General features: G+C 38.2%; 2 protein-coding genes across 4 annotated transcripts; both read right to left on the bottom strand.

Annotated features, from left to right (window-relative positions):
- Positions 1–35,275: 35,275 nt before the first annotated feature.
- Positions 35,276–71,776, bottom strand: svp (COUP transcription factor 2). Of its 3 annotated transcripts, XM_032433914.2 has the most exons (6): positions 70,462–71,766; positions 57,476–57,625; positions 52,319–52,342; positions 50,824–51,375; positions 42,187–42,344; positions 35,276–42,023 (listed from the first exon to the last, which is right to left on the bottom strand). In XM_032433914.2, the coding sequence occupies exons 1-6, from the start codon at positions 71,099–71,101 to the stop codon at positions 41,907–41,909; spliced, it is 1,641 nt and encodes a 546-aa protein (XP_032289805.1). In that variant the 5' UTR covers positions 71,102–71,766; the 3' UTR covers positions 35,276–41,906. The 3 variants fall into 3 exon arrangements, with proteins under 3 accessions (XP_032289805.1, XP_002056720.3, XP_032289806.1); XM_002056684.4 differs by lacking the exon at positions 52,319–52,342 and having other exon boundaries at positions 70,462–71,765; XM_032433915.2 differs by lacking the exons at positions 35,276–42,023; positions 42,187–42,344; positions 52,319–52,342 and adding an exon at positions 49,253–50,696 and having other exon boundaries at positions 50,739–51,375; positions 70,462–71,776.
- Positions 41,088–41,675, bottom strand: LOC26531748 (homeotic protein ocelliless). Its single transcript, XM_015170814.3, has one exon. It carries the CDS (start codon positions 41,673–41,675, stop codon positions 41,088–41,090), a length of 588 nt encoding a protein of 195 aa, XP_015026300.2.
- Positions 71,777–72,089: the final 313 nt, after the last annotated feature.

Here is a 72,089-nt window from a genome sequence, read left to right as displayed (position 1 = left end):
AATTCAGTGATGATGTTTTATTTGTTTCCGATTCTTTTTAAAATTATTTTTAAAGCTCTACATAAAAACTTAATGAAAGAGTGTTTCAACGTTTTAGGAAATTCCACCCGCTACAGTGGTAAATTGGCGGAAAAATTTTGGATGAAAGTTGTTTGTTTGTACCGTCCGATCAGTTTCAAAATCATTATATATATAATTCTATATATATGAAAGCTCAACGCCTGTCTTCCTATCTTCAGGGTAGCTTGCTATGAAGCTAAATTTAACTTCTGGATAAATTTTTTGCATTGTATATTATGTATTGAAATGTGGAAGTCTCTGTCGGTCAAGCACATATAAGCATATTTCATTATAAAGCGAGGGCAGCTGGCCATCTCTTCTTTGGTCACCAATCAATCAATCAGTATATAAATAAATACAAATTTAAGTAGATTAAATTAAATTAATTAAATTAAATTTAAATTGCAAAGTTAAAGTTTGTTAATTGTTTTCAAAGCATCGTTTTTGTTTGTTTGTTTTTTAAGTTATTTAAATCGTTTCGTTGATCTTTAATCAGTCAATAAAAAGATGAAAGAAACGTAGCCTTGAAATAAATTGTAAAGTATACACTTTTTTTTAGTGCTGTTAAAGCTTTTACTAAATAACAATAAAATTACCAAAAAAAAAAACCAAAGCTGATCGGGCTCTGCGCTGATTATCAATTAGTCAATCAATGAAGAATAAAGGAAGTAGCTCTTAAATTGAAAAGCTTTAATTGTCAAAGCATATATTGTCATTAGATTGCTTAACTTGGGCCGAATTAAATTATATATATAACGGGTTATATCAGTCTGGCGTTGATCTTCAATCATTCAATCAAAGATAAAATGAAAGTTTATTTCAATTTGCAGAGATATGAGTGTTGTCAAAGCCCGTAACAATGAAATTGCTTAAATAACATCGGGCTTACTTTAGTTAAATAGGTTCGGGCTGAGCGATGTTCATCAATCAGTCCCTCAGTCAATCAATCGAAACAAACGAAACTAGCTATTATATTGCTGAGCTTGAATTTGTTAATTGTGATTTAGACAAATATCACAGTAAGAATGTTACAAATTTTAGCTGATCTTCAATCAATCAGTCAATCAGTAGATTAGAAAAGATCTCAAATTGTAAATATTAGCAGGAAGCTAATGATTTTATTTTCAACATATAATAATATTAACAAATTGCATAACATTTGTAACAAAAATGTGCAGCGAAAGCAAAAGTTCAATCAAATCAGAAGCAAATTGGCTGCTCGCCATCCAATTGGATTGTCAATGCGACGCCGCAAAGTATGCAATGCTCTTTTCATCTGATGACAATCAAAAATTCTACAAGACAAAAATGCTGCTGGGGTTGTGGGTGTGGCAATTTATCATGTTGTAAAGTTTGGCGAGTTTGTTGCAACTTGTTAAGCGGCTGCCACGTAGGACAGTGTTGACGGCTGAGCACATGGCTGCCCGTTGTTGGTAGGGGGAAGGCCGAGTGTGAGTGGCCGTTAGAGGGCGCCAGTTGCCTGGCTTATTGCCCTGTCGCCGGGACCCCCTTTTAACTTTTGAGCTTGCCACAGCCCTGTCACGCCCGCTACGCCCCGCGCCAACGTCTCTGCCTGACAATTGGCCTGCACTGTGCGTCTTTTGTAATTAATTTTGATGGACGACACGTTGCGCTTAGTTGGCTAACAGCTGCGTACACAGGTAACAAGCAACCAGGACAACTTTTCACCAGGACCAACAAAAGTTTTTCCAGCAGCCGCCGCCTAATCTCCGGGCTGTGGGTGACGACTGGCAGCTGCGCTTGCCCCCAGCCAAAATATTTTAGCGTTTTAATTTTTGTTGTTGGCTTACTTTTATTATATTTTTTGGCTGGTCCATCAATGTCTGGCCCAGAGACAAAAAGCTATTAAGGGAATTAAAAATGCATGAAGCTAAAAATGGGTTTTGGCTCAAACCACGCTGATTGCCCGGGCTGCCCGGCTACCTCTCGCACTTAGTTAATTAGAGCGAGTCTATTGGTACTCATTTTGCTTGATTCACAATACATATTTTTATTCATAATTCATAGCGCAAATTGTTTATATCTGGTGGCAGCTGCTCAGTAATTGCATGTTGCGGCTTGCGGCTACTGCAACGGCAACTTCAACTGTAATTTCAACTGCAACAACGTTTGACTGTTTGTGTGCACTTTGCAACTGTGGCAACGCCCCCTGCAGGCAAACGCTGTCAGTTGCCTCATTTATGTAGCAGAAATTCTATCCCATCATTGCGCCCATTTGTCTAATTTGTGTGTGCGCATCTTGGGAATTAGAGTTGAGAAATAATAAGCTCACCCACCCACATATACACACATACACACTCGCACACCGACACACACGCATACATACACTAACACATACACACTCGCACACCGACACACACACTTACTCATTCATTTACTCATTCATTTACTCATTCATTTATTTATTCATCTTGTTTAATTGCCTAAGTCGGCGACTACAAAACTCTCGTCACTCTCACAGTTCCGCATGCGGCGCAGATCTTTTGTTTTTCTTTTCTCTGCCCCTCTCTCTCTCTCTCCCTCTCCATCTCGCTGGTTGCATTTCTTTAATTGTTCTATTAGTTTTAATTGACGTACTTTCATCTATGCACATGCTGTCCCTTCAGCTTGCAAATGCACAATGTTTGATTAAGCAATTCACAATAATAAACTTTACTTACATATTGTAATGGTCTGCAAAAAGAAAAAGAATATTCTCTAAACAAAACATTACATATATATGTATTCGAATAATGTATGAAAATTAATTTTTTTCTCTTCTCTTCTCTTCTCTTCTCTTCTCTTCTCTTCTCTTCTCTTCTCTTCTCTTCTCTTCTCTTCTCTTCTCTTCTCTTCTCTTCTCTTCTCTTCTCTTCTCTTCTCTTCTCTTCTCTTCTCTTCTCTTCTCTTCTCTTCTCTTCTCTTCTCTTCTCTTCTCTTCTCTTCTCTTCTCTTCTCTTCTCTTCTCTTCTCTTCTCTTCTCTTCTCTTCTCTTCTCTTCTCTTCTCTTCTCTTCTCTTCTCTTCTCTTCTCTTCTCTTCTCTTCTCTTCTCTTCTCTTCTCTTCTCTTCTCTTCTCTTCTCTTCTCTTCTCTTCTCTTCTCTTCTCTTCTCTTCTCTTCTCTTCTCTTCTCTTCTCTTCTCTTCTCTTCTCTTCTCTTCTCTTCTCTTCGCTTCTCTTTTTTTAAATGTTGGTTGTCATTTTTGATTCGGGCATAAATTTCTTATCTTTCATCAGTTAGTTCAATTGTTATTTGATATTTTTAAATCCTGCTTGTAGGAAATACACAATACATATATTTTTTTTTTTCATATTTTCTGATTTTGCATCTCATGCGAGAATTCCAAAACAATTCGGAATTCCATGCATCATGCCTCCGCATTTCTTTTGGCAGCATTTCTTGCCAAATATCTCTGAAAATATTTCCTTTATTTTTAGGGGGGTGGGGGGGGGGGTAAGCATGGGGTAAGCAACGGACCCGTTACCTTATCGATATTGGCTAACTCAGCATATTGGTCAGCTATAGGCCAAATTATTGATGCCGTCGAGCAGATAAAGCCACAGGCAGAGAGAGTGAGGGGGTGGGGGTATATGGTGGAATAAGAGGGGTAGAACGTGCCGGCTGTTCCAGCTGTCTCCAGCATCTTGATTTTTGGTGTACCCTAATATTGTAATATTGCATAATATACATATGTACCTATCCATCTGTATCTTTAAGCTGTCAGGGTGAAACTTTGTGAATATAATGGATCGAATCAGTGTATCATATAGCTAGATATCTCAACTAAATCCGGCAAAAATTATCTTTATCTATCATCGGATTACTATATCACATAGCTCATATAGCTATATAAGAAAAATCGATCGAAAAATTAGCTTTTAGTATAGCACACTATTTAGCTTTTCCAGAAACCTGCCCAAAATCACTAATTATAAACTTCACTTTCATAGTGTTGAGATAGGTTGAAATATTTCAAGGGCATTTCATATTCGGGGTGCCGTTCATTCTTCTTTTTCGGCTGTGGCTTGCGACAGCAATGATGTTGTATGTGTGACACTTTTGGCAACAAATGCTTCCTCATCCTTGGCATAACTCAAGAACTGTGCCATGTCGCTGCTGCTGAGTGGAATTGTGGCGATAAGCGATCAGCTGCCCGACTCACTGTGGCTCTTTATGATGTTCAAGAGGTGCTAAACTTTGCTTCTTTTAGCGGCATTTTGCATATGTTCGATCTGCTTCTTCTGTTGCCGCGGCTGCTGTTGCTGCCTCTGATCAGCAGCTGCCTTTTAAAATAGCCACAAATTATGTTTATGCGATTTGTCCATTTATTTGGGCACCCGCACCACGGGAACTGACAGCACACAAACCACCCCCGTTGCCAAGCATCTTAAGTAGCCCACGATGTGTGTAAATGTCACACGCCTCTTCAGTCCGCCTTGTTTTCTTTTCGCTTTTGTTTTCCCGCTAAAATTTCTGGCTACTTTTCTAACAAATTGATTGCAGCTACAACTGGACAGCGGCCGGCCCAGGCACGATCTCTGCCAGCGCACGCAGCAGCAGAAGCAGCATATGGCGCATCTTTCGCTGTGATTTGCCTCATAGATTAGCCTGAAGGCTGCTGCAACAGACAGTCTCGGCCTCTGCCTCTGCTACTGCCACTGCGCCTGCCTTCAGTTTCTTTGTCTTTGTCTTGCCGCATTGTCATGGAAATGCGTATGCGCTGCAACTGCAACTGTGTTGCATGCGTCCAGTCTCTAGATCTGCTGGGCATTGTCCCCATGCCATCCAGAATGGTATTCTTTGGTGAAATTTGTATCGCCTTTTCCAAATCTACTTAGCACACAATGGCGTTGAAATTGTCTTATTGCTTTTTGAGTGCTATTTGCTCAAGATTTATGGTTTGATTTTCTCTTTCTAGCTGACAAAAAAAAAAAATATTACAGCATAAATAGCTAGGTATGTGTATGAGCGGTAATCCACAAGGCAGGAGAGTTACGGAATAATGATTTCTATGAGCTGGCAAATTTTTGGAACTTTTACGAAAAATGTCCTGGATAAAATCAGGATATCTTCGAGAACTCACTGATCACGCCCAGATATGAATTGGGGCATACCTTGATGAATAGACTAAAAATACCCCCCATCGGTTCACGGATTTCTCATCAATTCCTTTCTGCCCTATCTACTTTATATTATTTTCTTTGCTTTTAATAAAATGTTCTCCCATTTATTTTATTTGCTTAGTTAATATAGCATCGTGTCGGTCATATTATCAGACCTCTTTGTATGTTACATGGCCTCTTAGCATATAATTTTTTTTTGTTTTTATACACTGAACCCATGGAAAATGGCTAAAAATGGTATAATATATTTGTGAAAATGTATACAACAGGCAGAAGATAGTATCGCCGACCCCATAAAGTGTATATATTCTTGATCAACGTCAACAGCCGAGTCGATCTAGACATGTCCTTCTGTCTGTCCATCCGTCCGTCCGTCCGACAGATATTTACTTTTAGTCTGTATCTACACTCGAGTCGGTATAGACAGCATCTATGTATCTGTATTTTTAAGATGTCAGCTTGAAACTTTGTGAAGTTCCATCTTTCTGTTGCAGACCATAATGGATCAAGTCAATGTATCATATACCTAGATATCTCCACTAAATCCGGCATTTATTAGCTTTACCATATTCCTAAGATATAATCTATCATCGGATTACTATATCACATAGCTTTGTTGGCTACTATAGCATATAGCACTATAGGAATAATCGATCGAATAATTAGACCCGTCCGTCTGTCCGAATGTATGGACGCAAGGATAGTTGAACCTATAAGAACTAGATGCTAGAAAATTTAGCTGTAGGTCCGCCTAGTGCCGGTGTAGATCGAGTTTGCTTCCGGTATTCGTCAACTTGTCGCGTTTCTAAGTAATCGATAAAAATATATTGAAATCCGGTTTTTTGAGCAAATTGGGTAAATTATAAGAGCTAGAGTCAGCAAACTTGACATGTAGCTTTTGGAATAGTATATATATATATGTATATCAAGTATCTTTTATTTTATAGCTATCGCCACCTCCCCGCTATCACCGGAAAGCTATAAATCAAGTGAATAAACCAATTTATGCTGCCCACCAATATAAGCCACAATTTAAATGCAATTACTTTTTGTTAATGTATGAATATTCTATGACACAATAAGATCTACTGTACGAAATTTCAATAAGATCGCTTAAGGAGCACAATTGTTGTATTTTGGCAGCGCATGTTTAAACGCACACACACACATTCATGCGCGTCTGCTTTAAATTCTATCAACAGCACTGTAATTGCGATCGTATTGGGTTCTGTGCTGCTATTTTAAAGTTTTTTTCTCTGTTGTTGTCTATTGTCCGGTCTGTTGCGACGTCGAACCCTACCGAGGAAACTATTTTTCGGTTGGCTGATATGGCTGTTGAGTAGTAACGGCGGCTTGCCGTTAGTGTCGAGTTCAAACCCTGCTAAGGGAACATTTTTTTATACCCTGAACCCATTAAAAATGGGTTAAGGGTATATTGTATTTTTGCAAAATCCAAATGTATGTAACAGGCAGAAGGAAGCATCTCCGACCCCATAAAGTATATATATTCTTGATCAACACCAATAGCCGAGTCGATCTAGCCATGTCCGTCTGTCCGTCTGTCCGTCCTTCCGTCCGTATGTTTGAACGCAAGGATCTCAGAACCTATATTTTAGATGTAGGTGATCCTAGTGCCTGCGCAGATCGAGTTTGTTTCCGATAATCGATCAATTACTCCGTTTCCAAGCAGTAGTTAAAAATCGATATCAATATCCTATTTTTTGGGCAATTTTGGTAAATAATAAGAGCTTCTAAAATGGAATATACATATGCATTTGATGTTGGAAGAAGAGGGTTAAGGGTATCCCCTAGTCGCGAGCTCCCGACTAGAACCTCTTACTTGTTTTAATTTTTCTTTATTACTTCTAAAACAAACGAGCAAAGTAGCACGAGCTGCATTTGATGTTGGATCAGGACAAGAATTTGAATATGCACCTTAGAAGTAGTCGTGCTTCTTCTTCTTTTCTTGGCACCACACCATAGGTGGCAAGTGCATTCCTGAGTAACTTCGGTATTATAATCTAATCTTAATAAAATTTTTTGTGTTTAAATATGGCGTGCATACTCATGCCAAAGATTATAACTCTTTTCATTATTGGGAGTGTTATACGAGAGAAGGAGACATACATATGTATAAATAGAAAGATGCATCATACATGCATTTATTTTGGCATTTTGCTTAATATTTGTATTGATAGCTGAGTAAAATAATTAATTTCCCTAAATCAAATAACAATCGGAAAGTTTTATTATACACAAGGGCAGCTTTGTCTGTCGGCTTCTACAGATCAAGTTTTTAGTTTTTTAGAAGCTTATGCTTTTATAAACATATATGTATAGTGAACATTTTATTTTGACTGTTTATAGTTCTTACTAATCTGTTATCTGACTGGAGTAAAGATCTCATCAGCTCATCGGCGAGCTATTTAGTAAATATTTGCCTTAATACGCAGGCGCTCAGGAGAGTTAACTCTTGTAGGAAACTTTCTCATTCTAATATTGAGCTGACATTCATAAGCCAGCATAGAGTGAACACAAAAAACGGCACCTTAACATCCCACTTGATGGCATTTTTGGTATGGCAGACTTGGGTCAATTACAAACGCCTGACAGATGGGTTCAACATCGTGATTGTGCAGATTTATTCTTTCACCAACTCAATTTTCGCCTCGCAACAACAACAATAACAATCGAAGTGACTACCAAGCGATATTCAAATGTTGTCAAAGTCGTCGATTATTCAAGACGAGGCACTAACTACCGTTCCGAGAAGACACAGTACAGCTATAGATGGTAACACCCCCCTCGTCTGGGTATACACACCCACTCCTAACCAATCACTTGGCCGATAAATTTCACAAATCTTGGCATCGCGAAGTATCAAAGAGCCAGCAACAGCAGCAGCGGCAACAACAACAATGTACGATTCTGCGGAAAAACAGTTTTCCCTTTGCTGCGTCACTTTGGGCTCTTTTTCGGGACCTGGGTCTCTGGTCTGGTCTGGTCCGCTTGGGTCTGGTCTCTCTCTGGTTTCGTAGTCGTATTTATGGCATTTGCATATATTTTGCATAACGCAATCGATGGCATCGACATGGAAAATATGTTTACCTTACCCAACTGCAGCTACTGCTTACCTCGGTTTCTTTTCTCTCTCTTCCTCTCTCTCTCTCTCTCTCTCTCTCTCTCTCTCTCTCTCTCTCCTTCTCTCTCTCATTTTATCTCTGTCGCTCTCTCAGTCTTTGGCATTCTTGTGCTTAATTCGGTGAATACAAGCTAAATTTGCATAGCATCGAGTGGGAGATGCGCATAGATTTGCTGGGAAATGATTATGCTCAGTCTTTTCGCGAAAATTTCTCCCATTGAAAGTTGGCCAAAATGAAACAGTCGGGTAGAGTCCGCCCTCAAAATGCGGGCCTCCTAATGTATTATGTATATCCATGCCGACATTGGCATACAAAAAAATGGCATACAAAAAATAATAATTAAGTCTACTTGTTGTCTATCTACAAATTAAAATCTAAACAACATATTTTTCATGTTCAAGTCAAATTTTTGCGACTACAACTAAAACGTGCGCCCAAAAACAAACTTAATAAAAGCCACAGACAGCTTCAACTGAGCAGCCGAGGTTGACGGGAATGGGGAGGGGGCGGTGTGATGCGGTTTGGGGCGTGCAATGACGACAAACTCGAGATTATAAATATTTAAAATGCAGTAGCAAATTTTTGGCACGTTATTGTTTGAATAAAAAAATTCGTTTCTTCTTGTTGATGTTGTTATTGTTGTTGTTGGGGACTGCGATTTTTATCAAAAACAATTTTTAATGCGCGATTTGAGCAAATAGATTTTTGTAGCGCCCTCCGCTGAAATTCAGTAGCCGGCAGTTGCCTGACCCGCAGCTGAACTCAAATTTTAAGCAAATTGCATTGCTCGATGACGGTGGTGCAGTAGTTGCTGCCGCTCCACTGATTGTCTTTCAAATGCGAGCAACAGCCTCAAAAATCAACAGCAGCAACAACAACAATAAATAAAGTCATGTTGCTGCAATTGAACTGCAAAGTTTGTTCAATTTGTAAGTTTAGCAAAATAAAGTAGATTAATTGAACCCGGAATTTGAGAATGAATCAGCTCGAAGTTGACGCCAGTTGAAGATAAATGCTAATGCTGCCTTATTTGACTGTAAGGTAGCTTTTGTACAAATATGAATTACAGTCAAAAGAAAGCATCTTCATCATTTTTGAATCTATCGAGCCTTGCCCGTTCACAGCTGAGCACAGGGTCAATCAGTCTGAGTCAGTCACTCCAAATTAGACCACACTAACTTGCATACAAATATGTGACTACTTCCGATTCTATTAAGAGTGTGAAATGTTCTGGCTATATTTTTGATATTTTCGGCTGCATGCATTCAAGTTATTTTTTCATGTCCCTAATCAATTTCTGTATCCAACTCAATTCAACGCAAATTTGCGTGTGGCTTTTGTCGTTATTTGAGTCACGTACAAGTTGTAATAATTTGCAATACGTTCGCCCGGCAAGTGCATGCGCATCAGCAACAGCAGCAACAACAGCAACAACAACTTGCGGCAGCAAGCAGCAACAGTTGATGCTGCAAGCGTATTCTAATCGAACCGACAGATGCGGCGGCTGGGGCTATAAATTGGCAAACCAGAGCCTGACCGGAGCAATCAACACCTGTCCAATGAGCCACAACAACAGGTACAGGCAACAGCAACGGGCAACTGCAACACCCAACAGCAACAAGCGAAGCCCTTTCCACGCATAATTTAATGCTGAGATATGATTGCCGAGCGGGTTCTATTACAAGTTTATAATCCGTGACGATCGATTGCCTGGTGATATCCTTGGCAATGCAATTAAGTAATGTTGTCGGCACAGCAGCAGCAGCAACAGTTGTTGCCGTGTGTGCGAAATTCAAATTACATTTATTACCCACACTTTGAGCAGCTTATTTAGTGCACTTATCGAGAGATCTGATTGGGTTTTTGGTCCCAAACAGATCCGTGCCTTAATGTTGTATTAGGTTTTATTAATGCTTGCGGTTTTGCAGTTCCAATGACAAGCTTCTTGCGTTGCTATAGAGGTTCACACCCAAGCTGTTGTCCAAATCTCAGAAGCATCTGTTGCGCATTTCCAGCGAAAAACGCGGCCAGATTTGAGCACAGCGTCTGCAATCAAAGTTTTGCCCGTTCGCCTTGTGCCGTTTCCACAGTTTTCATAGTTTTTCTTTTATTTCGCCCCCCACCACTGCCCATTTTACGCTCTCGGTCTCACACAGCGCGCAATTGACGCGTGTTGGTGATTGCCTTTGCCATAGCCTTTCCCATTTAATGGTGTCCATATGATTCACGGCACTGCGCACCAGGCCAGGCCAGGCCCGGCTTTGCTAGCCTGGCATCGCCATCGCCATCGCCAGCCGATCCGCAGATGCTTTTCGGGTTACTCAAAAATTCGTTAAATACAATTGGATTTCTTTTGGGGCTGCGCTCGCTGTCGAAGTTGATGATGTGCCTGGGCCAGTGCTAGTGCCCATGCCTCGTTGTGGAGTCGTGCCCGCGCTGGGTTTGTATCCTCTTAGGCACTCCCCCGCGGAGCGCAGCGCACTTCTAGCCAGTCAGCTAGCTAGCTAGGAAAAAAAAAAAAACAAAACAATTGCAATTTTCAGCTAATGCTTATTGCTGGAAATCAGTTTAGAAAAAAAGCCAAAGGAGCGAGTGTATGTGGAGTCGAGCTCTCTAGAGCTCTGCTGCCCGAGTCAACTCACAGTCAGAGTCGCCACAGAGTCAACGTCACAGTCACCCGGGCTTGAACTCTCTGCGGTGCTGACGCTGTTGTTGTTGTTGTTGTTGTTTTTGCTGCACTCCAAAAGGTGAGTCCAGTCCACTAAAAGTCGCCTCTTTGATGAAAACTGTAAATTTACGAACTTTACTTTAATCACCAAACATGAATCGCGCACAGCATGCAGCAGCAGCATGCATCAGGCAGCAGGCAGCATGAAGCAGCAGCACTGGGGCATGCAGCATACGACATGCAACCATAGGGAGCGAGCGAGAGAGAGAGAGAGAGAGAGAGACAGACTCCAATTGCTTGCTGTTGTTATTATTTCTGCTTGAATCAAACTTAGCTAGGTTTATATGGCTGCTAAAACCTCAAGTCATTTACCAGTTATCTGTTTTGCTTATTATTTCTCTTTATCTACTTCATTCCGCTTTTGCTATCGGCTAAATTATAAAGTGCTGGGCATTTTTAAAGATAATTGCAATTAGTTTAAAATTAATCACGCCATTCTAAACATAAACCCTTTATTTTTTTTATAACGTTTTTTAGCTTTAAGCATTATTATAAAACCCTTAAACCGTTATAATATTAATATATGGTTGCATGCTTATATTAATCCGTTATTCTAATCTGGTTTAATCTGGGAAAGATATTGTTTTATTTTATATATATTTTATATAAATTTATACTATTTTATATGTTATATTGTATAAAAAGAAGTTTGATAACTGAATATAAAATTCTGATAATTTGAAAGTGGTACATTTGAACCGGCGACTTCGCGCTTGATGGTTCAATATTTTCAGCTCTTACAGCTTTGAACTGTAAGGACTTATTCTTTTATATGCATATATTATATTTATTATAATATATTATTCAATTATTGAAGGTATTTTCCCCATTTTTAGTATGCTCAGCTTTCGATAGTTCCTATAGCTAAACTAGAGTCGAACGATATGTGCACCTTTCGATTTCTGTAATAAGCTAAGGCGATCGATACTATTTATTTTACATTTATTATGGGCTTTAGGCCAATAAGCCTATTCACCTATTAACGGTCTACCGAAATATGCTACTATGTCCACGTGACAAAGTCTTAAATCTCCTCCGCGATGCTTATAAGACATGTGATTTGATTCTTAACGTTTCATGTATACCCTTGCGATTTATATTCAAAATCTGTGTTTCTGTGAAGTTGAGTATCGTGTAGTCAGCATAAGACCAAAAGTTGATAAGCATTGTAAAAAATATTGTTTTCCAAAGATAATTAATGAAAGTGGACATAAGTTAAAAAATCTAATTGTTATTCAATACAAAATATTCGTAATTAAAATGTTTATAAAAAATAAATGTTTTATGTTGCCCAACTACCTCCTCCAAACCGAAAGATCGCGCATACATTAATTCTCAGCTAGAGTATGCAAACTTCGCCCCTATTTGGGTTCAATTTTCATTCCTGGTTTGTTTTATTTTTATTGGCAAAGAACATTTTGAGTCGTTGCATGTTTCGATTCATTCCCGTCGACTGTGGCAGAAATATTTCTTAGCATTTCAACATTTCAACGCATGTTGAGAGTTTTGTTAGCTGTCGTTGTATTCATGTTTTGATATGGAACGCGCCGGGATCCTCCTTTGTCCACTCCACACGAACGGAGGGGACAACTGGACAACTGGGTGCAGGAAGGCGCTCATTGACTTTGCCCTCAAATTGTCATTTGGGACTGGTGTGCGGCTGCTTCCGACTGACTTCTGGCTTCGATAAGAGCGGTGCAAAGCAGAGCCCCGTTTACCAGGTTGAGATTTGGGTTCAGGCTATAGCTTCGGGGTCGCAGCATGTTGTCCAGTGTTTATTGTGGCTGCATTTTGTCTTGTTTTGTCGTACACTGTTCTGGCCATTCTCCAGCTCGAGTTCGATTTTTGTTTTGTTTTTGGTCTTTCACGTTTGTCAATTGATGTTGTTGTTGCCATCTCTTTTCACTCGAGTGCCATTGTCGACTGCCCTCTCGCTCTCTTTGGGACTCCTTCTGCAGCTGATAATTTATTGCATCGCTTGTGCCAAAAACGGTCGTGTGCCTGAAAACTTTTCGAGTCCCGGGCAACAACTGAATAGCCCCGTCGATATATGTGTATATATAGGTATATATATGCGGGCAAGGCAACACCTTCGCATAGCATCTGTTTGGCAAACAACCAGAACAATACCAGCAACAACAACAACCACAACTGCTGCTGATGCTGCTGATGCTGCTTTGGTAGCCGTTACCATTGCCCAGTGATTTGGTCACTTTGTTGATACAACTTTGTTCGGGTCTTCGTCTTATCCTTTTACCCCCAGCCCTGCACCCCTCCGTTGCCCCGCCTCGCCCGCTTTATAAATGGCCAACAATGAAAACAAATGAAAAATACGTTTTGTTTTCTTTTGTTTTTCCGTGTGTCGCCTGTCGCTTGGAATTAGTAACTACAAGTATGTTAAAAGGTTCATTCATGTTGCGCTTGTTCCTGGGACTTTTTGTCTACTTGCCACCTACCATATACAGTTCCCCTAACCCCTCTCATTCACCATCACACTCTTTGCGCTCGTTACAATTCGCCTGGTATCAGTTTCATTTGGCTGCTTCACGCTTTGCTCTTGTCTGTAAATTGATAGCCACCAAATAGCTGGCATATTTGACATTGACTTTAACTTCAGCTTGGTTTTGAACTCGAACTCGTCGCTGAACAATTTGTAGTCCATTCGATTTCAGTTTATTACGATTGGACGCTATTTAAATCTCTGCCGAGTCAATGCTTCGATTTTGTCGGCTTTTAACGTGGATTCTAATAAAAATAATGGCGCCTACAGACTTTTCTTGAGATCACAAATAAATATTGGGGAGATAAGCAAAGACTCTTGTTCAAATATTTGTGCATCGAAATGCTTTGTAAAATTAGTTTTTAGACTGTTTTCTGTGCGCTTTTTTTTTATACTTTATTTAATAAAAAAATACAATTAACTCATTAATAAATGTTTTAAAATTCAATTTGTGATGAATTTCTGACTGACTGCAAGTCGGGCCCACCGATTGTGAATTGTGTCTGTGTGTAGCCACTGATATTTCCTTTATCATCATATGTTTTATTAGACCTGGACATAATTTGTGGACTATTATAAGTTTGCAGGGGCTGTTCATTCCGGGACTTTTTAATATCGTATCTGAGTGGCTGCTGCCGTTTCCATCAATTTTAACATTCTTTTAACATTCATTATATTCATCATTGTTAACAAAGATATGCTGTGGTTGTAGTTCCTCGAGAAGAAATACTTCAACGGGTTTACTGGACTAAACACAGGGCTTAAGTATAGCATGAGGCTCAAGCGCTTCCATGACTTGGTATGTTAGGGACGACTAATCATGCGTAAAAGACTCTGATGGAAATGTTTTATCCGTAACGTAATTCTCTGCGGATTCTGGATTGGGAATGAATAGGGAACGCTAGGTTTGCTTTATTATCTGGACTTTAGCTTGCGTTCCTAGTGGAGAATCCCGATAGATTTTAGCTGCTGATATATGATTCGGATTAGTAGATTTATAGATTTGTGTACGTCTTTTGGTTTTGTTGGGAAAGCGTTCCACTTATCGCAAATGATCAACTCTAATTGATGCGTTTCTGAGCGACACCCAAATCTTCCAGAGCCTTGTCAATTACCTTTAGCTCTGGAGCTAAATGCGTGACGGTTTTAGCTAGTTTATGCAGCTGCGCGTTCAGAGTGTCATTCAAGTAGGCCAATTGCATGTCCAAGAAGTTGAGTTTGTTGATAGATACCTTGTGCTTTGAGTAGTTCCACATGCTGCAGCTCTTGCGGCGTTTTCGACTGAGAGATATTCAGGCTGCTAAATGAGCTGTTCAGACTCGACAAACGGGGCAGCACGGCGAGAGACTATTATCAATATCCAGAGAGCTATGGTACTGCTCTCGCTAAAAGAAGTTGATTTTTTTTTGAAGGCGTTTAATCTGATCGCTATTTAGTTTCTATTCCCGCGCCAGCATATCTTGCAACACCAAATCAAAGTTGGTAAGCTGAAATCGCATTGAGCTAGGTTAAGGCAGCTGCTCGATTTGCTTGTGCAGGTTGATGGATAACAAAGCTATATCATTCTCAATTTTGTCAAATAAATTATTGCCGGAACTTAAGTCAAATGAGCTTGGTTTCAGTATATTCCGTAGCAGCTGCTCGGTGGCACCTTCTTTCAGAGATTCTGTGCTTGAGCTTATGCCTGTGGTATCCTCTCCTGTTGAATTTGTGGGAAGCAGAAGTTTAATTTTGCTTTGTTTTCTTTGAAGCTTTCAACTTAAATGTTTGCATTGCGGGTTGCAACTGTGCTTAAATAACTTTTGACACATTTTCATTGTCGGCTTTTGAATTTTGGTAGTAATGTGTAAGATGTTTTATTTTCTTTCATATATGTTTGATTTCTTCTTCTTTATCTTTATCATTTTTGTCTGAACGCATTTTCAAGCACGAATCCATTGACAAGAACAGCTGCTTAATTGTTGCTGTTTATTTTAGCTGTTTCACGTTAAAAGTGCAAAAACAAGACTTGTTTTTGAATGAGTCTTAAGTGATTAATAAATTGCTGCATTGTTCAAAGATTTGGCTAAGCTGTTAGGGAAAGTGCGCTTAGCAGTTGAATCCTTTTGGATATGAATGACAGAATTTCACCTAAATTCTGATTTCTAAGTGTGAGCTAGTTTTAATGAGAAACATTTAAGAAAACTCAGCCTTATAAATGGGCTTTGTAAGTGCTTGCCTTAGGTGTTTATGAGTCGAACCAGAAAGTTGTTATATATATTTTTGTTATTATTTACAAAGAGAGCAAGAGCATGCTACCTTAAAAAAAAAAAAACAGAAATGAAAAATGATCGTGATTAGATGAGATGACAGTCTTAGCCTTCACCGATTTTTTCCGACCACATTTTCTTAGGCTCTTCGAAAATAAAAGTTGAATTACAATTATATTCTAGATTTTGTAGTATTGTCTATAAACTATTTTCACATCAAGTTATGCTACGGATGTGTATCTCTCTCTCCCTCTCTCTCTCTCTCTCCCTCTCTCTCTCTCTCTCTCTCTCTCTTTCTCTCTCTCTCCCTTTCTCTTTCTCTTTCTCTCTCTCTCTTTCTCATCTTCTTTATTTTTTCATAGTGGCAAAGCAATTTACTCACATTAGCCGCATTGAAGTCAACGGCAAGAACATGAGGGTCACGCTCAAAGTCAAATTTTAATGAAAAAGTGATTCATCATTTAAGCGCCGAGCATCGGGCGACATTGTTAGAGCAATTAAAAACGGGGTAAACGGGCGATCGGCTCCCTCATATCTTACAAATAGTTATTCCGTAATCGGAACTGCGAGCGACCCCAAATGTGAGAATGTTACGCGGCCAGAAAAAAGCGGGTCAAATTAGAATAAATAGTTAAACAAACAATCAACAAGCAGAGACCCCTTTAACATGCCCGGAATGAACTGAGAAATAGAGGGAGTGTGCTATATTGATAGAGCGAGACAGCGAAATATTGCAACAAATCAAAAAATTAAAAATAAATAAAAATGAATTGAATAATTTAGGTCAGCTATGTGAATAGCCATTGATGAGGCAACGTAGGTTGTATTCTTGAATGAGTTTGCTCGAGGGTTGCTGCCTAAGTAATTATTCATTAATTGCATGTGCGCCTAGAGGAAAATTCGTAGAAGGCTCGGAAAATAAAATATGTTCTCTATTAAAGTATATGAAAATATTTTGAAAATAGACACAGCACAAGTGCTGGAACTTGGCGGCCTGAGAGTCGGGTACACTTATATGCTGGTTGACATTTAAGCCCATTAGATGAGGAACACGTAACCGCAAATAGCAGGTCGTTGGCTGTGGGTGCTTTAGAGGAGGGGGGTAGGCGGGGTTATGGCTTGCCTGGGTGCCGCATGTCGGGGCATGCAATTATGCATTCATCTAGATTATGACACGACATGCAAGTTCCGATCGCCTCCAGTGTCTTTAGCAGCAAATGAATTTGTTCTTTGCCAGCCAGAACAACCCACTGTTGTTTTTGTTGTTGTTGCTGCTGCTGGTTGTTTTGATAGCACACATTGTGCTGGCGTCGTCGACGGCACGCGATTTAGTAGTGACGCGTAATTAATCGTCAAATGAGTTTAATTGTTTATGTCTATTATGTGAGACTCGAGGCAGAGGCCCATACAATGTCGCGTTCTTCAAGTGCCTCCTGCCCCGATAGATAAGCTTGTGAATTTGGGCAGTCAAATTGGAGCAAACCAAGTAAACAGATACGAATCGGCATTTGCTCAGGCATTATATAATCTGACATCAATATAAAGATTAAGCATCTAACATTTATATGAGTGTTTCATTTGGAGCAAAGTCAATGCAATCAATATCTCAATTCAGATTTAAATAATGTTTTAAAAGCTTCCATGCCTATTAATAAATTTATATTAAAGCTGCGAAGAACTTTTAATGTCTAAAGCTACTTCGGCAAACTTCTCGTTGTGCTTTAGCTAAAATAAGTTGTTCAATAAATTGCAGTCCGCACAATTAATGTAGCTTAAATCTTAACGGACCTTTTAAAGCTATTCTTTAATAAACAAAGGAGGAGCTCTTCGTTGGAACTATAAAATATATAATTAATTGAAACCTTTGGAGAACATGGTCAACAAAAAGTAGAACGAATAACTAAAATAAATTCTTATTACAACTTTACTTTTTATAATACTTATGATTCCTAGTTTACGGGGCAGGCTAATTAAAATTAAAGAAAAAAAAACAATCAGCAGTTACAATAAAGAACTGAAAATTAAAAATATAGCCGCAGGTTATGCAACAAATCTTCAATCTGAAAACCAAAGGTATTACTAGGGGGCTGCTGTTTGCAATGGCCTAGAGGGGATAAGGGTGCGCGAAGCATACGCCGAGGTTATTCATCATCAGCCAAGTGCAACCGCTATACAGGATGTGTTCCGGCTGGTAAATGGATGAGCTTTTTCTCCTTGTACGGGAAGAAGAGCGGCGTCGCCCTGTTTGGCCGCTGATTAAAACAGAAACAACAAAATTAACCAAAAATTTGCATTTTAATACAAAAATGCGGCAAAACGCGACGCAACGTTTTTTTTCAAGCTCTGTTGCAGGGTGTGAAACAAAGAGAAGCTAATAATTTTATCAGTCGAAAACAGTTGACAAAATCATTTTTTAGGGTCTGAGGGGGAATGGTGGGGATGTAGGGGGGGGGGGGGGGGGTAGCACAGTCAGGAGTTGCATCCGTTTTGGGCGCTGCCAACTTAAATTAACTGTAAAAGCGACCACGCAGCAAGGACATTTGTCTTGGCGCCAGGTCCAAAAGGAAACAGCAGATTTTCCGCGTGCTTTTCTTTCGATTTACAGGCAAGTAGCAGAGTGGGAGCAGTGGGTGGAGAAAGGGGAGCGAATTCTCTATGTGAAGCGTGTGCCTTTGAGATTATTAATCATCTTTTGTGCGTATCTTTCACTTTTCGTATGCCTCATTGCTGTGGCTGCGTCTTAAATGCCACTTTTGAACTTCTTTCGGCACGAATTTCCCCAACATTTTGCGTTTCAAGGAAGTTAGCTGGCAAGGGCGCCAGGAAATCCTTTGCTAAGAAAATTATTTTGTTTTTACTTTAGCCGTGCTTTTATTCTTGGCCTTATGATTTTAACTTGGCTCTAATGAATTTCAAGTTAATTAAGTTTTTCGGATGCATCCAGAAGATAAGAATGGGCTACTCTAATTTACTTTTTATACACAGATAAGTGGGAAAAGTTTTGGCAAATTTCAAATTTTGTATTTCGAGTGTATTTGCATTAATTTTTTTAGTGCAATTTTGAAACGGAAGTCAAGTTGATGAAAGTAAAAAGCCAATATATATATATATATCCTAGCTTGAACGTGAAAAATAATTTTTCAAGAATATTTGAGTTTTTATATAAAACAAGTAAGATTTTCTAGTCGGGAGCTCCCCACTAGAACCTCTTACTTGTTTTATTCATATAAATGGTTTTAATTTTATTTATATAATTTATTTTTCTAATGTCATATCTAAGTATTTGTACTTTACAAAGGTTTAACTAATGAGAATTTTATTATCATTACTCTAAATTTTTTACAGTTGTACAATTTCAAGATCTAACATAATTTGCCCAGCAGTCAAAGCGCCAAGAAAATGTCTAGAATATGAATATTAAAAGAATCTGTTTTGATAGAAATGGGCTCTGTTTGGAACTCATTTTAAATTTAACGGAAAATATAGACTATATGTAAGATATGATTTGAATAAGTTAACTTTCAGCTCAACGACACAATCCAATGGAAAGATGTCAAAATTAATACCAAGTGAATAGTTGATAAAGCTAAGCGCGTAAGTGTAGGGTATTTGCTTGATTTATAAGTCCGACGCATGTGCAACTACCAAATTGATCGAAAAATGCCGAGTCGTTGTTGTTGTTGTTGCTGTCATTGTTGTTGTTGTTGTTGCCTGCCCACCCGTGACCCACTAGAGGCCCCTGGGCCAACCTGAGCTCCTGCCAACTCCGCCCCGCTGCACTGATCTGGTTGGCGTTGAGCTTGAAGCGTTAATTCGTAATTTATGTGTCACACAAATCGAAATTGAATGCCAAGCGAAATTATGGAATATTTATCATTTCACACGAGCTGCGCCAGAGGACTTTGTGAAAACGCCTGGTCAGCTGTGAAGCGGGCGGCAGGGAAAGGCCCCTGCTTCACGAACGTTTGTCAATTCGAATTACGAATAACGACAAAGTGCGCTTAACTTATGTGCGGGCTTGGAGATTGGTGTAAAAAGGCAAAAACCAAAAAAAAAAACATGAAAAATCGAAAAAAAGAAAAGGGTTTACCGCCATAAACTTGATTTCCGCTCCCCGCAAGAATGGATCTTGGGACCTTCACTTGGCCGGATCTTGTTGTGGCTCTGTTAACCGTAAAAACGTGAAATATTTATAAGGTTTGCATACCTGACTTGAACTGGAGCTTTGATGCAGTGGCAAGTGTTAATTGGAATCAATTTGATAATCTCCCAGGGCACACACGCACTCACACTCGACTTTGTTGTGCTGAGTTCATGATAATTTCGCGGATGTGCGATTTTGATTGAAAATTAACGCTGTGGGGGGCTGCGCCATGCTTTTGCCCCATTGCCCGTTACAGGCCACATAATTCAAATTGTATTAATTTAAATGCCAATTTATTGCCAAAAAAAAAATCCAACAAACACCTCCCCTTCACCCAAATCCCTTTGGCTTTTATTGTGTGCGCGTCCGCTTATTAATCGGAGCAGCGAACGTCTCGTAAAATATGGACATGCAAAATGGATGCGTGTAACTGTAACAGGACAGATTGAGTATAAATATTTTCGTATTATTTTTTCTCCAGCAATTACAGGAAGCGAAGGGGAAGGGGCAAGGATTTATTTTAAGATATAAGTAGCCTGCTTGTAGCTAGAAATTTGTGGAAACCGACCTCGAAAAGCGACGCATATGAAAGCAAGTCTAAGTTCGAACCAGCGACTTTTTTCATTTAGTGTTTTAAAAAGGCGATGTATGCTCTTTAATAACAAATTTAAAACTCAATAAGATTCAAAGGGTTGTTATGCTCACTATACTGCCTTCATATTTGCAAAACCTTATCTACATCGGACCTCGCTATCAGATATATCGCATAATGTAAAATATATAACTCTTTATATAAAACTGTTTGTCCTGACTGACGGACTGACTGACTGATTGGTGATCAACGCACAGCTCAGACCGTAAGAGTTAGGAAGCTGAAATTTGTTGTTACTGTATGTGACACGATAACACAAAAATGGAAAAATGAAAAATCGTGAAAAACGTTAGTATCAAAGTTTTAAGCGTACCATCGTTGTTCAAATTCGTTTGACGAGTGTTTCACAGTTTTCGAAAAATATATTCCCTCTTGGAAATGGGGGTCAAAGATTTGGTGAATGACGTTTCGCGCTCAAATTCATTTTTAAAGATCTATATGAAAAATCATGTGAGACGTGTTTCACATTCTTCGCTGAATCAAAGCATCCTCGGTAGAAATGCGATTCTAAGATTTTTTTGGTGCACTCTTAAGTTTTGTCCAATTTACCTCAAAGTTATTATTATTTATTCCAACAAACTCAACATTTTTGAGATGCACTATTCTCACATATCACAGATCCCTTACCATCTCGTTTTTACTTAACTTAATTTTTCAAATTTAACAATTATCGATTTCTCACCACGAGTTCTTGATCATTTCTCGGCCTTGGGTAAACAATGCCAGAAATAGAAAAATAAATTATTTGCAATTAATCCTAAGTATTTGAATATAATCTTTATGATCTTCAAGTCTCAGACCGATTGCTTGTTACATATAAAAATTATTAAAAAAAAAAAAACGAATTATATTTTATGCTCTATAAAAACAAATGAGAATATTTTGACATAGGATAATCTTAAATAATAAAAAAATAAACAAAATTTCTTTCTATATGAAATAAATGTTAAATTAAAGTTGATACGTGAACATATTTAGATCTATAACCTAAGAGGCTTACGGCGAAGCGACAGTTAATAAAGAATTTACTAAGAAAATAATAATTGTATTCCCTCTATACATAAACATTATTTAATAATTATAATAAAAATTAAACTATATGTATATGTATACGTAAATGTTATATCTTATATTTGAAAGGTCAAAATGCTGAGACATCATATAACTCTATATTCTACGTCTCATATGCTCTATTAATACCCCTATCCTTTCGAATGAACAGAAATCTACAATTACCGCCCATAACATCGTTTCATATTGTTTGTTGGCAATTGTGAAACCACCCGCAATTTTTATGGTACTCAAGCGCTGCAAAATGTGGCTGTGACATGTCAGGGAGCGCTGATTAACATATTATGCGACAAACTGCCACTGGACACGGATTAGGCTGCTGGCCAGGAGGATCAGTGTGGGGGGCAGTGAGGCAGAGAACGAGAACTGTGGCAATTCAACGCCTGTCACTGGCTGTTTGCACAGATAATTCACGCCAGCGCCAGGGCAACAATACAGGGGCATGGTCGGAGCAGGGAATTAGAGACAGAGTCACTTGCCCACACATAACCAGATTCAGGTCCAGCTTCAGCTCCAGCTCCAGTTTGTTGGGTAATTGAAAAAGTTGACGGCGGGGGCTCATATCTCAAATCAGTCGCTGCCGCTGGCTCTGGCTCCGGCGATGGCTATCAATGTCAGCGATAGGTGAGCGGCCGGTGGCCACAGAATGTCGCTTCGGCCGTATGGGCCAATTAAGGGTTAAACATTTTGCATATGCAGGCGATGTCAGCACAGATTCTGTCTGTGATTTGCATCATTTTCGGGTTGCTATCTCCATACACACATCTCTCCATCTTTCTATCTCTCTTTCTCGCTCGCTGTCTCGCATATTCTATTTCCTTGTCCCGCCAGCGACATGCGCACGATACATTAATTTATGTGGCTCAAACTTATGCCAAAATGCTTGGCAATAAGGGGCACAAAGTGGACAACGACGGTGTCCAATTTCATTAGGCACATCAGCGCCTTTACCCCTACCTCGCCGCGCCAGCTTAACCCCCTCGCTCGACGCTTATGTTTTGTCTAAATGTCATCGCAATGTGTGCGTATGTGTGTGTGCGTGCGTGTGCTTCCCTGTTTTGTCACAATACGAGAATTTACATAAAATCTATTGTAAGCGCATGAAATTGAATACACCCAAAAAATTAATCGGACATGTGGTCCTTTTTACATCTTTGAGAGGGGGAGGGGGTGCAGCAGGGGTTACGGGATTGCGTAGTGCATGATATTTGCCTTTTTCGCAGACGCATTTCATAATTTAATTAGCAGAGCCAACAAATAGCTTGGCTAGGTGGGGCGAGTCGCAATAAATATCTTGGCAATTTTCACAAGTCATAAATAAGGCAATGGAGGAATTTGTTTTTCAATTACGCATATTTCACACCGCATGCCAAAAAATCGAAATTGAATGCTATTTTCTATTTTAATAATTTATAACGCGCAGCAGCCGCTGCAGCAACAAGTACAAATTGTCAAAAGCGTTTTGCATCAGAGGCGCGGAGGCCCACCCATGGCGACGGTCCGGCCACGGTAGAGGCAGCCGGCAGCGGGCACTGCCTAACCCGATCCTTGCCCCCGGGACCAGTGCCACGCGCTCTTAACGAGTCACAAATTCACGTTGCAATTGCCAGAGTCGAAGCAGCGTCCCATCGTAACTTCTCGGCCAAACAACAGCAAAGCATGGATCAGAGCCAGCAGGTTAAGAGAGTGAGCGGGTCGAGGGGGGGTGGGATATACCAGTTCATGGCTGCCCACCCGCCTAGCCGTGGTAGCCACCCAACCAGTCGCTTATTTTTGCGTATTAACGCGCGAAATAATATTTTATTTTGACCATCGTCAAAGGATTGAAAAATGCCCACTAATATCTTTGGGTCTTTGTGACGGCTTTGTGCGGGCCACTCTGTCAGCCTGTGTGTGCGTGTATGTCTACGCGTGTGTGTGCGTGTGTGTGTCCGATATGGCACTTTGTTGCGTGGTGTTGCAAGCAACACACAGTAGTTATGCTTAGCTTTGCCATGCATAAATCTTTGTTGTTTGCTTTTTTTTTCTTTTTTTTAATTTGATAAATTTTTCAAGCGAAACACCACAAACTTATAAATTATCTAAATAAATAGCTAAGAGAATTAAATAAATAGCTGAAATATATATATGCCAAAGCAAATAATTTGTGGGTGCAGAGGTACCTGGAAAGTGGAATGTAAGTATTACTTTAATATTATTAGTTTTGTAAGCGTTATTTATATTTCTTTTCATCATATTTCATATTTCAATTCTCTCATGCAAATAATACATGTCTTCAAGCATTAGGGGTGTTCTGTGTATATATATTTTTATGTTATATTTTATATTTAATTATTTATACAAGCAACTTAAAAAAATATTTGAAATATTTTATTTTTATTATCACTATCAATCCTTTATTACTTAGGAACTCAATTAGTTGCGGCAAGTTAACACCGCAAAAGTGAATAATGTTTACCAGATGATATGCCCCAAATATACATAAGGATTATTGCATTAGTCGTGGTTAACTCTAGGTCATTCTGGATACACGTAATTCGACTAATTTTCCATAACTCATTTACAGCTCGTAAAGATAATAATTTGCAGTACGAAAAATAGTGCGCAGACACACCTTCGATTCTTCAAGCCAAATTCCCACGTAATCCAACACCGCAGAACGAATCAATCATTTGCCTAGCCAGATTCCAGTTCGTAGTTTTGTACAGAGACAGACTAAGACAGGGAGAGGGAATGGGACGGGTGGCAAAATGATCGCATGGCATGCAAAATAGTTGCAACCGTTAACTCGGACGGAAGGTGGCAACACCGTGGATTATCAGACCAATTGGTCACAAAATCTTAACACCTACAGCGAGTCCAAGGCTGTGCTGATCATCGGATGATCATCTGATCAGATGATCACTCAGTGGCGACCATTAAAGTCAAATCATTTTTCACATTTACGTATCGGCCGCGGGGCAGGCGCAGAGAATCTACACCCACTCCCTGCCCTTCCACCGTCCGTCACAATCAGTCGGCACAATTGAAGGCAGACTCTGAATCGATCCATCCCAACATTGCCGCGATCACGATTTGGAAAAATGTGCTCAACTGCAACAGATCTTTGAAGCTGTAGCTCTGCCTGCGCCGCTTACATAAAAGTAATCAAATCAACACCTTCATCAACTCCTTTGGATACGCTTGCCCAAACCGCAATAAAAAATGCCAGGATAGAACGTCTATCTGTATCAGATCGTAGATGAAATACCCTTGTAGACATGTGGCTTACATGTTCTGAGAATTGAAAAATGGTCCATTTCAAAAGCCTTCGACCGATGTTTTCTATGTGGCATACCTATCCCATTTGAATAACCCCCAACATTTCTTAAAACACAAATTATTATTCCATGCCAGATTCTAATTTTTGACCGATCTATATGATATAGTAGACGGATCCATTCGTTGTAGTTTCTTGAAAGTAGGCTTAGAGTGACGAGACAACATGTACTTTATGTAGCCGTAAATTCCTTCTCTGCGTTACACATTTAATGACAAAACAGTGAGACTCGCTGCAAGGGTATCAAAAAAATGCCTTGCTTATTTTGTGCTGGCAATTTGGACTTACGGCTCGAATCGCAAGGCAATCTTTTTTTATTTTTTATACCCTTGCTTTTTTTTGTACTTTTGCTGCACTTTTTCGGCTTGTTTCGGTGGCGATCGCCTGTCGATCAAATTGTTATTTTCGATATCTAATTTGTCATTTGGCAACGGCAGCGACGGGCCACAAGACAGCCGCAATTTGTTCATGCAACAACTGTGCAACTGGCAACTGGCAACTGGCAACACGCTGTCTGCGTTGCACGATCCTTTCGAACTTGGTTCGGAGTTGCTTGCAGCACACTAGGGAATCCCGGCATTATGTGCGACGATTATCTTGTCGGCGCGTGAAATTTTCGTGGCGTTGAGGAATTGACCTGCAATTGATACCAATCCATGGCAATCCATTACAGAGGCTAAGCGCGCGAGCTGCATGTCTCATTATTGGCAATTTTGGAGCAATACGAGTAATTGCCCAAGCCCCATGCTCATGCCCATGCCCAAGCCCATGCCGCGGGTCATTTGTTTAGAGGTCGTAAGCGGAGTTCACGCTACGGCATGACTTCGGCATTTATTTTGCAACAAATGCTTCACATAGGATATGGGGGCAGAGAGAGTTATGAAAATTAGAAAATATTCAATTGCAAGAAAAAATATTCTTTGTTATTTCATGAATTTTTTATTAAATAAAATGAATTTAACTGACACTGGATTTTCATATCGAAATCATCAAAAACAAACAGTTTTTACTTTTTCGTTTAAACTAATTAATACTTAAATATATATATAAATATGTTTTTTCTTCGATTGCCGCAATCAACATGTTTGCATAATGCGGAAATTTTATATTTTGCTGTACTTTATGAATGTCAATTTTGATTCACACACACAGGCATATGTACACACACATTCATACTCTCCCCTCTTCGGCTATCAACTGTGATAAGGTTTATATATATGTATATATATGTATATATATATATATATATATGTATATATATATATATATATATATATAATTAAGTTTTACACGTTAGGTTACTATAAAAAAATATATTTCAATTTATTATTTTCACTTAACGGCTACTTTTGTTGAGTACATTCAGATTTGCTTCCCGAATATGAACTGATTTATCTAACTGTTGCGGTCGCTTAGCAAACTTCGCTTTGAGAGAGTTTGAGTCAAAATTGAGTGAAGTTTGAGCTGCGTCAGCAATTATGCGTGGGATAGTACTCTGATGGGAACATTGACAGTGGCGTGATATTTAGGGTGAATTGTTTATGTCTACCAAAGGGGGACAGTTTGATCTTGACCAATGTCGATGTTATCACCAGGCTCTTTGTTTACAATATTAGAAATGTTTATAATTGTGCTTATGCTTATGTGCTAAGTTATGTTAAAGGGTGGGTGCGACTATGGATATGTCACTCCCCCAACCATTAGAAAAGTGCCTGTCCTCAGGTGTTTAAGTTTGGATATAGTGTAACATTTTCTTCTTTTACAATTGGTATATCTCCTATTATTGTAGGTGTTTCTTCTACTTTGGGTTTTTTATATTTTATAATTAATTTCTTAGGTATGCTTTTGAACTTATATGTCAAATACAGTGTTAAACTTATTAATATGATTACAAATATGGTTATTGTAATTATCTGGAATACATTGTTAAATTTTGTATGTGCATTTATAATTTGTTTCGTTTGTACAAACGAAAGTGGTTCTAATTTTATAACATCATTGCTTACGTAAATGCTTTGAGTATAATCTAACATATTGTTTGAAATTGAAATTTCATTAATTTGCAATGAACAATTAAAGATTTTTATTATATTGTCTCCTTCTATTGTTATTTCGTTATTTATACAATTATGGTTTAATATAGTTTTTGGTAAATTCCAAGTTAAAATTATATTTGGTTCTATGTAGTTGATTTGAAAATTTTGCAAAATTTTAGTATAACTACATTCTGATGTTATTTGGTTTAAAATTCCTGTTAAACATTCATTATTAATTAATTTTTTTGTTTCTCTGCTATAAACTTTTTTATCTTGGGTAAAATATTTTTCATGAGCTATTTCTGTCAAAATATTATTATTTTCATCCGGGTATGGAATTATTTCGAATACCGGGCTTTTTATTATTTCTCGAGGAATATGGGATATTATAAGTATTTCGTTTGTATCTGATTTAAACCAAGTGGAAGTTTTTGTATTCAACAATTTCTCAGAATTAACATGCAACAAATAGTCATGTTTTAGTAATTTTGGGTTAAAAATTCCTAATCTTGTGAGCTGCATTCCCATCTCAATGTCTTCTATATATTCTGTAAAGTGTTGTAAGTTAAATATAAGGATATCTAATTTCTTTCCTTTTTGTTTCTCTTGATCTAGTTCGTTCATGATTTCTATTCCTTTGTTTATAGCTTCTATTATGTAATTTAATTCGTTAACCTGGACGCTGTTTTCTGCTAAGTTGCTTATTTTTTGTTCAATTTCTGCTTTGTCTTCTTGATCTAATGTTCCAAATAAGTATTTATATGCTGTTCCTACTATGTTAACTAAACCTCTTTTGCTGCGTTTGGCTATTTTTAAGCCGTTTATTTCTCTGTTTAATTTTTCTACTAGGTATTCGATTTGTATAAGGTTATTGAATTCTTTACTTTGTTCAATTAAATTGTTAAAAGTTTCTTCGGTTTTTGTTATATTAACCGTTAAACAGTGGAATTCGTAATCTGTCGGAATGTCTATGGTTCCTGTTTTAAATATGAGATATCCGTTATGGGCTTTGATAGGATTAATTTCAATACTCTGTGCATTTATATGGTTTACAGTTATTGATAGTAATATTATAATAATTAATTTAAGCTGGTGCTTGTATGTTTTGATCGCTGTCTGTTGTTGACCTGTAATTGTTATATTTGCTTTGATTAGTCTTCTTTTTCTTTTTAAATTTGGTTTTGTAATGTGTTATTTTCCTGCCTCTGTTAGTTTCCTCAAAATGTTTGTCGTCGATTTGTCTTAGTTCTCCTGTTTTCTTGAACGGGGTTGTCGTCTTTGATTTAACTAACGGTGAGTGTTTGTATCTAGTGTCAATTTCATAATTTGTTCGTTTTTTGTTGAGGTTATTTATTAGTTTTTCTTTATTAGCTTGAGTGTCATACTCTGGTGTACCTGCATATATGAATATGTCCGCTGGTGTTCTGTTAGTCGTTTTGTGCTTTGTTTTATGATTGTACGTGTAGAGTATAGTTTCAAATTTTGTAAGTTTATTTTCGACGTCTGAGTCGCTGTTAATGATTCTTAGTTTTTCGTTAACTGTCTTATGAAATCGTTCTACGTCGGATATACCATTTTTACTAGTGGTTATATTAATATTTACTGCTTCTGATTTTAGCCATAATTGTAAAGCTGTACACATAAAAGCTGAGTCTTTGTCTGCCTTTATTTCGATGGGTTTACCCATTTGGTTGAACACTTGTAATATAGCTCGTTTGGTTTCTAGCCAGTCTCTACTTTTTATTTCTATTAATGATGCAAATTTTGAATAGATATCAATGCAAGATAAAAATTGTTTATCTCCTACTATGTAAAAATCCATTACATATTTTTCTCGGATATTAGCGATTTCCGGAGTTATTTCGAAAGTTAATTTTGTATCTCTGTGTTCTGTTTTTGCGATGTTGCAAATCTCACATTCATTTATTAGATTTTGAATTAAATTTTGATAATCTGGGAAATAGTGGGTTTCTTTGAACCAATTGATAGTTTTTTCAATTCCTGGGTGTAATAATTCTTTGTGCTTTTTTAATATTAATTCTTTGAATTCTGCGTATGTTTGAAGGTCTATTAATTTTGTACTAGTTTTCATTGCCTTTGTTGAATTATTCGGACTTATTATTTCTAAGTAGGCTTCTTGAAAAATTGGAAAATCTGCTTCGTTGTGGAAGTATAGCACACTTTTCTTTGTGCATAAGTATTCTTTTATTAATTCTTTGGCATGCGTATTAGTCATGTCTTTGTACGTAATTTTTATGTTGGTTTTGTGAAAGTAATTCGTAACTTTTGTTTCGTTCTCGGTTCCTTTTTCAAATTCTATTTGTCGATTATAATAATTAAGTGGTCTTTCTGTGATTTGTAAATGGTTACTGTTGTCTTCTTGAGCACTATGTATTGTTGCTCTTGTGCTAATTGTATCTTCGCCTAAGAAGTTTTCGTTTAATTGAATTCTGGACAGAGCATCTGCCACATAATTTTCTTTTCCTGGGACGTATTTAATTTGGAAATCAAACTCATTTAGCTTGATCTTCCACCTTTGTAATTTCATGTTAGGTTCTTTCATATTATTTAACCAGACGAGTGGTCTGTGATCACTAAGGATTTGAAATTGTCGACCAAAAAGATAGGACCTAAAGTATTTAGTGGCCCAAACGATTGCTAATAATTCTTTTTCAATCGTTGAATAATTTAACTCATGCTCGTTGAGAGTTCTACTTGCATAGCATATAGGCTTATGCTCTTGCGAAAGGACGGCCCCTATTGCCATATTACTTGCGTCTGTAGTTAATGAAAATGGTTTTTCGAAGTTAGGGTATATTAAAATTGGGTCGGATGTTATGAGTACTTTTAGCTTTTCAAACGCTAGTTCGTAGTCTCTGTCTTTTATATTGATTTTTGCTCCCTTTTTTAATTTAAGTGTTAATGGTTTTACTATATTAGCGAAATTTGGTATAAATTTCCTATAGAAACCACATAATCCTAGAAATGATTTAATTTCTTTTGGGGTTTTTGGAATTGGGAATTTGACAATTGCTTGTATCTTGTTGGGATTTGGTTTTATACCCTCAGTTGTGATGATGTGACCGAGAAATTCAGTTTCTTTTCTCATAAACTCGCATTTATCCAACTGTAGTTTTAAGTTAGCTTCTCTAAGCTTCTTAAATACCTTTTGTAGCGACAAAATGTGTTCCTCCAATGAAGTGGAAAAAATAATAATGTCGTCTAAGTAGACCAGACAATCTTTAAAAATTAAATCTTCTAAGAGATTGTTCATACAACGTTGGAACGTTGCAGGTGCATTCTTAAGACCAAATGGCATGCGAGTGTACTCGTAATGGCCATGTTTAGTCGAAAATGCGGTCTTGGGTATTGAACCAGGATCCATTTGGATTTGGTGGAAGCCTTTGGCTAGATCAATGGTTGTGAAATATTGACATTTTCCAAGTTTGTCTAATATTTCATCCATGATCGGGATAGGGTATTTATCATTAATAGTTCATTGAGATTGCGGTAATCTATGACTAACCGGAACTTTTGCTTTCCAGATGCATCGTTTTTCTTTGGAACGATTATTACTGGTGAGCAGTAAGGGGATTTGGATTTACGTATGATATTTTGTTTTATCATATCGCTTATTTGTTTATTTACTTCCTCATCGTATATTTGAGGATATTTGTATGGACGCTTGTAAATTGGGTCCTCATGTTTTGTTAGAATTTTGTGTTTAATTGTACTAGTGAAAGTCAAATTGTCACCTTCATGGTACTGGATATCACGAAATTCATGTAAAACTTTTTTTATTTTTTCTTTTTCTTCTGAGTTTAGGTGCTCTAGCCTAAACTCATTGTTTTCTATTAATTCATTATTAATAGCGAAGTTAAATGGTCTGTCCTCTGTTGAGGGTGGATCAAGGCACTCTTGTGCGGTCATGTCCTCTTCGACCTCTTCGTCGTTATATCTAAAACAAAAGTTAAATTCTCCTAAGGTTACGGATCCTTGTGCATAGTCTATTTTTGCTTGACATGCCTCAAGGTATTCTCTCCCAATCAGAACATCATAATGCTCTGAGAAGTCGTGAATATAGAATTTTTGTTTGCTCGGACAAATTTTGCTTGCTCCTAATCGTATACTTTGTTTTAATTCAATAACACCATTTATGGTGTGAACCTTTAATGTTTCGTTGTAAACTGGAAAATTTAAGCGGTTAGTTTTCATTAGATTAATGGTTGAACCTGTGTCGATGACACATTTTAGAACTTCGTCATTCATAATCAATTTTATGAATGGATTTCTTCTGTTTGTTCCGAGGCTTGCTGATGAAAATTTTCGGATGTATCCATTTTCATCTGCCCACTGTTACTATCTCTTTGACGTTTAGTCGGAGGGTTTGGTGCATTCAAGCGTGAATGGGACTGATTTTGGTAGTTTAAGGGATTTTGGTATCTACCTTGACTTAATTTCTGTTGGAACTCGTGGTGAGCTTTCTGATTGTCTTCGGACTTATTATGCTGTTTATTTTGTGCGTGATAACTCTGATTCGTGTTGGAATAGCCACTTGAAATGGTGGTTGGGTTAGCATTTTGCTGATAATTTCCCATGTTCCTACGATTGTTATTTGGATTTCCCTGAACATTATTATTTTTAGGTTTTTCAGTAACGCTATTTTCATATAATCCCTCTCTTTGAGCTACTTGCTTTAGTTTTTGTGTCGACGTAATGTCGTGTCTGGCTAACATCATGAAAAGCCTATCTGGTAATTTTTTTGTAATAACATCTTTGATTGTGTTATTCATAGCATTTGTATAAAGGGTTGTATTGCTAGGTATATTTTCTAGTGCTAACTTATTTAAAATAACAAAAGATTTATTCTCGAGCTCCTCGATGAACTTACGGACGTTTCCTTGGTAATTCGTGTTGTATAAGCGTCGAAGGAGTTCTTCAAATGGTGTCTGCACTTTGTATTCTTCAATCAATGCGTTTCTCAGCTCCTGCCAAGTGTTGGCTGCTGTCCTTTGTGATATTCTCTGAGCATCTCCTGTGACTTGCAATTCGATGGCTCCGTATAAGATGCTATGTTGTCTAACATCTCGGGTTGGATACAGGTGTAGGATGTAATCTATCCTTTTAATGAAGGCGTTTAGTTGATCCGTTGATCCGTCAAAGCTTGGCACCTGTCTAAGTTGTGAAAGGGCCTGGTTGAGGTGTTGTTCTGATAATTCCATTGTCATCTTGGTGTAATACACTTTTTTTTGAATAGTTTTGAGTTTGTAGGTTTGAACTTTATTGTTCTTTGATTTTGCACTTTTATTTTAAGTTAAAGTTTGTGATGGATTATTGTGTAAATGTTTTTTTTTTTTTTTGTGTGTGTGTCTTAAAAAGACTCAGTAATAACGTATTGCAGGGATCAAACGATATGCAAAGCCAGTCGTTATTAACTGTAGTAGCTTTATTGCCCAAAGGGTCAATATTATTAAGCTACTAATGACCCGAAGGTTCTTGTGCGGATACGTATTCGAGAAAATTTTTATTACACTCCGACAACACTTTCGGTCGCGATTGTGCGTTAGATCTGGGAATTAATTATCCTTTAGCGATCTTTAATTTTTCCCGACGTATCCTACCGGCTGCGCCAATTAAGTTTTACACGTTAGGTTACTATAAAAAAATATATTTCAATTTATTATTTTCACTTAACGGCTACTTTTGTTGAGTACATTCAGATTTGCTTCCCGAATATGAACTGATTTATCTAACTGTTGCGGTCGCTTAGCAAACTTCGCTTTGAGAGAGTTTGAGTCAAAATTGAGTGAAGTTTGAGCTGCGTCAGCAATTATGCGTGGGATAGTACTCTGATGGGAACATTGACAGTGGCGTGATATTTAGGGTGAATTGTTTATGTCTACCAAAGGGGGACAGTTTGATCTTGACCAATGTCGATGTTATCACCAGGCTCTTTGTTTACAATATTAGAAATGTTTATAATTGTGCTTATGCTTATGTGCTAAGTTATGTTAAAGGGTGGGTGCGACTATGGATATGTCACTATATATATATATATATATAATTAAGTTTTACACGTTAGGTTACTATAAAAAAATATATTTCAATTTATTATTTTCACTTAACGGCTACTTTTGTTGAGTACATTCAGATTTGCTTCCCGAATAAGAACTGATTTATCTAACTGTTGCGGTCGCTTAGCAAACTTCGCTTTGAGAGAGTTTGAGTCAAAATTGAGTGAAGTTTGAGCTGCGTCAGCAATTATGCGTGGGATAGTACTCTGATGGGAACATTGACAGTGGCGTGATATTTAGGGTGAATTGTTTATGTCTACCAAAGGGGGACAGTTTGATCTTGACCAATGTCGATGTTATCACCAGGCTCTTTGTTTACAATATTAGAAATGTTTATAATTGTGCTTATGCTTATGTGCTAAGATATGTTAAAGGGTGGGTGCGACTATGGATATGTCACTCCCCCAACCATTAGAAAAGTGCCTGTCCTCAGGTGTTTAAGTTTGGATATAGTGTAACATTTTCTTCTTTTACAATTGGTATATCTCCTATTATTGTAGGTGTTTCTTCTACTTTGGGTTTTTTATATTTTATAATTAATTTCTTAGGTATGCTTTTGAACTTATATGTCAAATACAGTGTTAAACTTATTAATATGATTACAAATATGGTTATTGTAATTATCTGGAATACATTGTTAAATTTTGTATGTGCATTTATAATTTGTTTCGTTTGTACAAACGAAAGTGGTTCTAATTTTATAACATCATTGCTTACGTAAATGCTTTGAGTATAATCTAACATATTGTTTGAAATTGAAATTTCATTAATTTGCAATGAACAATTAAAGATTTTTATTATATTGTTTCCTTCTATTGTTATTTCGTTATTTATACAATTATGGTTTAATATAGTTTTTGGTAAATTCCAAGTTAAAATTATATTTGGTTCTATGTAGTTGATTTGAAAATTTTGCAAAATTTTAGTATAACTACATTCTGATGTTATTTGGTTTAAAATTCCTGTTAAACATTCATTATTAATTAATTTTTTTGTTTCTCTGCTATAAACTTTTTTATCTTGGGTAAAATATTTTTCATGAGCTATTTCTGTCAAAATATTATTATTTTCATCCGGGTATGGAATTATTTCGAATACCGGGCTTTTTATTATTTCTCGAGGAATATGGGATATTATCAGTATTTCGTTTGTATCTGATTTAAACCAAGTGGAAGTTTTTGTATTCAACAATTTCTCAGAATTAACATGCAACAAATAGTCATGTTTTAGTAATTTTGGGTTAAAAATTCCTAATCTTGTGAGCTGCATTCCCATCTCAATGTCTTCTATATATTCTGTAAAGTGTTGTAAGTTAAATATAAGGATATCTAATTTCTTTCCTTTTTGTTTCTCTTGATCTAGTTCGTTCATGATTTCTATTCCTTTGTTTATAGCTTCTATTATGTAATTTAATTCGTTAACCTGAACGCTGTTTTCTGCTAAGTTGCTTATTTTTTGTTCAATTTCTGCTTTGTCTTCTTGATTTAATGTTCCAAATAAGTATTTATATGCTGTTCCTACTATGTTAACTAAACCTCTTTTGCTACGTTTGGCTATTTTTAAGCCGTTTATTTCTCTGTTTAATTTTTCTACTAGGTATTCGATTTGTATAAGGTTATTGAATTCTTTACTTTGTTCAATTAAATTGTTAAAAGTTTCTTCGGTTTTTGTTGAGGTTATTTATTAGTTTTTCTTTATTAGCTTGAGTGTCATACTCTGGTGTACCTGCATATATGAATATGTCCGCTGGTGTTCTGTTAGTCGTTTTGTGCTTTGTTTTATGATTGTACGTGTAGAGTATAGTTTCAAATTTTGTAAGTTTATTTTCGACGTCTGAGTCGCTGTTAATGATTCTTAGTTTTTCGTTAACTGTCTTATGAAATCGTTCTACGTCGGATATACCATTTTTACTAGTGGTTATATTAATATTTACTGCTTCTGATTTTAGCCATAATTGTAAAGCTGTACACATAAAAGCTGAGTCTTTGTCTGCCTTTATTTCGATGGGTTTACCCATTTGGTTGAACACTTGTAATATAGCTCGTTTGGTTTCTAGCCAGTCTCTACTTTTTATTTCTATTAATGATGCAAATTTTGAATAGATATCAATGCAAGATAAAAATTGTTTATCTCCTACTATGTAAAAATCCATTACATATTTTTCTCGGATATTAGCGATTTCCGGAGTTATTTCGAAAGTTAATTTTGTATCTCTGTGTTCTGTTTTTGCGATGTTGCAAATCTCACATTCATTTATTAGATTTTGAATTAAATTTTGATAATCTGGGAAATAGTGGGTTTCTTTGAACCAATTGATAGTTTTTTCAATTCCTGGGTGTAATAATTCTTTGTGCTTTTTTAATATTAATTCTTTGAATTCTGCGTATGTTTGAAGGTCTATTAATTTTGTACTAGTTTTCATTGCCTTTGTTGAATTATTCGGACTTATTATTTCTAAGTAGGCTTCTTGAAAAATTGGAAAATCTGCTTCGTTGTGGAAGTATAGCACACTTTTCTTTGTGCATAAGTATTCTTTTATTAATTCTTTGGCATGCGTATTAGTCATGTCTTTGTACGTAATTTTTATGTTGGTTTTGTGAAAGTAATTCGTAACTTTTGTTTCGTTCTCGGTTCCTTTTTCAAATTCTATTTGTCGATTATAATAATTAAGTGGTCTTTCTGTGATTTGTAAATGGTTACTGTTGTCTTCTTGAGCACTATGTATTGTTGCTCTTGTGCTAATTGTATCTTCGCCTAAGAAGTTTTCGTTTAATTGAATTCTGGACAGAGCATCTGCCACATAATTTTCTTTTCCTGGGACGTATTTAATTTGGAAATCAAACTCATTTAGCTTGATCTTCCACCTTTGTAATTTCATGTTAGGTTCTTTCATATTATTTAACCAGACGAGTGGTCTGTGATCACTAAGGATTTGAAATTGTCGACCAAAAAGATAGGACCTAAAGTATTTAGTGGCCCAAACGATTGCTAATAATTCTTTTTCAATCGTTGAATAATTTAACTCATGCTCGTTGAGAGTTCTACTTGCATAGCATATAGGCTTATGCTCTTGCGAAAGGACGGCCCCTATTGCCATATTACTTGCGTCTGTAGTTAATGAAAATGGTTTTTCGAAGTTAGGGTATATTAAAATTGGGTCGGATGTTATGAGTACTTTTAGCTTTTCAAACGCTAGTTCGTAGTCTCTGTCTTTTATATTGATTTTTGCTCCCTTTTTTAATTTAAGTGTTAATGGTTTTACTATATTAGCGAAATTTGGTATAAATTTCCTATAGAAACCACATAATCCTAGAAATGATTTAATTTCTTTTGGGGTTTTTGGAATTGGGAATTTGACAATTGCTTGTATCTTGTTGGGATTTGGTTTTATACCCTCAGTTGTGATGATGTGACCGAGAAATTCAGTTTCTTTTCTCATAAACTCGCATTTATCCAACTGTAGTTTTAAGTTAGCTTCTCTAAGCTTCTTAAATACCTTTTGTAGCGACAAAATGTGTTCCTCCAATGAAGTGGAAAAAATAATAATGTCGTCTAAGTAGACCAGACAATCTTTAAAAATTAAATCTTCTAAGAGATTGTTCATACAACGTTGGAACGTTGCAGGTGCATTCTTAAGACCAAATGGCATGCGAGTGTACTCGTAATGGCCATGTTTAGTCGAAAATGCGGTCTTGGGTATTGAACCAGGATCCATTTGGATTTGGTGGAAGCCTTTGGCTAGATCAATGGTTGTGAAATATTGACATTTTCCAAGTTTGTCTAATATTTCATCCATGATCGGGATAGGGTATTTATCATTAATAGTTAGTTCATTGAGATTGCGGTAATCTATGACTAACCGGAACTTTTGCTTTCCAGATGCATCGTTTTTCTTTGGAACGATTATTACTGGTGAGCAGTAAGGGGATTTGGATTTACGTATGATATTTTGTTTTATCATATCGCTTATTTGTTTATTTACTTCCTCATCGTATATTTGAGGATATTTGTATGGACGCTTGTAAATTGGGTCCTCATGTTTTGTTAGAATTTTGTGTTTAATTGTACTAGTGAAAGTCAAATTGTCACCTTCATGGTACTGGATATCACGAAATTCATGTAAAACTTTTTTTATTTTTTCTTTTTCTTCTGAGTTTAGGTGCTCTAGCCTAAACTCATTGTTTTCTATTAATTCATTATTAATAGCGAAGTTAAATGGTCTGTCCTCTGTTGAGGGTGGATCAAGGCACTCTTGTGCGGTCATGTCCTCTTCGACCTCTTCGTCGTTATATCTAAAACAAAAGTTAAATTCTCCTAAGGTTACGGATCCTTGTGCATAGTCTATTTTTGCTTGACATGCCTCAAGGTATTCTCTCCCAATCAGAACATCATAATGCTCTGAGAAGTCGTGAATATAGAATTTTTGTTTGCTCGGACAAATTTTGCTTGCTCCTAATCGTATACTTTGTTTTAATTCAATAACACCATTTATGGTGTGAACCTTTAATGTTTCGTTGTAAACTGGAAAATTTAAGCGGTTTGTTTTCATTAGATTTATGGTTGAACCTGTGTCGATGACACATTTTAGAACTTCGTCATTCATAATCAATTTTATGAATGGATTTCTTCTGTTTGTTCCGAGGCTTGCTGATGAAAATTTTCGGATGTATCCATTTTCATCTGCCCACTGTTACTATCTCTTTGACGTTTAGTCGGAGGGTTTGGTGCATTCAAGCGTGAATGGGACTGATTTTGGTAGTTTAAGGGATTTTGGTATCTACCTTGACTTAATTTCTGTTGGAACTCGTGGTGAGCTTTCTGATTGTCTTCGGACTTATTATGCTGTTTATTTTGTGCGTGATAACTCTGATTCGTGTTGGAATAGCCACTTGAAATGGTGGTTGGGTTAGCATTTTGCTGATAATTTCCCATGTTCCTACGATTGTTATTTGGATTTCCCTGAACATTATTATTTTTAGGTTTTTCAGTAACGCTATTTTCATATAATCCCTCTCTTTGAGCTACTTGCTTTAGTTTTTGTGTCGACGTAATGTCGTGTCTGGCTAACATCATGAAAAGCCTATCTGGTAATTTTTTTGTAATAACATCTTTGATTGTGTTATTCATAGCATTTGTATAAAGGGTTGTATTGCTAGGTATATTTTCTAGTGCTAACTTATTTAAAATAACAAAAGATTTATTCTCGAGCTCCTCGATGAACTTACGGACGTTTCCTTGGTAATTCGTGTTGTATAAGCGTCGAAGGAGTTCTTCAAATGGTGTCTGCACTTTGTATTCTTCAATCAATGCGTTTCTCAGCTCCTGCCAAGTGTTGGCTGCTGTCCTTTGTGATATTCTCTGAGCATCTCCTGTGACTTGCAATTCGATGGCTCCGTATAAGATGCTATGTTGTCTAACATCTCGGGTTGGATACAGGTGTAGGATGTAATCTATCCTTTTAATGAAGGCGTTTAGTTGATCCGTTGATCCGTCAAAGCTTGGCACCTGTCTAAGTTGTGAAAGGGCCTGGTTGAGGTGTTGTTCTGATAATTCCATTGTCATCTTGGTGTAATACACTTTTTTTTGAATAGTTTTGAGTTTGTAGGTTTGAACTTTATTGTTCTTTGATTTTGCACTTTTATTTTAAGTTAAAGTTTGTGATGGATTATTGTGCAAATGTTTTTTTTTTTTTTGTGTGTGTGTCTTAAAAAGACTCAGTAATAACGTATTGCAGGGATCAAACGATATGCAAAGCCAGTCGTTATTAACTGTAGTAGCTTTATTGCCCAAAGGGTCAATATTATTAAGCTACTAATGACCCGAAGGTTCTTGTGCGGATACGTATTCGAGAAAATTTTTATTACACTCCGACAACACTTTCGGTCGCGATTGTGCGTTAGATCTGGGAATTAATTATCCTTTAGCGATCTTTAATTTTTCCCGACGTATCCTACCGGCTGCGCCAATTAAGTTTTACACGTTAGGTTACTATAAAAAAATATATTTCAATTTATTATTTTCACTTAACGGCTACTTTTGTTGAGTACATTCAGATTTGCTTCCCGAATAAGAACTGATTTATCTAACTGTTGCGGTCGCTTAGCAAACTTCGCTTTGAGAGAGTTTGAGTCAAAATTGAGTGAAGTTTGAGCTGCGTCAGCAATTATGCGTGGGATAGTACTCTGATGGGAACATTGACAGTGGCGTGATATTTAGGGTGAATTGTTTATGTCTACCAAAGGGGGACAGTTTGATCTTGACCAATGTCGATGTTATCACCAGGCTCTTTGTTTACAATATTAGAAATGTTTATAATTGTGCTTATGCTTATGTGCTAAGATATGTTAAAGGGTGGGTGCGACTATGGATATGTCACTATATATATGTGTGAACTTGATCTATGTCTATAGCTGGACTTGCTCAGCTCTACGGTGTATATGCATATATTTACCATTCGGTTGACATTTATTATCAATTAATTTACATATTTCGCACCTCGAAATTGTATTTACACGCGCTCATGCGATGCTTTTTAATAAGTTACTGTAATTCAATAATTTCAATTATTATAATATATAGTTTAATATTTTATTTACACAATGTTTGCTTATCAATAATGCGCAAATACTAGACTATGAACGAAAATTTCGAACAAATTTTTATTGGTAGCTATAAATATTATTATTAATTATTTGCTATACTTTTAAAAGGTGTTTTACACAATTTTATGTACAAAACTTTGGCTGCAGTTCCTGTCAAAAAGTATTTAAAACAATAATGCAAATAGATATAGTAAACCAAATCAGATTGGTATCCTTACCAAGTTAAATCAGGATATATCCCAAAGAAAAATAAGCAAGAATTTGTTTGATATGGCTTACATATATTTCGTTTTCTTCTTTATGAAAAAATAATAAATAATTAATAATCAAATTAATATTAAAAAGAAAACAATAGAAACTTTCTTTAAAAACGCAATTTTTATTATTATAAAATATATAAAACGTTTATATTTATACATATAAATAAAATAATGCTTAGTCTAAAAGATCGTTTTAAAACTGAAAACTTGCACTGAATTGGTATTGCCCGCTTTTTTTTAATTGTTTATAAAAAATAAAAAAATTAGCTAAATTTTGCATTGTAAAATAATAAAAATAAAATTTGTATTTTCGTTAAATTTTTTCCACATCTTTGAGACATGGTTTGGAGAAGTTGAGAATTTGTATTTCTTAATTTCCTTATGATATTTGATTTTATTTGATTTTATTTTTTACATTTTACTTAAAGTAAAATAAAGTAAAAAATTGCTAAAGCACACACAAAATATAATTGCCACACATAAAGTAAAAATATATTTTTGGTATAATTCTGCAAACCACTGGGAGATTAGACTTTAAAGTACACTATAGAACGCATAGACCTATATAGTTATAGGTCTCTATATGTATGTATATATGCTACAAGAAATACATAAATATTTTGCCTAACATACATTTACATTTGTCTTTTTTGTGTATTTTATTTGTTATATTTCGTTTGTGGTAGGATATATCAAAAATGTTACTTTAGTTTAGTTTTCTTTCATTTGATTTAAAAATTAAGTAGAACTCAGTGCCTTTAAATATTATACAGACATATAGTAGAACTGATGGACGCCCAAAAAAAGAAGAGAATTCAAAAATATTGAAACGTTAAACGCTTAGGATTTATTTTAATCTTTTTCTTTCTTTTGCAACAGTTAACCAGGGAGCAGCTTTGTATCTACAAAATACAAAACCGCATTTGGCTGTCAGTTGTGGGCGCCTGGGTGAAAGTTGAAAATTGTTTATGTACAAGTTACAACAACTAAAGGAGATTTTAAAACAATTAAGCTACACGATTCTCGTTTCTTGTTTTTGTTTTTTTTTTTTTTACATTTTTCATTAGAGATTTTTTCTGTTGGTTTTTTTTTTGTTGGTTTTTTCAATATGCATAAATAATTACACTACTTGACATCCACAATGAGAGGAACTTCGCTGATATCGATTAAATTTGGCGGCGATGGCAGCGACGATTGTTGTTGTTGCTGCTGGGCTGTCGAGACGGCCGTTGCTGTCGGTGTGGACGATGCCGATGACAGCGAGCCAGCTGAGGAAGAGGAGGAGGCCATGACCGCTGCCGTGGCCAATTGCTCATCGCTATTGCTGTTGTTACTGCTATGGCTGTGGCTGTGGCTGCTGTTCCCGCTGGCCAGCAGCAATCGTTGGTGGTGTTGTTGCAGGCACTGATTTGCATTGACAGCGGCAGCGGCCATCATCATAGTCGCTGCATCGCAGTAATTAGACAGCATTGTTGTTGTACTCACTGACGCTGGCATTGATGTTGTTGTTGTTGTTGCAATTGCTGGTGTCACATATGCAGCAGAAGCAGCTGCTGTTGCATTGGCCATATAATCGCTGCTGCTGCTGCCGGCGCCAAGAAAACCGCTGACGTTCATGTTGTTGTTGCTGTAGTTGCTGATTTGCTGCTGATTGCAAATACTGTTGAGGCTGTTGCTGCAGTTGTTGCCGCCGTTACCGTATGTTGCATGCATGGCAGCAACATTGTTGTGATCGTGGCTGTGATTACCAGCAACAGCAATGCCCCCACACCCATCGCTGCCGCTGCCGTCGCCACCGCCGCCGCCAATGTTGCTGTTGCTAGTTATGTTGTTGTTGTTGCAGGGATTGATGTTGAGCGAAGTGTTGCTATGATTGGCTGCCACAGCGGCCGCCACAGCTGCGGCTGATGATCAAGTTGTTGTCAATTGGCGCCACATTGTGTGTCACATCGAAGGCAGATAGGGCCAAGAGAAACTGTTGCCGCTCAGCAACATGTCGCGTATCAGCGTTTCGATGGGCGTTTTGCCGACTAGACGCACAAAAAACAACTGCTCAATGACCTGGTGAATAAAAGAGCACAAGAGACAAGAAATCAGCAAAAGGATTATATGGGAATGTAAAGGGTTTCTGGTGGATTTTTATCATTATCATGAATGAAAGTATTCTGTTATTTAAAATTGAATTGAAGCCACGTTAGACTGTTCTGGCATCGATTTTACTTACTTGTGAGGAGACGGTACGCAAAGATGGCAATCTGAGTAGCAATTTGCCAAATCTCGTGGGCTGATTCGGATACTGCGTTCGACAATATTCTTCCAAAGCGCACTGAGACTTCTCTTGCAGGGATTCAATGTGTGTCACATCGGACAGACCGCAGGCATCTAAAAAATAATTAATAAGCCCGAAGTTAGTTTAAAACTCCAGCTCTAATCGATAAACAAAGACAAATGGGTTTTTGTGTCTGTACAGTTCACCTGGCGCTGGGCTAAAAAAAAGTATAGTACGTATTCCAGCGAATGGGCGTTCATCTTTCACGTCAAAAGTAGATCAACATAAATTGGGGCCACGCCCACACACAACAACAACAATAACTAGAAAATGGCACATGACGAAATTGCGTCACTCGCATGATTTATGTCCAATTGAGACAACATGGACGTGGACGTGGTCTCAAACACGAACTGCGCCAACACAAGAGAACGTTTAATTAAATTTACAAAAATTAAACTAAGCGGCGACGCCCTCAACACAAGAGGCACAAATAGTTGAGGGGGTGTATGGGAGTGAGGTGGATGGGTCGGTGAAGCGGTGACTATATTGTTGACTTGTCGTTAAAATTGAGAAGACATTGCGCATACGCAGCGTGCGCCGTCAAGTGTTAATTGGCAGCGACACAAAAGTTTGCCTATCAATATACATGTTTGTTGTGCATGTATGTATGTATTTAAGTGTTGTAAAACAGCAACAAATTTTACAACCACACATATATATACATAAATATTTGTTGCTCATACTTGCTGTGCTGCGCCTATTTGAAATTCAAATTAGACATCAGCACATGTAAATTTGCATAGCTTTAAACATACTCAATCGCTGTTAAGAATGCGTCTTATATCTGCATATTTTTCTTGTTGTTGCTTTAATTTGCTTTATTAGTCAGCGCATACAAAACGCCAAACAGAATCTGATGCTACTCAAAAAAAAACACCGAGAAAATGTATCTTTTGCAAATTACGCAAAATTTACAAGTGGCATTTTTAATGGTTTGGCTTGCAGCTGGTTTGCGGCAGCCAAATGAATTGGCCAGTCTTGGCGGCTTTTGTGGCCAAACTCTGATGGCATCGCTGTATGCCCAAGTCGTCGCCAACGACGTATCCGATTGCGGTGTGAATTTGAATTTGATTGCATTGCCAAATGCCAGCCTATGGGACGTAATGTGTCGTTTTAATGTCTCGCATTTCAGCTAAGTTTTTCAAGCGCTCAGCTCTTTGAATATCATTATGCGATTGGATTGGTTCAAGCTGTCTGTGGCTGCACGCAAAGCGTACTTCAAGTTTCCAACTGTCAATTGAAAGCCAATACATTGAGCCACAATGTAAAATGAGGCGAACAAATTGCCAAATGGGTTCATTAGAGTTAACCCCGCAAGGTAACCGATCGCTATTTGGATTTGCTTATGCGATAAAGTTTGAAAATTGTTTTTAAAGAGCTCATAAGCTGAAGTCAATAAGTGTCTATTTATCGGGGTATATTTTTTGGCATAAAGTGTTAATTCGAATTCTAATCGAAATATTTCCGTAGTTGGTTGCTTGTTTTAAAATATATTCTTTATAACTCTAAGTCTCAAACTAGCAAATCAATTCATTATTTTTGGTATTCGAATAATTATTTAACTTAACTTAAAACTAGGCAATTATGAAGTTATTTGATCCTCAAAATAATTATTAACAAATAATATAAGTCAGTATCTGATTTAATATTCTTCAAATAGTTCTAAGGTAAATTATATTTAAGTTAAATCAAAACTAGTCAAATACTTAATTTATTAAATTTTTAAATACATATTTTCCTAGTTTTATCATTATCATAAAAATGGTCATAAATATTTCTTAATATAATTTTAAAAAAATCTGTCAATATTTATTGCTTGATTAATACATATAATAATATTATATGAATGTGTTATAGTGTTCATTTATTTTTATTTTTAAGTCAATTTATTTTCTGCCTTTTAACAATTATCAAATGCTGCCTATTTTAAGTATTCAATTATAAACTTAAATGAAATTGCCGACAAATGACTTCTGTGTGCAAAATGTAAAAATAAACAAAACTCAAGTTCCCGAGAAGTGTTTACATTCATTTTGTTAATTTTCTGTCATTTGCTAAGTGAATTGTCAATTTTAAATATGCCGCAAAGTTGAATAAATAAGAATTACATAACAAAATTGCATTAAATTATAAAACTGAGTATAAAAAGAAGAACTGCAATCAAATAAAAAGCACAAAGTTCAAGTGTAGAAAAAGAAAGAAAATTGCAAACAAATCCACGCCGCAAGATACTTTATGGCTCAACAAAAACTTGCATTTAGGCCAAAGAAACAAGCATACTGAACTCCAGAGTTGGCCGCCCCTCCCCACCTCCCTGAGCAACACAATGCGCGTAAATCAAGATAAATGATTTGTCGCCAAAGGCAACAGAAATTCAATTAGCCATTATTAACCATTTCATTTCATAAACAACCAATCGAAAATAATCGTGAAGTTACAAATTAGATCTGAACAGTTGGGGTTGAAAAGCTCTGCGAATCACATCGCTTGGCCATGGTCAATAATTGTCAATTGACTTTGGCTATTAGCTTTGATGATCCTGTGACCGAGTGCCAGTCGAATGTCGTAAAAGAAAACGAGTCCGGAGGACATGAGAAGAGGGCAGCAAATAGTCGGAAAGACGACCTATCTTCAGTAGGCCGAAGACTTAATACCCTTACAGGTATGCGGATTTAATGTGAATGCTTTCACTTGTGGGAGGGGAATAGTAAAGCTGAAAACTGTTCTATCGTTTGTGCCTATAACAGCTACATGATCTTGTAGTTCGATCCGCCCAATTCTGTTTCAGCTTTTGTACATTAAATACTGAGAAACTAGCTTGCACAACAAGGGAAGACAAGTAACACATTTTGTGACAAAGTAACTATACCCTCGGCAAGGGTATTTCGAAAAAAATGTGCCACAATTCGAATCAATAAGCCAGGCAAAAATTTTATTTACATTGAAATGCAGAAGACGTCGACGACGAGGACGACGAGGAGCGAGTGAAAGAAATTCCAGTTTGTGAATTTGGCCAAAAGAAATGCAGCATTGGAGCCCGCGAGCTGCAGCTTTCTCGGGCGTTTGCAACGGACTGCGACTATAACTATGGCTTAACTTGGCTTTGATTTTTGGGTGTTTTTTTTTTCTTGTTTTTAACTGTTTTCGGGCTGGCTGCGCTTTTGGTTGGACCTCTGCCTGGCTGCCTTCTGCGCAGTTACTAACTCAGCGCGGAGATCGTGACCGCGTGTTTTAAATGCATAATGACCGTAAAGTAGTTGATGTAACTACGTAACCGAATTGTGCTGCCAATAACAACAACAACTGCAACTACAACAACATGCATATCGAATAAGGAGCAGATATTTTTTTTTTGTATTTTGGTCACACAAGAACGTGGCACAGGCTGCGCCCCGCCCCCCACGACCCTGTCTCGCTTTCGGACCATAGCAAAGGTTAAGCTGCTTAACCAAAATTATGAATTGCTGCATTATATTTTATTATATAGTTTTTATGTCAGAAGTAGTTGTTGTTGTTCGACTTGGGCTTCGTGTCTACTCTGGTAACAGTTATAACTTTATTTAGTTTTAATAAGGATTAGTGCATAGGAAAAAATAATATGCCTGCAGATATGATTCGGGCCTTTGGGATAGGTTCATGTTAGGTCAACTGTGAAGTTATATTCGAGCGGCATTTTTAAGAGTCGTTCAAGAAAAAGTGCAACACATAAAAGACAGGTATATGCTGGGTGACAACGATTTAACTAAGTTTGGGGAGAAGGTAATGTACAAATGCGCAAAGGATACATTTTAGGTAAAGCAAGCAACATTCCTGAAATATATCTTTAAACACTAAAGAAAGTCAAAAGAATTTCTTCTGAAATACATACTACTTATCAGAGTAAGCTTTTTTTTAATTTTTCTATTAGTCAAGTTATCTTTCGGTTTAGCAAAGGCTGAAAGCTTATTTTATAATATTGGAGAAAATTTAAATAGTGGATTAGAAATGTTACATTTTTAAATAATTCTATTTTTTGTTTTTTTCTTACGATTTTTTAAAAAAGTCAACGTGTGATATGGGTTATATTTTTTGTACAAATAAGAGATCATTTAGAAATAAAAAATTATATATTATTAATTATATAACATATATATTTATATAATGTTATTTATTAATAAATATCCTTCTTGAATTTTTTTTTGCGAAATTGAACTTCAGGCTAAAATAGATTTTGGGGCTCATAGAATTTTATAAGTGGTTTGAACAATTTCTAATGGGTGCATATGTAATGCATGTAAAAAGATCATATTAAAAGTATATAAAAATTGAAAATTAAAATTAATTATAAATAAAATTAAAAAATTATTTTGAGAACCTTAATTTATATTTGGCTAGTTACAAAATTAAAAAAATGTGTTTCATATCTATTTTATGCAATATTTTCTGTTTAAAATTGTTCTATTCGGGCGGCAAATGTTTAATATCTGACATGGCGATCAGTTTGATTGCAGGTAAATCTTGGGTCTGAATTTAACTGATGCAGCGTCAGGGTTTCCGAGTGAGAGAGCGAGCTGGGATGAAGCGGAATAACGCGCCCAAAAATGATTCTAATCAAAGAGGTCTCTGTTCGAAACTGTTAATTACAAGGCACAAAAGGCACGTCTGTGGCAATTTTCAGAAAGTAGCGCAGGCGATCAATGAGCATCCACAAAACGATTTGTGCAAAATAGAAAAAAAAACAACAGAGGCAGACATAGGCAAAGCCAAAGCTTAAGCCTCAGCACAAAGGTTGGCCAAGAGTCGTAGCCAAAGCTAAAACCAACACAAAATGTTGGTCAAAAAGTGTGGCCAAGACATGAAAGCTACAACTCTTAACAACTGCAACAAACGACAGCAATCAGGCAGCCAGTGCGGTCATTGAGAGGGAGGGAGGGATGGGTTGGCGGTTGCAAGAGCTAGACGTGGCCAACAACCAGATTGGAAGATGCACCACAGAGCCCGCGCAGACATGTCGTCAACGTGCCGCCGCCCGGGTCCATGGCAGAAGATCTACTAAGTCTATACCCGGTATTTTACTACCGCGCGATCGTGTCTATCACAGGCAGGTGGGTGAGCAGCGGGTTGGTGGGGGGTTGAGGTGGAGGGGGCTTGGGCATTGCAGCGATTGATCGGCTGCAGTTTATGGACTCATGCAGCCAATTCAAATGCAATTGCGCTGCGCAAGAGTCGAGAGTTTCAGTTGAGAGTTGCAGTCGCAGCACTGGCAACACGAACTCGCGACGCCCCCTCACAATGGACCCAGAAACCCCAGCCCAGGCAACGAAACCCGTAGATCGACACACACAGCGTTTGGGAAATTGGAAAATTATTTTCATGGCTCTCGCCGGACATGGCCAACAACAAAAACAACAGACTTGGCCAAGGAGCAGTCGTTGCGGCTTGTAAGTAAGCGACATAAACGAGTGTTGTATTAATGTTCATAATGTGGTATCTCGACGTCAATAAACGTCGCCAGCTCCAAGTGGACCAAGATGGTGGAAGGGGAAGGGAGTGGGGGGGGGGGGGGGGGGGGGTCCGCCGTGTAGTCAGTGTCGCAGATCGAGGACAGCCGTCGCAACGTGCGCCCGGGACAGCTGCTTGACATGAGCAGCCAACGGTTTGACAAAGCAGCACACATGGACGGCGGGCAAAATGGTAAGGTGTGTGGAGGGGGGATCTTTGCAGAGTTGCAGTTGAATGCATCGCTGCATTTTTTGGCCACCGTAAAGTGGACAATGGTCAGATAAGCGTGGCAGACAAAGCAGCAACAGCTGCGCGATCTTCAACTTAAGCTGGCTTAACTTAAACTAAGTTTGGCATTTAAAATAAACTGAAATAAAATAAATATTTAGAGCCTCGATTTTGTTGTTTGAACAAATATTGCATACAAATATTTTGCATTTATTTCAGTTAAAAGAAAAACTAACAAAAATAAATAAATAAAAGAATAACAAAAAAAAAAAAAAACAATTAAATTAAGCCATGTGCCATATTAGTTTTAAAATTTTAATTTTTATGTAACTGCTTATTATATAAGTATGTAAATGTGTATGCAAGTATGAGCGTATGTGTGTGTGTGAGTGCAAGTTGCTTCCAAAGTCCAGAGTGTGTGCCGAAATGTGAGTGTGATGCTGCTTTGGGTGTGCGATTTTTGTATTTTTCTTTCGCTTTGGTTTAAAAATAAAAAATGCAAAATTAGTAATCGAAAAAAATGTATATAGAAAACAATGAAGGCAGCTAGTTTATAGCTAAAATGTTTTTTTAGTTTCTTAAAAAAACAAATAGCTGCATTCATAGTTTTCGTTTAGATATGGCATATGAATCGGGCATTAAATATGACTTTGGCTTAATGCCCGATTCATAGGCATTACCAGAGACCTCAATCAGCAATTATTTGTTTTGAATTTTTTCATCATTTCAAGGTTTCTTGGCAATTGAATAGCGTAAGTAAATTTTTCTAAGCAAAATATTATGCGCAATTGCTTTAAAGACGATCAAATCATTTTTATTTCATATAGTTTATAATAATAATTAATGAAATATAAATAATTTGATCATGAGTATATAAAAAATGAAAAATGTAAAAAGAAACATAATTTAAATATTTTTAAATATTTTATGCTAATCACTTTTTTAAATAATTTCACTATTTTATTTTTATTTTTTATAATAATGAAGAATAAAAAAAAATAGAGAAATTATTCAAAAAAGTGATAAGGATTTTCATAAGCAAATTTGTTCACATAAAAGTTTATTAAAGTACGTTAAAGAATATATCAATAACAATTAATTTAAATTGAGAAAGTTAAGATGAAATCTATGAAGAATATTGAAGAAAATAATAATAAATAATTAAAAGCAAAATCTAAAAAGAAACTTTGTGACAAAAAGAAAATTTTTGTAAAATGTTCTCAACAACTTGGAATTTTAAATATTCTTCTACGTAAGCTGACAATTTAAAAGAGCATTTGTTTTTCAATTGTTCTATTTGTGCTTAAAGCAAGCAGACGCACTTGGTTTAAACTACATCGATTATCAATTTTTCTAGTATTAGTATTCAATAATAGTATTAGTAAGCAAAACTCAAGTAAATTAAAAATAAGTCAAAGCAAAAAACATAAAACAAAATGTAAACACAACGGTTAAAATTAGTCAACAAGCTTAAAGAATTAGTAACAAATGAAACAAAAGTAAAAACACAGGTTAGGTTTCAATTTGTTGTTTAACAGCAACAGCAGTGTATATTCTTAAGTCTTCTTCGAGCTTCTCGCTACGCTTCTCCCTACACTTTCCTTATCATTTTCTTTGTATGCATTTTTTGGTAATGTTATTTTTTGTTATAAGCTAAATGACTAAAATAAGTTAAGACTTAGTTTAAAGGCAATAAATACATAAGCAAATAGGCACTAAAATTAACTTTACAAAAATACATAATTAAGTACTTCATAGATACATAGAGAATAAGCTATACATAGATAGATACATTAGCTAAACTAAACTGTTTGATAACTGACTAAAAAACAGATCGACCGGCTTTTTAGGAGCTGGGTAGGGGCTACAACTGCCATCTACTGCCCGCTAGGCTATATGGCGAATATCTATAGCTGGGACTACCGAAGCTGGCGCCGCTGCTATTGTGAGCGGCCGCCGCAGCCGCTGCCGCCGCCGCGTGACTCACCCCAAAGGGCGTACTGTGATGGAATATATCAAATGCCGAGCCGAAGGCGCTGCGTGGCGGCGTTTGATAGAACATGGCCGCTGCAGCAGCCGCCTGCTGCTGTTGCTGCTGCTGCTGCTGGCCCGGCGTTTGATATGCTCCAGCCAGTGAGCTGCTTGCTGTGTTGCTGCTGGTGGTCAGTGCGGTGGCGGCGGTGGTTGCTACTGTGCTGCGCGGTGAGGCGGTGTATGAATTGTGGGAGGATGAGGCGCTGTGGGAGTGTGTGGGCAGCGATGCGCCCAGGCCGCTGCTGTTATTGTGGCTGCTGCTCGAATTGCCGGCATTGCCATTGGAGCTGGCATAGAGCGCGGCAAGGAGATCGACCTCAGCATTGGCATTGGCATTGGCATTAGCATTGGCATTGGCATTTGCATTGGCATTGGCAATGGACTTGGTGCAGCTGCTGAAAGCGCTGCCGGCGGAGGGCACAACAGGCCCAGCAGCAGCAGCAGCAGCAGCGCTAGGCTTTGATTCGCTGGGAATTGGCTGTAATTGTTGCTGTTGCTGTTGCTGTTGCTGCTCCGCCTGCTGCACTGCAGCCTCGACGCCCGCCACGCTCTTCATGAAGGTAGCCAAATGTAATGGTGCCTGCTGCAGCTGGGTTTCAAACTCCAGGCGATTCAGCTCATCGAGATGCTCACGCACCACGGCAAGCACATCGTCATTGCTGCAATCGGCGAGGCCAGCATCGGTGGACGTGGACGCTAACGCTGCCGGCACACGTTTGCCCAGCAGTGCTGAAACTTTGGTTAGCAGTGCGGGCACATCCTTGTACAGGATATCCAGCAACTTACCGGTGGTGAAAAGCACAATTGCCTTGAGGCAGGAGTACTCGGCGGAATCAACATGCAGCGCCTTCAGCTTCTCCACCTGCTCCTGGAAGATGCGTATGTGATCCATAAAGGCCACCACACGATCCGCGGCCATTGGTGAGGCATGCAGACCCGCGGCGGCCAACAGTGGCGCCACATGCAGCGGCATCGAGCATTGGCTGGCATTCAGAACGAACAGCTCCGACCAGACGAGACGCAGCAGTGCCACCTGATCGGTCACCTGCAGCTCCGGAAAGAAAGGTATATTCTTGGCCCACTCGACGGCCGAGAAGAGCAGACGGGCGGCAAGCTCGCAGATGTTGTCAATGCCCATAATATTGTTTGGCTGCAGGCACTGGCCGTATCGGGATGTGGGATACGGCTCGGCGCGCAGCAGCAGCGAGATGTAGGAACTGAGGTACGAGTGCCCATTGAAGCCAGCAACGCCCATTGGATCGCCGTTGGCCAGCTGATATTGACCGTGCATGCCGGCCAGGCCGGGCTGTGTAGGCGGCACGCGGCCACGTTGAACAGCTGCAATGAGAGAGAGAGAGAGAGGGAGAGAGAAAATTAGTATCTGCGTGTGTGTATATGTAGCTGTAGATATATCTGTATCTTTAGTTGTAGCTAAGTAATTCAATATGAGCGCTCTTTTGTGCGCCTATTTTGACCGCGACATCACACGCCGCACAATGTTGCCCCATTCAACGTTGTTGGCAAAGCTGCCACAACGCACAATGCCTATCGGGCACCTCAATCTGTACGCAACCTCTTCGAGACGCTGCGCTCCCTTTTGTTATCGTCCCGACAACGTCATAAGATACTTTTCTGCTATGCGACTGGCTTTGCAATACCTTAAGAGCTACCCTTAAACCCTTTTCTTTTTTTTTTTTATTATTTTGCTTTCACGTTTTCAATCCCGTACGCAAATGCAACCCCGTTGTTGCCACAACTGCTTAGATATGCAAATTTGACTAAATACTTTCAACGCATCTTTAATATACAAGATACATGCACGAGTGTGTGTGTAACTGTTGAGCAGAACTTAAGCCTAAAATGTATAAGCAGAGCGCGAGCATCTAGTTAATCAAAGCACAGTCTACGGCTGCTCGAATTAAGCGTCAAGACTCAGCAGCAAATAAGTGCGACAGCTTTCGGAGAGACCAAAGAAAACAGCGGAGTATTTACTCTCAGCAAGAAAAAAGTGTATCGCAGGACAGTTTTAGAAGCAATATAACTTTAAGTTAAATATATATAAATGAGCATAGCAACAGCTTCAGGGAACTTATATTTATGAAAGCTTATGAAATATTGAGCAACGAGAACAAAGTCGGCCAAGGAAATTTTCAACCTTTAAAGCTGCACTTTAATAGAGCCTAAAGAGGCAGAAATATTGCTGATTCGAAAAGAGTTCAAAGCTCTTCGTGAGACGATTTAAAATGACCTTTATTTTTGCTAAGTTGAGAGATAAACTTACTTAAAAGCTGCGCCCGAGCAAATCCTGTCAGCAGAAAGAGAGAGCGACAGGTTATGAAAGAGAAAGAGAGAGATTACTGATTACTGAGTTGAGAGGCAAATGATCACTTTTGATGATAAACTTTAACGATGAAGGGAAAGGGAGATATTGCGCTTAATAGATAAAAAGTTTCTCTGACTATAAGAGAGAGGGGTTTTTAGAAGCGATTAATCGCTCTAAGTACAAGCGCATTCCTTAGCTTTGAACTTTGACCCGCAATTCCCTCACCTAAGAGCTTACACCTGCATAGAATACAAAGTTGAGACAACTATTTAAGAGGCTTGGCCATTCTTCAAAACGCATTTGTTATATTCATTTGCGAAAAACAATGGAGCTTTGCGCGTTGATACTTGACTGTGGTTACCAAATGTGGGTTAGCAAAGGTTTTTTCTTACACCTCAAAATATGAGGTACACACCTAGACGAAGTCATATGCACCACACCTAACCCCACTCTAGAGTTCCAAGCAATAGGCTAGGTTCCAAAACTAATCGAAGCAAAAAAATCGCGAAATTCAGCCCAAGGCGCTGAAAAGCAAATAAAGCTAAACATGATTATTGATCAGGCCAAGTGTTGGGCACAACCATTGTCTAAGGCAGCAAGGAAACAAGCACACAGCAGATACATAGATGCACACACATACACACAGATACACACTCACACACAGCTGGTCAGGCAATAGTAACGTTTTGTGTTCAAGCGAAAAACGAAAGCATTTTTGGTCACTCGCACAAAGCGCACACAAATCGTAAAAAAAAACACAGGACCTGGTATAAGACAGAATAACTGAAAAAAGGGAAGAAGTGTATTTGTTTATTGCCTTTACCAAAGCAATTAAGTGCAAAGGGGGTTGCAGAACCGGAACTACCAAAAGACTTGACCACTGTCCAGCGCCGGACGAGACAATTATTTATGAAATACATTTGCGTAATTTGCGCAGGCAAAGCGGCTGATCCTCAACGTACATATCTAGGCAGGCAGAAGACGCTGCTAACCGGTCTGGCGCCCTCTCTTTCACTTCAGTGTCCAGTTTTTGAGCATGGGCCTATTTATGCGCCTGGGAAAATATATTCCACACTGACCACAGTAACTCAAAAGTTGCCAGACTGACCGCAACTGCAGCGCAGATCGACTCCAGATAACACAGCAGCCAGCATAAACATGAAGAGAAAGAAGCTTTAGCAGGAGTAGGAGAGTCTGCTTCTCTCTGCTCTGCCATTTCGCTTGATTACTTAATGAATGAATTCTGTAGGCCGGCGCACGTGCTCAAGTCTCTCGACTGCGCTTTTGTTTTGGTATGTGTGTGGTGTTGTGTGTTAAGCAGCGTACTTATATAATCGATAAGCGATATACAAGTCATCGAGTCATCGCGTCATCGCACATGTCAAGCAGCCACTTGAGCGCGTGCCCAAGTGGCCCACAGCCAATTGTGGCCAAGTGGATAAAGCATCTATAACTGAGCCATACTTAATCCGTACCCAAAGGGTTTTGAATGGATATCTTGGAAATGCAATTTCCGGCCTCGGGTTCAAGATGCCTTTCACTTTATACGCAAATTTGCGTTTTAAATATTTGCCTTGCTTTTAATGCACTTTGTAGCGGCTGTTGTTAAGCTAAAATTTCCATTGTTAGGTATAATGCATATATGTATATTCATGGGATGATGTAAGAGATTTAAGTGTCAAGCAAATTTAGCGAATCGAATGCTTTTAAAATTTTGTTTTACATATAAATTGACAAGGTATCTGTTGCTTCTTTATTAAAAAAAAGTAAGTAAAAGTAAAGTAATTCCATTCACAGGTGCGCAAAAATCGCGGAAAACGGTTGCATAATGCCTCTTTGTTTACCATCCGATCGGCCTTAACTCACTTTTCGAAAAATTCAGACCTTCTTGCTAGAAATGCCAGTCACAGATTTTATTGGTGAAGGAGCGAGCTTAAACTAGGTACATTATCTGTATAATACCAGCTCAGGTTCATTTTATCTTATATTTCAATATGATTCTTAATTTTATTTATTTATAGCTTCACACTTTTAGGAAAACCCACCAAGTCTTCGTGGAAATGTCAGTCATAGATTTGTTGGGTGATGTTGCGGGTTCAAACTCACAATCTATATAAAACACGCCCTTACACATTTTATCCCTATATATACGTTTAAGAATAGGAAAAAATTCTAAACTGTTCAGGGAAAAGATTTTTTTATATGTAACGAATCTTTAAAAAGTTAATTTTACTTACTGGACCTTCCAATTTGATAGCACCTATTAATTAATTATATCAAAAGTATATTTTATTTAACTAATAAAATATAAAAATATCTTTTACTTTTTTTTACTCATTTTTATCCTAGTTTTCATGTATCTGTCGATCTACATACAGAAACCACCCTTCAACCCTCTTTTTTGATAGTTTGCCGACGAGTTCAAGTTCAATTTTACTGTTTCAGCAATAAATTCCGTCGCTTTTAAATATTTTTCCTCACAAAAATGCCTTTATAAACTCAAATTAATTTTACTATCCCAACCCTTGGATGTAGAAAGGGAAAAACAAGTTTCTGCACAAATTATTGTCCAGTACGCTGACCCAACCTCAGCCCAGTCCAGTCCAGCCCCTCCAATTGACACTGAAATTTAATTAGAGCGACCTTCGTGCCTGGATTTTATGCGCTTTTTCAGGGTTTTTGGTTAGAATTTCTTGACCAGGTCTCCCAAGGCATAACCTTTGTGCCGCTTTTGTGCTAAGTATCGCCCGAAAAAAAAGAGGCAAAAAAATTATAAAGGGACCGAAATTCTATGCAGAAAAGACATTTTCTCACGATTTCTCGGCGCTGATATAGGTTTTTGGCTATTGTGAACTAGTTTTACACAGAACTTGTACATTAGAAAATGCCATGAGAGGAACGGGGTGGTGGGACCAAAGGTGCTGAACTCTTTTGCGTTTTTATTATGATGATAAAGTTGACAAGTTGTTGTCAGTGCTGGTGGCAGCCACAGGTAATCGCATATTTAATGGCCCAAACAGGTAGCCCAAAGCTGGGTTCATGCTGTGTCATTAGCCACAAACAACATTTTGTACTTGGCATAGGCAAACTTTTTACTATTTTATTATTTTTATTTTTTTTTTCGGCTGTTGTTGTTCATATTTTTGCGCAATAACCAAACGCGACGAGGCTTAAATCAATGTTTAGATACATTTAATTACAATGCGGCTATAGCTGCACTTTAATTGCCTCGTTCTTAACCCAAATCGCAGCAACAGCTCAACATCTGCTGTTGTTAGGAAGGGGGGCTATTAGCATTTTGCGAAAAACCTGTCAATATTAGTGCAAATAATAACAGCTTTGCACAGCAGCTGGACAGGTCTCTATCTCTCCCTCTCCCACTCTCTCACCCTCTCTTACTCTCGGCCAAACAGATATTAATTGTTAATGCCGTCAACTGCAGTTAACCAACTAACCAACTAGCCAGTCAAGCAGTCACCCAACCAGACAGTCAGTCAATCTGTCAATCAGTCACTCAGTCAGTCAGTCAGTTAGTCATGCAGTCACCCATTGATCGATTCACTGTGGCGTCTGTCAATTTGTCGTCGTTTGCCAATTTGTGGACAAAACATTTGGCCCAACTATGCCAAATATTTGTGCAGCAAGCACTGTTGCATGCTGCCTTTGATTAAGTCGAAGCGTGGACTGTAAAAAATCGGGAGATACAAACTAAAAATATACAAAATATTTTTTATTGTTGAAGTTTAGGGTTTGAGCCCCCGACTAGATGGAAAATAGTTAAAGCAGGTCAGGCTCCCCGTCCTTCCTAGCCAGCATGACTTTATCCTGAAGCTGTCCTGTTTTTAATCCCAATTTTCTTACAGTGTATGTCACAAGATCTAATCGAATTAACTTTAATAAATAATTTGTGCCTAGCGGCTGCATGCCACCAGAGGCACAGAAAAAAAGTGTCGACACACAAATTACAATATCGAGCTAATTCCTAATGCGAGTGAGTATGCTCAACTATTAAAGTATTCAATTATTCAACTGTTCCACGTATTCGATATATTCGAGTACTCATGCTCGTACAAAGTTGTTTTTTTTTAATTATTAACCAGCTAGCGAACAAGTTTGCATTTGATCTCTAGGGTCAATATGCTGTACCCAATGCTTAATTGTTTTTTTCTTTCTGTATACCCTGCAACCATAAAATGTGATAAGTGGCCATGCTCAACGTGTGCAAGCTTATGTTACACATAATAGAATCGATGCGGGATACTTCATTTCATATATATATATTATAGAGTAACGCCTAGTCGTGCAACTAAAAAGTCTCAGCCTAAATAATTATTACTTTGTTATGTGAGTGTCTAGACAAATGACTCTATGGGTAGATTTCAATGTAGTTTAGGAGCTTGGAGTTTGATATGTAATGGAATATGACAATGACTGGATAGCTAATTGGCTGTCTATTAAGGCGTATATGTGGATACTTCTTTGAGGCATTAAGTTGCCAATAGTTTTAGCTATTTAGAGAATTAACGAAGTAAAAGAAGATTTTGTGAGCTGTAACTGTTATGATTTTATATTTATAGTTATTTATAGATCTCCCAAAACTTAGAGAGTTTTTCTCTTAGTAAGACGTACTCTCTAAGAGGCTGGTAACTGATGTATCATCTGAATGAGGCAGACTTGAAGCAGCATTCGGAGACCTTTTTAATTGAGCTCTTTAGATGTGGGGCCTATCATCAAATGGCACTCTGACTGTAGCCACATTCTTTGGCAGACCACTTGGCACAAACCAAATAAACCCCAGCAAGTAGAGCGTCCAAAAGAGCAGCGCACAGTTGTCAATTGTGTGAAAATTCCTAGCATGTGACATTTAGTTGTCCCATTTATTGCCGAATCTAACCTACATACTATTGAAAATCAAATTTTATTTCTTGTTCTACTTCCGTTTCTAACGTTGTTTCAATTTTTTTACTTGCTCGTCGTTTCGTCTGCGGTCCCTGCGCATTTAATTTATTTATGTATTTGCCTCACTGTTTGACTTTTAATTGACCCACACCCAATGCGAGAAATTTCGAATATTGTAATACATAGTACATAATATATGGTGGTGGGAGGACTTACCTTCGCGTCGCATGCCCATTTTGAGGCACTTTTTCAAACGGCAATATTGGCATTGATTGCGATGATGTTGATCTATGGGACAATTTCTGCTGCCCCGACACGAATATGTCAGATTGCGTCGCACGGATCGCTTGAAGAATGATTTGCAGCCTGAAAAGAAGCAAAAAAAATAATCATTGTAAAAATCAATGAAATTATTTAATGATATATATTTAAACATTTTAAGAATTTTCTTTATGTAAAACAAAGTTTATGAGAAAGCAAAATATATTTATAATAGCTCTGGCATGCAAAGGGAATTATGATAAGATATTTAAATCGAAGTCGATAGTCAGAGCTATCTATATCGATAATAACATTATTTGTATCGCTGCTAGATTTATCGAAAATGAAATTGGAGATAAAATATGAAAGCTTTGATTGAGTTTTCTAAAATCTGAGCATTATTAGCCGCCAGGTGTTATCGATTATAAAACTTTATGACCTATCCTATATACCAGCGCACCTTTAACTATGCCTAAGCCAAGTTAACTGTCGCTGTCAGGTACACCTTCGAATGCTTTGCAACAAGCAAAACAAATTCCATGGCACTTGGAGAAAAAAAAGAAAAGGGGGCAACAAAAATTGTTACCACTTGTAAAGCAAAGTATCCAAAGTGCAGAACATGCCACCAAATGCGGCAAGTTGCGCTTCACTTCATGACACTCGCAGTTGTTTGTCCTAGTCCTGGTATAAGCCAACTCGCCCATCACCCGCCTCTGCCGCGCTTGTTGCCCATGTCAATGGTCATGTTACACGTTTCATGGCTTAACGCCTTCCATAAAATTACCTTTAATGGCTTTCAATTAACAAAGTATATCTTTGGGCACGAAGATACGAATGTATCTCTGAGTGGCCAGAGTCTAAGTAGAAGAAGAGGCAGTGCCTGCTATATTGCTGGGCGGCTGCTGAATTTTAGTTTTTGGCTTCACGAATTTACTGTTAAGACTGAAGACAAGCTGTTGTTGTTTTTGTTGCTGTGGGCAACCATTAAGCACTCGCTGATATAGTTGAACCAGGCTTTGTTGTTTACAAGCTTCTCTGCAATTTGATGTCGCCATGTAGCTGAACATGTGTATCACTTGCGTGCCTCGTTCCCTGTTCCGTTTCTCTACTCACTGGCAAAAGTTGCGTCCTGTTTAGGTGGAGGACCCTCTTTGGCTTCGGGGGCCGCACTTTGGGCCATGCCACACAAAATTTCTCACAATAACTCAAAACAATGGCATATACTCATAAAATTCGTTTTAAGCTGTAAAATCATCATCAAACAAAATATGTAAGGCCCAGTGCCAGGCACAGTCGCAGCCATGTCTCGAGCTATGCGATCAGAGCTATAAAAGCTATTCAATGCGCGCTCCTGCCTAAGCATTCGGGTGGTGAAGGGTGGAGGAGCGAACGAACGCAGACAGGGCAGACTGCGTTGCGATCGTGTGCACCAAAACGTGCCCAGCCACAGTGAATTTTGAGCTATTAGCCCAAGTCGATCAACAAATGCGCTACAGATGAGCTTAAAGCTGATATAATATATGACAAGTTAAAGTTGTAAAGTTCTTGCACAAATAGAAGCCTAAGTTACAAAGGTAAAACAGGATCTCCTTAGCAAGAAAGAAAGCTTATATTATAGTGCAAAAGGCACAGCATATAAATTTGTTTTCCATAACAGAAAGTGTAGTCTGAGGCTTTTTAAGCATTAAGACAAACTAAAAGCAAGTTCGGCTGGAGCTTTGACGATTGCAAATCTTTAATATTTTCGAAAGCTGCATGCTTAAGAAGGGGTTTTAATGTTCACAAATATCTGTAAAAGCTTGCAAGGCTTTTGTAAATAAGCTTGTTAAAGCTTACAGCGGGAAATTACTTGAAAATAAAAGCGTAAAAGAGCTACTTTGTAGCTTTCTACTGCACATAGCTCAAGATAAGGTACATTATCTGAGTGTAGCTGCATCTAATATGAGAAGGGCATGCTGCAATGTCTAAGCTGCCAAGCCAAAAGTTGGCCTCACACGCCGCGCTAGACAAGCCCAAGATGCAACTAAAAGGCATCTAGAAAATATACACACAGTCACACACACCACAGATACACACACACACACACACACACACACACACACACACACACATCCATAGCACACACTTAAGCTTTTACACCATATGATCTACGAATAACGATATTGTACCAAGTCACGATTTCGGCACAAAACGTACCGTTGCCTTTGCCTTTGCCTCTTTTCCACTCTGTGTGGTTGTTGTTGTTACTGGTATGGACTGTGGGACAGTCTGGACAGGCTGTGGCCGGGCCATGGTACCTACGGCTTTTGGCCAAGCATCGCAAAATAAAAGAACTGCAAGCGGCCAGGCAGCTGCCCATATGCGCATATCGCTGCTTTATCTGGAGCTGAGACGATGCGAACGCTGCACCGTGTCGTTATTGATGAAGATACGAGCAGAAGCATTCAGCTATGAGCCAGTAAGATACCGTAAACCCGGGCCAGACGAGGGGATACATTGGGGCTCTATGGCATATCATGTTATATCAATAACCGCAAAAGGGTGGAGCGAAAGATGCCCAAGCCCAGATACAGATACAGATACAGATGCAGCCATCGATGAAGATGCAGCTGAGGCTGTGAAGGTGTAAGTACCAAAAAAAAAAAAATCACTGGGAGTGCAAACCTACCCACTCTGTACCCAGCCAGCTCCACCCATCCATACCACCCGCTGCCCTCTGGGAAGCCCTAGAGCAGCCAGGCTCTCAGGGGCCTTGCTATGGCTTCAAAAATGTATCTCATAAGTGCAGACAGTTTAGCTATAAGCCAGGCGCACTTTGCGGTAGTTTCAATTACGCTGAAACTTAATTGCAAGTGTGGGGAGAGGGCTGAAATGAGTCTTGAGGAGGGGTGTACGGCAACTCTCGCGTGCGCTACGCGCCATAAAGCGTTCAATACAGTTAGACTTCCAAGAACTACAGCTAAGCTAAAGCGTTCGTTCTATTAATTGAACTTCCTGAAGTGTGTGCGAAAAGGCTAGATAACCAATGCGCCCCCTGTTGCCCAGTTAGTTACCACCAACCCCCTTCCCTATACCCTATTACTGCTAGCGTGACCATGGCCATAAGATCCCCAACCATTTCCCCCATAAATGAAAGTGCAGTCAACGCGCGGCTTTTGCCGCTTGGCCGCCTCATTTTGAAGCGTGAAATTGGTCGGGGCCACAGCGAATGAGTACATATGAGTACGTTTGAGTATTTGTGCGTATCTTTATAAATACAATGAGTATCTATAAGAGTACTTGTTAATTAAGCATTTCAATAAATATGAGCATGAGTGAACATATAAAAATATATTAGTATCATCGAGTTCCCATGAGTATTTGTTCATATTTCAATGAGTACAATGAGTACCTGTATGAGTTTTAACATATTAACCTATTTATATATTAAGCTGTCATTGGCAATTCGAATTGGATATAAAGCAAATGAGTACATTTTAGTACCGATGAGTACCCAATGAGTATTTGCGAATATCTCTATGAGTATTGGCATGAGTATCACTTTGCTGCATTTGCCAATTTGAGTTTGGTTTTTTGGCCAATTGCATTTCTTTTGCGCTCGGTCAATGCACCGTTGCCGAGAAGTGTAACACACAGAAAGTCAATACCAGCGACCAGACGCCGCCCCATTGTCGGCTCATTTTCTAATTATTAATACACACACACACCCAAAGTACACAGTCAGAAAGCCATCATTAAGTCGCAATAATTAAATGTTAAGCTTACATGTGCAGGCAGCTAGTTTAAGTAATTAGCACAGCGGCTCAAGACTTGAAGGCTAGAGATGAGTGCAGGTCGTGGCACGAGAAAACACAGCTCAACGCTAGTTGCAAGTGTTGGCAAATTTAAATGATAAAAGCGAGAGAACTGTGAGTCTTGGAAAAGGTAAAATTAAATTATTAACTAACGCAATCAAACACAAGTAAATTCATCGAATTAAGGGAATTAAATTTACCAACACAAATAAATAGTACTATCTGACATTTTAGATTAAATGTAGACTGTTGTTTTTTATTTAGTGTTGGAAAACACGGTAAAATATATAAATACTACTGATATCTATTATAGGAAACGAAGAAATATAAAGTTAAATGAGTAAAAAGTCATTAGAGTCGTGTTGATTGTGTGTCGATATTTCTGCTCGTTCTCGTATCGAAAACGATCTGGCACGCGCTCATCTCTATGGAAGACTGGCAAACTGATGACTGAGATTGAGGCGGCGGCAAAGCCAAAGCGCAGCAAAAGCTAGACAAAGTATCTGGAGTACAACCAAAACATAATTGCAGACCCAGACACGAACCGCAAAATGTTTCAACTTGCATGCACTTCGAGTATCTACAAAATGCACTGATTATGAACGCGCTTGAACTTCACGAGGCGGAAGCTCAGTTCCAATTGCAGTGGCTGGTTGCAGTTGCAGGTGCCCCTACAGCTGATTACTGGGTAACAGGTAACAGCAGGCAACGCCACTCGGGGTTGACATTGCTATAAAGCAGCAGGGTTTATAACTCGATATAGGTCAATGGTAAAGATACTTGTGGGAAGTATCTGTGCTTAAAGCTGAGACTTGAGTGCTGAGCTGCAATTGCAACCAACATCTCAGCTGTGGCAAATTTAAGAACTTTCCACTTAATGAAAATGTTGCCCAGACTTGGCGAATTGTAAATTGGTTTTGTTTGAATTGCAGCTGGTTACACTTGGCAATTGAATGTTGAAGACGCTTTGATACGAATTGAGGTACACATAGTTTGAATGTTAATGCACTTCAAATACTTGCATAAGGTTCACTTCAGATCATATATTACATGATCTTGTGTTTACAGTGTTAGCTCTTAAAATGCAGCTGTACAATACTTGCCCTTGCATCATAAATAAATGCCTTTAATCATAAATAAAGTTATATATTAAGTCTATCTTAGGCTGCAAATAGTTATCGGCAAGATAGTAAACCTTCAATAAACTTTGAAAGCAACAATTGTCTTGATTAAAAATAATCTCTTAATATATGAATAGATCGTTATAATCTTAAGTCTTACATTTTGATTTAAAATTACACCGGTTAAGTGGGCAAAGATCATATAAAACTTTTAATATACGTACATTTTTTGTAAAATTCTCACCTATAACGATCATCTTCAAGAGAGCATGTGAAATAGTTTAAGCCTGACCAAATTGGGTTTGAAATAATATTTTTTTTGTAGCAAAAAAATAATACTGATTCTATATATCCAGAAATTTACTTAGATCTTAAGTTATTGTGCCGCAAATTAGCTTAGAGCCTCAGCTACAGACATTGGTCTGACTTATTTGTCTTGTTTTCTCAGCTAGCTGCTCACTTATTTATTGCAAACCCGTTTTAAAGCCTCAATTTTTATTTTTGCATTTTTTATATAAAGGGTATAATGTTTTTGTTCAAATGTACATATGTCCATCAATGTTTATATGTATATATACTCTTGAAGAGGAAGACGAGCTGAGTCTATCTGAATAGATCAAAAAGATCGGAGTTTAAACACCAAAGTTAATCAAGAACGCTTTTCCCATGTTCGTATAGAAAGCAGCGAGAATCTTCGTCATTTCAGCTTGGCTGTGGGTATCTCCTAGGCAGGCACCTCCAAGTAGATGACTCTTAGTTGTTGCTTTGTAAGCAACAAGTCCAGGCAATGCTTGGCCCATATGCCACCATATGCAGAGCAATTCGCACGTTGCACAGCCGACAACAACAACAGCAACAACATCAACATCAACAACAAAATGCCGACTGAGTCTTGGCGAAAATAAAGATAAGCGATTTAGCTTTGATTTAACTGATGCTATGCGGAGTTATGCAGCCGAAAGTAAGCCTCTATGGGAAGTGGCCAGGCCGAGGCGGAGGCCCAGTTCAAGTCCAAGTACGCGCGCCTGGTCATGTATACGAGAGCTCTCTGTGGCAGCAGCACATGGCGATAAGAAAGGTTATGTTGCTGCGGCCGCGGCGTTTCACTCTTAAAGACAGACAGAGACAAACAGAGAGGGAGGGAGAGAGGCAGGCTGTGCCACACCGCGGGGCATGTCGTCATGAGCTGTTCTCCGAAAATGTTGCAAGTGCATATGGAGGATGCCACAAAACGTGCAAAGTTGAAAAAAATAGTAAAAGAAACCAAATATATATTTGTGTGTTAGGGCCACGTTGCAGCTGATCGATTAGCCAAGTTAGCTGAAAACGAAAATTGCGCATGAAGTGGCAACAACTGTGTCTGCCTGCCTGCTGCACGTTGCCCCTTGGCTGCGGCGCTGCTGCTTAACATAATTAATTAAACCGTTACATTATAAAGCGGATCAAGTCGCTCGCTAGTTCACGATTTTTGTCCGTCTGCGGCCAACTGTGTCGGGCAGTGGGGTGAGGGGGAAGGGGAAAGGAGTGGGAACTTTACAAAATCGCATCGTGTCAGGATGAATTTTTTGCGCCTCATTTGGCTGAGACGAGGCACCGAGTTGCAACTGCAACTGCAACTGTGGCAGCAGCTTTATTGGCTTTAACCTGGCTTCTAAGTACAACGATTTGTACTACAAGTCAGCGCTTAATGATTACAATGTCGAGTCTCAGTTGTTGTTGTTGTTGTTGTTTCAGTTGTTTCAGTTGTTGCTGTTGTTTGTTTTGTCTTCGGAAAATCTGTGTACAATTAAGTTTCGTATTCGACGCGATTTTGCTGTAGTTTTTTAATGAAGGGCCGGCGCTTGTGCCAAATATTTTGTAAACAGGCCAAGCTCTTTGAGCTCATTAATGTTGACACAGAGTTGAGTAATGCAACCCAAAGCCAGAGTTGCCGCAGCGTTCGATCAGACATTATGCATATAACAATAAATATCCACATTTTCTTAGCTACCTCGCAATTTTATGGCCACAATTTGCCAAAAAAATATGTATATAAAACAAATAACTGTTTGTGCCCCGAGTGATGCCTGAAATGGGGTGTGCGTAAATCATGTGTTTTGTTTGCGCGCGCCAAATCGCACGGAAGTTATAAATGTTTATCATAAAGCGATTTATATGCTCTTATAATAAATGTTGTGGAAGCTTAATTCATTGCTCTGCCCTCTCTCTCTCTTGTTTGGCAGCCAAAATTAATGCAAATTTAATACAAGCTTGGAAATTTATTAAGCTTTTCGTTACTAATTAATAAGTAAAATACGTTTTGAGGCGGGCGTCGCTGTCACGCCCCCTGAAAAATATACAACCGAGCTGCATAAGGCTGCAACGTCATAAATTGCAGCACGAAGAAAAAAAACACACACATCTGAAAAACGCGCTGTGGGCGTTGTTAATTTTTTGAAATCGTATTTACTTTGTTGCTGTTACTTATTCGATTTTTATTATTTTTTTTGTTTTGGTTTTTTGGGGCATCGAGTAGACAGCTAATTGATTTATGTGCGCCTTTTGTTAAAGCTCAGCGAATGTGTCTACCAACTGGAATTTTCATATAATTTAAGACTCTCCAAGCTGAAGGCGCCATTTCAAGTATTTTTACCCCACCCTTGCGAGGTGCAAATTCGCAAAGCAATGAAATTCACAGAATTTCACTTAAGTGCAAAATATTCAAAATAAAAATAAAAATTCAAAGGTCAAGGAATTTTATGTGCATCTTTAAAATATACAAATAAATATACCAGTATTTGTCTAAGGAGTTTTCACTCATTTTCCGCTCTTGCGTGTGGATTCTGAATGAATGCATTTTCATATAGAACTTTAAAAAGCGCGAAGTTAAGATGGGGAAGAAAGAAGAGTGAAAGAGTGAAGAGTGAAAGTGAATTTCCGAATTTTCATATATATTGATAATATATTAATAATAATCAAGTAGATAAATGGCAAGTTTTCGCAAGTTTTCTAAAAAAAACTTTGAGCAGCTATATTTTGTATATATAACATTAAAAACATAGAAGATGAGAGACTCAAATCACACAAGATACATTTTACACAATTTCCACGCCATTAGGTGAAAATAGCCAAAGCCCCGTTAGAATTTGTATTTTGCCATATAAGAACTTTAATTTAACATTTTTCTCTATATTTTCGTTTGTTCTCTTTTGATTTTCTGACTTTTACATATTAGTTCGCCTGAAGAGATGAGAAATTTGTGTTAAATGCTTTATTTGCCTACATCATAATGAAGCGAATTAAAAAGCCACACATGTTGTTCAGCAAATTTCTTCAAAAGGAAACCCCTCCATAAAATATGAAGTAGAAGATACAAAGATACACGACACAGACACACAATGATGACTATGGACAAGCATAAAGCAAACTGTGACATTGTCAACATCAAAATTTTGTTTTTTTGCGGAGGGGGGGGGGGGGGGGGGAGGCTTTAACATGGAACATGAACCTCCGCTTGGCTTGACCAACGTGCGGTTCGGCATATGAATTCTTGAGTTTGGCCTGCGCTTTAATTGCGGCAACGTGGGAAACTATTTAAATGGGTTGACATCAAAACTTCCTTTATTTTTATTAATTTTTATTTTTGTTGTTTAATGCACTGTGCAAAATGTTAATGCGCTGCGTCGGCCTACTCCATCAGGTTGACAAAGTATCTGTGTATCTTTGAGATACATTCACACACAGCTAATGCGCGCCGCTCGCGCTTAACAATTAGACAAGCTAGCAATTTTTTCAGAGGCGCCAGGCCAGGTCTGCTTTTATTATTTTATATCTACACTGCATTTTCTGTAGGCTTTTCCTTTGTGCTAGTTTATGTTTATGTGGCATTTAATTAATTGCATGCCTGCTACTTAGTTGTTGCAGCAATTTTTCATAAAATTTATTTGTCATTTTCATGTGGGGCAGCAGATAAATCAACTTAATTAGCTTTTGACATGGGCGCTAAGATAACTTTTCATGCAATAAATAAACGCAGCAACATTAGCAATGCAAAAAGGTGTGGAAAATGGAAAAACGCACAGTTCTTGGAAAGCTGCTGGCAGCCCTATCAAAACGTATTAGAATGCGCCAGACGGGAGTGCGACATCAGAAAATACTCTAAAGCAAACTTCATTAACTTCGGTCTTCATAGTCCGATCTTTATGAAATTTGGAGAGCTTTAATATACTTGCCTGTTAATATACCAATGATATACAAGGATAAACCTCCTAAAACTGTTCATTATTTATAATATTGATACTTTGTAAGCTCATAGATATTGCCTTCTCCATTGCCACTAAATCATGATACCCTCTAAGCCATTTTCAATGGGTATTGGCTATAAAAAATCGCATAATTTATGAGCGTATGAAAACTGTGAAAACCTCAAGTATTGCCTACTAATAGCCATGACAAATAGCTAAATTAATAGGCGAGGGAACACTATGTGGTTGCAGCAGTTGCTGTTCTTTTTTGTTGTTGTTGTTTTCCTAGCTGGTCTGGCACATTAGAGGCATGCACTCATCATTAATATTATCAGGCGGCTGATATCAGCGAACATTTTTCAGTCAGCAGCCTGAACCGTGTCTTTTTATCGAAAGGTTAGCCGGCAGAATTTGTGGCTGCAGCTCGCAAATGTTAAGAGACAAAATATATCTTTTTTTTTTATAAATACGTATGAATATTTTCTGAATAGTACTCAATTTGTCGAATTTCCCCTACAAATTAGAAGAAACAATTCGATCGAACAGCTGTGCTCGAAATCAAACAAGTTGCTAATACAATGGACACAGCCCGGAGGGGTGAGGGGTTAAGCTTCAAGGCACAGATACTCTACACACACACACACACAAACATGCACGCATAAGCTACAATTAATCTTAGAGTTCGCGGCGTTGTGGAGGGGGTTGCCTTTTGGAATAAATTTCACATACTGCGCCCTGCGACTGGACAGACCTTGCAGACAGCACAGACAGGCAGCGAACAGTGGGACAGACAAACCGCCAGATAGATAGACAGACAGACAAGTGAGACGGCAGCGCGGGCAAGAAAACGAGTTGTGGCAAGTACGTGTATCTCAGCTTGGAAGTGAATCAGCTGAAAGGACGCAACGGCGCACATTATGGCATTTTGGTTTCAAAGCGATTCTCAAAATACAGAGATAGAGAGAGAGAGAGAGAGAGAGAGAGAGAGAGAGAGAGAGAGAGAGAGAGAGAGAGAGAGAGAGAGAGAGAGAGAGAGAAGGAAGGCATATAACGCATAGCTGACAATGATATGCGCCTAACCGCTTTACTATTTATTTTGAAAACGATTTTTTTGTGTGTGCCTCAACTTGAGACGCGAGACTTGAGACTGCGACGGGCATAGAACAAAATAGATTGCTATCGTGGCAATATCATCAGCGGCAGCAGCAACCGCTGCCCCCAAAAGATACACAACAACAACAGATGCATGTATCTGTGAGCTACATGCGGCAAGCGGCTAGCGGCGAGTTGCAGAAAACACCTTCAGAACGCAGCGAGGCGGTCACCGAGCCACATATTTTGATTGTTGTTGTTGCTGTTGCATTCTAGTTGTTGTTATTGTTACTGCGCATGCGTACAAAATGCTGGGTGATTAATAATAATAAAAGCGCCTACAATGCATTGCGAACCGCCAACATACAGTGGTATCTATGTATCTGTAAGATACTTTTTGCTGTTTGGCATCGATAAGAAAAATAAAGGGAATGGCAGCTAGTTATATATAATTATTAAATCTATATTTATATAATATGAAGAATATATTTATATATTTACATATGATTTTGGAAAGAGAAGCCCTTTTATCTGTATAAGCAGGGAAATAATATTAAATACAATTTCCTTATAGTTTCTAACTCTTGTAGAGTATATTTATATAATAAAAGGGGCCGAAATTATTATATAAAAAGATGGCTATATATAAGAATACATTTGTATGATTAAAGGTAAATATTATATACACGAAATGAATGAGAAAATTGGCCTTTTTGAATGCCTCATAAATCATACTATATATTTATATAGATTATTTATGTATTTATTTTGAAATGGAGCAGAAAACTTAAATTAAATTTATTCAAAATAATTTTGAAGTCAAATTTATGAAAGTTCTTAACATGAAACTGAATTAAAAAAATTGAAAATTTAATAATTATAAAAAAAACATTTAGCACTAGAAAAGTTCGGAGCTTACTGAAGTTTACTGAGTTAGGTTTTCTCAGTTTTGAATAACTGCAACCACTGTGCGCATAGTTACGCTCTGCAGCTGTAATTTCTCTCTGACTAAAAGCAGAACATTTGAAGAGATACGAATATGACAACTTCAACTTGGCGTTCTACTAAATGCCAGAGCCGCTGCGTGCAGCGTTAATCTAAACTCATGAATGCAGTTTTTCTTTTTCTTTTCTGCCTCAACGCTGAAGTACTCCTATCCCTCTTCCGTCTACCAGCTGGTCTCTCGGCCAGGTCTAAGACAATAAAAAGGTGGGCGCTTCATTTAGCGGCCGCAGCCGCACAATTTGCATGTTTGCACAACAATTGTTTGGCTTGGTACAAAAGCGCACCGTATTTTATTTAGATAATAATAATTCTTTTTTTTATTTATTTTTATTTCCACTCTTTTATCTGGCGATAAGCGAGTCGAGGAGATGTGGCGGGTGCGTGCGCCGGGGGCTGGCTTCGGAACGAAGCTGTAACGGCGTTTTGACCAGCCAGTGGCGGCAAAAGTATCTGTGTAAGTGCATTACATAAGTGCCGGCACTTTTTGAGATTTTCTGCGGAAATTTTATATGCAAAAGTAGCTGAGATTTGAAATTGTGCCTGCACCTACAAAAATACAAAAGTATCTCATACAGATTTTGTTGAGGGCGCGGGGTTTGATTGGTGCGACTTTTCGTAGGCAACTACAAAGAAAGCTGGCTAAGGCAAAAGTAGCTGAGAATTGAATCTTAGCTTCAGATACAAAGGTATCTGTAGAAAAACGCAGCATCAAAAATAAAATTGAGTTTCAGATAAAATAATATCACAAAATTGTGAAATATTTTTAGTAGAAGCAAAAGTATCTAAAAAATCGAAGCAGCCTAAAAGTATCTTTTGATAATAGTCAAAAGTTTAATTGTCGTTTTTAAGTAAAAATATTTATTTTGTAAGTAGAATTTTAAAGGTACAGCTGTGATTAACTAATGCCGAAATAGTGCAACTTTAATGCTGCTAAGATACAATAGTATCTTTAAGGATTTAATTCAAGTAAATTAGACTTTTGGTTTTTTTAAATAATCTACAAAGCATCAAACGTAAGTATTCGGCAAAGCAAAAGAAATTTAGAGTTCAATTGGGTATCAGATAGTAAAATAAAAGCGTATCTGAAGCTGAGTTAGCCGAAAAAAGCAATGAAAAGTATGTTTTAGTAACTAAGATACGAAAGTATCTTTAATGCAATGCTAATTTTGTGTTGTCTTTGGATATTACAGCGGTAGCTCCCTAAGAGCTACATTTCGCTTGAATTTCTCTAAGAGCCACATTATGGGCTGGTTGCACTTCAGCTGTATATACTCAATGTTTTTGTTCACAGTTGGCAGAGTATCTCATAGATGCTGTCAATGTTAAAGCCCAACTCTCTGCATATTTGCAACAAATACACAGACACACTAGCGCACTCGCGCACTCTCACAGTCGCACACCCACCTCAGGCAACTTGCCATACATCACCGAATTTTATTGCCAACTCATCAAACTGCCATAATTCACAGTAACTGTCAAGATCAGCACGCTTTTGAGTAGTTTCTGAGTTCTGCCTGTAAAACTATTTGAACTCAAAGTCGACATTTCTGTTTGGTCATCCATGCAGATACAATGATACATAGATACAAACGACTACAAAGCCGAAGAATCTACAATTGAAATCAACTTTCTTCAGATTAACTACCAATTGCAGTCTTATAAGAATACAACCACTCCTCCTTGCACAACCCCTCTGCTGTACTCACCTTCACACGTAAATTGTCCGTAGTGCTTGCCGGAACTCTTGTCGCCGCAGACGACGCACTCGATGTTCTGTTTGGAGTCAATCTGGGAGCCGCTGTTGCTGCTCTGCGAGTGGGAGCTGTTGGCCTGGGAACTAGGCGTGGTGCTACCACCATTGCCACCCGCCGAGCCGCCCAAGCAGCTGCTCGACTGGGATCCCTTGATGATGGGCACCAGATCCGCGCCATGGCCGGATTGTGCGGCGCTTGTGTGATGTGCGGATGTGGAGCCGCCGTTTGCGCTGGACAAACTGGAGAGATCCTCCTTGATGACGTGATGCGCGCTTTGGTTCAGGTTTGCCGTGGAGGCGCTCAGTCCGGATAGATCCTGTTTGATGCCCGCCGACTGTTGGCTGGCCACGCTGCTAGGCGTTGTGCCGCCCCCGCCGCCGCCGCCGCCGCTGCTTGTGTTGGTGCCTGCCAGCGAGCCGGGTCCGGCCGAGGCGTGCAGATGGCCGCCCAAGTTGGGATCATGCCAGGCGCCGTGAGGCGGCACGCCCAGCGTCATGGAGCGTGACAGGCCCAGATCGAAGGCGGACAGCTCGGCGCCGGACTGCGGGCGCGGATTGAAGAAGCCGGGAGCTGTGGACGGTGAGGCGCACATGACGCCGCCACCATACACGCTCAGGGAATTGTGCGTAATAATTTTGGCGGCCGGATCGGAACACGTGGAATAACCGCTGGAATACACTTTGCACGGCCTCCACGCACAATACGTAGAAAAGTCACCAAAAGACTGCTTCAACAATTTCTCAAATTATTTTCCAAAATATTAATTTCAATATATTTTGCTTTCTCACTTTTGGCAAAGTATTTGCTTGAAATATTTTTTCTTTAAATTAATTTTTTGTTTTATTTATAATAAATATTTTTATATTGTAAAAATTTTATTTTATTTTTGCTCTGCACATTTTACACACATCGCACGAAAAACACTTTTGTGGTTTTTGAATTTTGCTTGTGGCGCGTTTTTTTCTTCTTTGATTTTTAAATATTTTAAAATATTTGTTAAAAATTTATTTCATTGCGTTTTTAATTTATTTTGTTGCACACGCACGAATTTTATTTTTTTTTTGAGACTTGTTAAAATTTATATTTATTTTTTCATTGCTCGCCTTTGCGCTGGCACTTTGATGTAGAAAATTTTGTATTTGTATTATTTTTGGTTTTCAAAGAAAATTCAAAAATGTTTTCTATCTTTGTGGAAAATGCGCGTCATGCGAGCAGCGAAATCTCAGCTGTTCTCGTAAGGCCTTTTAGAGCCTGACTGGCAAAACATTCGTGGCAAAAGGTACACGACCCGACCCGACTCGACCGTTTCGACCTAACGACACATCACACAAATCTCTCTCATTCCACCACTCGCGTAGATACACACGGCCAAAGATACAGATACAGATACAGCTGCACCCCGGTTGCCGCGGCGCTATTGCTGCACCGCTCGCACCCACAGCATTGCAATGGCCCGTATCGCGTTTGAGTGAAAATCGGCGCTCGCACTCGCACACACACACATGCACACACACGCGCGCTCTGGCTCTCTTTGGTGGCGGGGCAAGACCTTCGATGCGTTTGGCTGATTTGCTCACGCG

This window comes from Drosophila virilis, chromosome 2 (assembly GCF_030788295.1).
Source record: "Drosophila virilis strain 15010-1051.87 chromosome 2, Dvir_AGI_RSII-ME, whole genome shotgun sequence".
Taxonomy (NCBI): Eukaryota; Metazoa; Arthropoda; class Insecta; order Diptera; family Drosophilidae; genus Drosophila; species Drosophila virilis.
This window is presented reverse-complemented; position numbering and strand designations above follow the sequence as displayed.

Bases quoted from the DNA above. Each gene is read 5' to 3' on its own strand.
- LOC26531748 (XM_015170814.3), bottom strand. From the start codon at position 41,675: ATGCATGCAACATACGGTAACGGCGGCAACAACTGCAGCAACAGCCTC.
- svp (XM_032433915.2), bottom strand. From the start codon at position 71,101: ATGTGCGCCTCACCGTCCACAGCTCCCGGCTTCTTCAATCCGCGCCCG. The intron at 57,626-70,461 runs GTGAGTACAGCA...GCTTCTTTTCAG, and splicing joins CGGACAATTTACGTGTGAAG to GCTGCAAATCATTCTTCAAG. The intron at 51,376-57,475 runs GTAAGTCCTCCC...CTCTCATTGCAG, and splicing joins AATGGGCATGCGACGCGAAG to CTGTTCAACGTGGCCGCGTG.